Source organism: Primulina tabacum, chromosome 14 (genome assembly GCF_025594145.1).
Source record: "Primulina tabacum isolate GXHZ01 chromosome 14, ASM2559414v2, whole genome shotgun sequence".
Classification (NCBI taxonomy): Eukaryota; Viridiplantae; Streptophyta; class Magnoliopsida; order Lamiales; family Gesneriaceae; genus Primulina; species Primulina tabacum.
Window position 1 is genome coordinate 25,036,830 of NC_134563.1, and position 72,089 is coordinate 25,108,918.

General features: G+C 37.8%; 2 protein-coding genes across 2 annotated transcripts; one reads left to right on the plus strand and one right to left on the minus strand.

Annotated features, from left to right (window-relative positions):
• Positions 1-12,517: 12,517 nt before the first annotated feature.
• Positions 12,518-14,911, plus strand: LOC142525144 (low-temperature-induced 65 kDa protein-like). The gene is made up of 5 exons (XM_075629319.1): positions 12,518-12,689; positions 12,842-13,021; positions 13,137-13,469; positions 13,566-14,588; positions 14,677-14,911. The coding sequence occupies exons 1-5, from the start codon at positions 12,620-12,622 to the stop codon at positions 14,712-14,714; spliced, it is 1,644 nt and encodes a 547-aa protein (XP_075485434.1). The 5' UTR covers positions 12,518-12,619; the 3' UTR covers positions 14,715-14,911.
• A 792-nt stretch (positions 14,912-15,703) lies between these two features.
• Positions 15,704-41,812, minus strand: LOC142523872 (uncharacterized). The gene is made up of 4 exons (XM_075627604.1): positions 41,703-41,812; positions 16,823-17,274; positions 16,393-16,755; positions 15,704-16,275 (listed from the first exon to the last, which is right to left on the minus strand). Exons 1-4 carry the CDS (start codon positions 41,810-41,812, stop codon positions 15,704-15,706), a joined length of 1,497 nt encoding a protein of 498 aa, XP_075483719.1.
• Positions 41,813-72,089: the final 30,277 nt, after the last annotated feature.

The window sequence follows — 72,089 nt, forward strand, 5'->3', positions numbered from 1 at the left end:
AGGCCGAAGCTGTATTGAATTGGCCGAGACCTACGAATGTTCATGAGATCCGTAGCTTCATGGGTATAGCGGGTTATTATCGTCGCTTTATTGAAGGATTTTCGAAAATAGCTAAACCTCATACTCAACTGACACAGAAAAATCAGAGATTTATTTGGTCAGATGAGTGTGAGGCTAGTTTTCTAGAATTAAAGACGAGATTGACCACAGCACCTGTGCTTACTATTCCCTCAGGTACCGGAGGATTTGTAGTGTGTACAGATGCATCTTGTAAAGGTTTGGGCTGTGTTATGATGCAACATAGCAAGGTGGTTGCTTATGCGTCTCGTCAGTTAAAATCTCATGAAACACGTTATCTTGTTCATGATCTTGAATTGGCTGCCATTGTGATTGCACTGACGATTTGGTGCCATTACTTGTATGGAGAGAAGTTTGTTATCTATTCAGATCAGAAGAGTCTGAAATATCTCTTTTCTCAATTTGATTTGAATATTAGGCAATGCAGGTGGATGGATCTCCTGAAGGATTTTGATTGTGAGATTCAGTATCACCCTGGATCGGTGAATGTTACTGCGGATGCCTTTAGCCGTAAAGTTCATGATTCTGTTTTAGCTTCTGTCCATGTCACCAAAGTACACGAGGATATATGTACTTCTGGTTGGACTTTTCACTCGAATTGGAATTCTGTCATTGTCTCAGCATTGTAAATTGAGCCGAATTTGATATCTAAAATACGAAAGACCCAACGAAGCGATGCTCGGATCCAGAAGTCAAAAGAACTTGTATCTTCAGGACATTAGTCTGTATTTCAGATTTCTTCTGATGATTCTGATTTGAAATCTACCCTTATTCGTGAAGCATATTGTAGCAAAAACAGTATTCACCCTGGAGGTCAAAAAATGTATTTGACATTGAGACCTCAATTCTAGAAGAGACGTATGAAGAAAGATTATTCTGTCTGAGCAAGTTGTGCAGAATTGTGCATTGATATACGAGGACAATGTGTTATTTCTGAATTTGATTTTCATCCCAATGCATGACTTTGATTGTATTGTTGGCATGGATATCTTGAAAACAAATCGAACTACTGTCGATTGTTTTCATGGAGTGGTTCGATTTCGACCTATTGATGGACCCAAGTGGAATTTTTATGGCAAGGGTTCCCAAGCTAAAATTCCATTGGTATCCTCTTTGCAAATGTCTCGACTTTTGTTTAGTGGAGATGAGGGTTATATTATCTACGCTATTGATGTCTCTAAGAAGGAGCCTACTTTATCTGATATTCTTGCTGCAAAAGAGTTCCCGGATGTATTTCCTGATGTGATTCCTGATTTTCCTCCTCATCGAGAAGTTGAGTTTAGTATTGAACTTATGCCGGGGACTGCACCTATTTCTAAAGCTCCTTATCGCATGGCACCTCTGGAATTGAAAGAATTAAAAGAACAATTACAGGATTTCTCGATAAGGGATATATTCGACCGAGTGTATCACCTTGGGGAGCTTCGGTTTTATTTGTTCGAAAGAAAGATGGTACGATGCGAATGTGTATCGATTATAGGCAACTGAATCGGGCTACTGTGAAAAACAAGTATCCACTTCCTCGTATTGGTGACTTATTTGATCAGCTTCAGGGTACTTCCGTTTACTCTAAGATTGATCTTCGTTCTGGTTATCATCAACTACGAGTTCGAGATGAAGATGTGCCTAAAACTACTTTTCGTACCATGTATGACCACTATGAGTTTTTGGTTATGCCTTTCGGTCTCACGAATGCTCCTACTTTTTTTATTGATCTAATGAATCGTGTCTTTCTAGATTATCTTGACCGATTTGTTATTGTTTTTATTGATGATATTCTTGTCTATTCGAAATCGAAAAATGAGCATGCTGAACATTTGAGACTGGTACTTCAAACTCTTCGTACTAGCTATTTATATACTAAATTGTCCAAATGTGAATACTGGATGGATAAAGTGGTATTTTTAGGCCACTTAATTTCGAGACATGACATATATGTTGATCCTGCTAAGGCCGAAGCTGTATTGAATTGGCCGAGACCTACGAATGTTCATGAGATCCGTAGCTTCATGGGTTTAGCGGGTTATTATCGTCGCTTTATTGAAGGATTTTCAAAAATAGCTAAACCTCATACTCAACTGACACAGAAAAATCAGAGATTTATTTGGTCAGATGAGTGTGAGGCTAGTTTTCTAGAATTAAAGACGAGATTGACCACAACACCTGTGCTTACTATTCCCTCAGGTACCGGAGGATTTGTAGTGTGTACAGATGCATCTTGTAAAGGTTTGGGCTGTGTTATGATGCAACATAGCAAGGTGGTTGCTTATACGTCTCGTCAGTTAAAATCTCATGAAACACGTTATCTTGTTCATGATCTTGAATTGGCCGCCATTGTGATTGCACTGACGATTTGGTGCCATTACTTGTATGGAGAGAAGTTTGTTATCTATTCAGATCAGAAGAGTCTGAAATATCTCTTTTCTCAATTTGATTTGAATATTAGGCAATGCAGGTGGATGGATCTCCTGAATGATTTTGATTGTGAGATTCAGTATCACCCTGGATCGGTGAATGTTACTGCGGATGCCTTTAGCCGTAAAGTTCATGATTCTGTTTTAGCTTCTGTCCATGTCGCCAAAGTACACGAGGATATATGTACTTCTGGTTGGACTTTTCACTCGAATTGGAATTCTGTCACTGTCTCAGCATTGCAAATTGAGCCGAATTTGATATCTAAAATACGAAAGACCCAACGAAGCGATGCTCGGATCCAGAAGTCAAAAGAACTTGTATCTTCAGGACATTAGTCTGTATTTCAGATTTCTTCTGATGATTCTGATTTGAAATCTGCCCTTATTCGTGAAGCATATTGTAGCAAAAACAGTATTCACCCTGGAGGTCAAAAAATGTATTTGACATTGAGACCTCAATTCTAGAAGAGACGTATGAAGAAAGATTATTCTGTCTGAGCAAGTTGTGCAGAATTGTGTATTGATATACGAGGACAATGTGTTATTTCTGAATTTGATTTTCATCCCAATGCATGACTTTGATTGTATTGTTGGCATGGATATCTTGAAAACAAATCGAACTACTGTCGATTGTTTTCATGGAGTGGTTCGATTTCGACCTATTGATGGACCCAAGTGGAATTTTTATGGCAAGGGTTCCCAAGCTAAAATTCCATTGGTATCCTCTTTGCAAATGTCTCGACTTTTGTTTAGTGGAGATGAGGGTTATATTATCTACGCTATTGATGTCTCTAAGAAGGAGCCTACTTTATCTGATATTCTTGCTGCAAAAGAGTTCCCTGATGTATTTCCTGATGTGATTCTTGATTTTCCTCCTCATCGAGAAGTTGAGTTTAGTATTGAACTTATGCCGGGGACTGCACCTATTTCTAAAGCTCCTTATCGCATGGCACCTCTGGAATTGAAAGAATTAAAAGAACAATTACAGGATCTTCTCGATAAGGGATATATTCGACCGAGTGTATCACCTTGGGGAGCTTCGGTTTTATTTGTTCGAAAGAAAGATGGTACGATGCGAATGTGTATCGATTATAGGCAACTGAATCGGGCTACTGTGAAAAACAAGTATCCACTTCCTCGTATTGGTGACTTATTTGATCAGCTTCAGGGTACTTCCGTTTACTCTAAGATTGATCTTCGTTCTGGTTATCATCAACTACGAGTTCGAGATGAAGATGTGCCTAAAACTACTTTTCGTACCATGTATGACCACTATGAGTTTTTGGTTATGCCTTTCGGTCTCACGAATGCTCCTACTTTTTTTATTGATCTAATGAATCGTGTCTTTCTAGATTATCTTGACCGATTTGTTATTGTTTTTATTGATGATATTCTTGTCTATTCGAAATCGAAAAATGAGCATGCTGAACATTTGAGACTGGTACTTCAAACTCTTCGTACTAGCTATTTATATACTAAATTGTCCAAATGTGAATTCTGGATGGATAAAGTGGTATTTTTAGGCCACTTAATTTCGAGACATGACATATATGTTGATCCTGCTAAGGCCGAAGCTGTATTGAATTGGCCGAGACCTACGAATGTTCATGAGATCCGTAGCTTCATGGGTTTAGCGGGTTATTATCGTCGCTTTATTGAAGGATTTTCAAAAATAGCTAAACCTCATACTCAACTGACACAGAAAAATCAGAGATTTATTTGGTCAGATGAGTGTGAGGCTAGTTTTCTAGAATTAAAGACGAGATTGACCACAACACCTGTGCTTACTATTCCCTCAGGTACCGGAGGATTTGTAGTGTGTACAGATGCATCTTGTAAAGGTTTGGGCTGTGTTATGATGCAACATAGCAAGGTGGTTGCTTATGCGTCTCGTCAGTTAAAATCTCATGAAACACGTTATCTTGTTCATGATCTTGAATTGGCCGCCATTGTGATTGCACTGACGATTTGGTGCCATTACTTGTATGGAGAGAATTTTGTTATCTATTCAGATCAGAAGAGTCTGAAATATCTCTTTTCTCAATTTGATTTGAATATTAGGCAATGCAGGTGGATGGATCTCCTGAAGGATTTTGATTGTGAGATTCAGTATCACCCTGGATCGGTGAATGTTACTGCGGATGCCTTTAGCCGTAAAGTTCATGATTCTATTTTAGCTTCTGTCCATGTCGCCAAAGTACACGAGGATATATGTACTTCTGGTTGGACTTTTCACTCGAATTGGAATTCTGTCACTGTCTCAGCATTGCAAATTGAGCCGAATTTGATATCTAAAATACGAAAGACCCAACGAAGCGATGCTCGGATCCAGAAGTCAAAAGAACTTGTATCTTCAGGACATTAGTCTGTATTTCAGATTTCTTCTGATGATTCTGATTTGAAATCTGCCCTTATTCGTGAAGCATATTGTAGCAAAAACAGTATTCACCCTGGAGGTCAAAAAATGTATTTGACATTGAGACCTCAATTCTGGTAGAGACGTATGAAGAAGGACATCGCTGAATTTATTTCAAAATGCCTTGTATGCCAGCAAGTGAAAGCTGAGAGAATGAAACCTGGAGGATTACTCCATAGTCTTGAAATCCCGAAACGGAATTGGGAACATATTTCTATTGAATTTGTGACTCATTTACCTCGTTCGCCTAAGGGCTACGATTCTATTTGGGTTATTATTGGTCGGCTTTCGAAATCTGCACATTTTGTTCTGTATGAACGGACTTATCCTTATAAGAGAATGACTTGTTTATACATTGAGAATATTGTGAAACTCCACGGAGTTCCAGTCTCAAATGTATCTGATCGTGATCCCAGATTTGCTTCTAAATTCTGGGGTAGTTTTCAAGAAGCGATGGGTACGCGTTTGGCTATATGTACTGCTTATCATCCTCAAACTGATGGCCAGATCGAGCGTACAATTCAAACGTTAGAAGATATGTTACGTGCTATCGTGAGGGATTTCAGAATGGGATGGCAAAATGCCTTACCATTGGTAGAATTCTCTTATAATAATAGCTTTCAAACGAGTATTGGTATGGCACCATTTTGAAGATTTATATAGGAGACGATGTAGATCACCGTTATTCTGGGATATAATTTGTGAGAGATAGATTAGTGGACCTGAAATGATACAGGAAATGAATGAAAAGGTTCAGTTGATTCGACAGCGAATGAAAGCTGCTCAGGATCGTCAAACGAGTTATGCGAATAAACGAAGATGACCCTTAGAATTCTAGAAAGGTGATAAAGTGTTTCTGAAAATATTTTCCCTTAGAGGCACTGTTCGATTTGACATGCGAGGAAAATTATCTCCTCGATATGTTGGTACATACGAGATTCTTGATCGAGTTGGGGATCTTGCTTATCGGCCACCAGCATTATCTGCCATTCACGACGTGTTTCATATTTCTATGCTGAGGAAATATGAACCAGATCCCTCACATGTACTTCAACCTGATGAGGTTGAACTTGATCATTCACTTTCCTATGTTGAACAACATGTTCGCATTATGGATCGGAAGGAGAAATTATTGCGTAATAAATCGATTTCGCTAGTTCGATTGCAATGGACACGACGTGGTGTGGAGGAGTCAACGTGGGAATTGGAAAACAAGATGCGAGAATCATATCCGCACTTGTTTGATTCTATTCAACATGTTCCATTGTATTCAATGTATAGTGATCAATTTACTGATTTTAGTTTTGATATGTTCTATAACTGGTGACATATTATATGCTTGTCAATGTTATGTATATACAGACACTTGAGATTTCGAGGACGAAATCTTTTAAGTGGGGGATAAATGTAAGGACCGTGTATCGTATTATCGTAAATCCTGTGGTGATTATCGATAATTCATAAAATTGTCATGTGATTATGTATATGATGTATATCATGACAATGAAAGTGAGAAAATAAGTGGTGATAATGAAAGATTGTATTAGAAATTGATTTGTATTTGAAACGTGTGCTGAACCGCAACAGAAATGTGACACATGATACGGTTTTTAGCATAATTAACTAAGTATTAGTCCAAATGACATGAGACGAATTGCATTGAAAATTTAATACATAGTACTAAAACTTTCATGTTTTGAGTTTTGTCCAAATCTAATTGGAAATAAGGGCAAAATCATCCTGAAGTGTATCATGTGCGTTGTAATTTCTGCACTGACATATTTTGGGAGAATAAGCATAACTCTCGCATCCTATATCCAAATTGAGTGAGGTTGGTGGCAAATAAAGGCCAGGACATATATCTACAACTTTCATATTGACCACTCTTTCTAAATCGAAACTTAAAATAGCGTTTCGGGCCGAACAGGTCGTGATAGGGTGCAGTGACAGGCCTTCGGCCGTACCAGGCGCGCCCGGGCGCGAATTGTGGTCCACCCGGGTGAGTCTCCCTCTAATTTCACAATATTTAGGCTGATAAGAATGAGTTTTCTTCTCAATTTCTTTCATTCCTTTCCAAAGCTTCGAGATACAAAGTTTGAAATTGATTCCTACCGTACGAACTCACCTCGAAATGTTGTCCAAGCTTAAAACAAATTATATATTCGGAATCCTCGCTTCGAGAGCTTCTTTTTTAGGTAAGTTTCTTCTAGTTTCAGCACCTTTAATTATTGAAGTGTTGTAATAGCATGTATTTGAAGTCGAGATCCGTATATGCGATAGAATAACCGACAAGAAATTTGTATTCGAAGTCGGAATTGAATTATGTTATGATTTCGATTTGATATGAATTTTCAAAGTTTCAAAAGATATTTCAAACTTATATTATTGAATTTGAATGAAATTATTGATTGAAATAAATTTGTTATTGATTTAGATTGATATTTATACTGAAATATAAAGCTACATCGACTGGAACGAAGAATTGAGGTATGTTGCGATCGGGTAACATATGACAGGTATCTGTATTATATGATATATGTTTGAATGATTGGATTGAGAATACATGTCTATATGCCTTATTTGTTGAGTTTATGTGGCATACATGACATGCACGTTGAGCTATGATCCTTGGATACCCTGATATGATTGGATTTGATTCTGGGGTTTGTGAACACGATGCTATGTTTGGCATTATGTGTCCCTTAAAGTATAGTCATTAGTGGCCCCACTGATTGATTGAGATTTGATAGCGCTTTGTCGACGTTATCATACGAGTATCCCTGATTGAGGTCGGTGTGCCAGCTCGAGCATTGATTTGATAGCGATTCGATTGATTCTGATATATGCTCAGTTGATGGGCATTTGACCTGATACCTCCACAACATACATGCATTGCATATCATATATCAATGTTTAGATACTTGTGATATATATTGTGGTTGTTTCAGACTGAGCTTTGCTCAACCCAGAGAGGGCTGTTGTTGTCTTTGTATGTGGACAATGACAGGTACTCCAGGATATCAGGAGGCCGGAGAGGGTGCTTCTGGAGGGAGCCACAGTTTGAGTTGGGGTTTAGTGGTCTTTCCCAGTATATGTACATGTATCTATATACCGGGGCATGTCCCGAGGATATGAGTTTGTTTGTATGTAGTTGTTTTGGATTACGTGTGGGCTTGTTTTATATTGTGGCATGTTGAGACTAGACGATATTATATACTATTTTTCAGTATTATAATCACAGTTGACACGTTTTGGGCTCATTGTAAAGAAAATTTAAACTCGTTTTCTGCTGTAATTAATTAACCTTAATCAGATTGTATTTTAATAACGATTAGGAGTTAAGGACTCCACACCCTTGCCCTAACTTTTTCAACCCTTAAACATGCATCTCATGACCCTTAAACATGTGGAAAAATGCTCCATCTGGTAAACCTACAATGGCAGTCCCTTTGTGCATCAATAACATAAGTTTTAGATCATAAAAACACAAGTTTTGTCCACGACATGTCATAAAAACGAAAATATAAAAAGTGTGTCATATTTTTCATGTAATCTTTCATGCAATTATGTGTCAAAAAATATAATATGGTGTGAAAGATGAGTGAAGAAAGATTAAGACGTGCCTTTGCGTTTAGTACGCACGAAAAACGGCTTGGCGATGCGAGGGATGTTGGCGGAGAGATGGGGGAAGAAGCTTGCTGAATTTTTCTTTAAACCTTGCATAAAGTTCCTTCCAATTCATATGGTGTGTGTTGCAGATGAAGAAGAAGAGTCCTAGTATTATTTTAGGTAAAGGGGCATGAGTTGTGTGGGGTTTTGTGGAGGTTTTTTGGCTTTTTATTTTAATTAAACACTAGGTGCAAGTTTAGGCCCACTAACTTAGTATACTAGGTTCATTAAGCTCATTAGTAAATATTTAAAATATTTTTGTTTCGGAAAGTTTGTGAAAATATTAGCCGAGTTCTCAAAACATCCTATTTTTGTCAAAATTTGATTGTCGATTTAAAATACAGCTCAGCGTGTAAAAACACCTCAAAAGTTGTCATTTTCAAAAATACCCTATGTCATATACCATATATTAAATAATTAAAATTATTATTTAATAAAAATATTTTCCTTCATGTGGTCCCCGATCTCCGTTCCACGATCGCGTCTCGAATAACCTTTAAACACAGTTCTTATACATTCATGTAGAAAAGTACATTTTTAACATTAAACATGTCTACCATAATCAATTCATGAAATTAAAACAATTTAATTAAAATACATAAGAAATTTGATAACTTGCATGCATGTGGTTCACGTGGACCTTCAAATTTTCGGGACGTTAAAATTCAAAAATTTAAAGAACTAAATTATTTATCTACCTGCTCTCCTACCATCATGTCAAACATATCTCTCATGATACAGATCGAATGATAGGCCGTGTGTGTCCAAGAGAATCCACATCTCTAACTGCAATTTAAAAAAGTACACAATATAGTCATTAAAAGTACATAACAAAATAATATTATAAGTTAATTATTTCTAATTAATATTGTGCACCGTATGGTGGGAATGGTAGACCATGAAGCACATTTCTAGCCTGTTCTGCTGACATAGATACTTGTTGCGCTCTATCAGGGCAGAGAAGAGTAATTTAGACTATACCCTAATCTGCAATAACATACAATAGAAATTGTCACATCATAAGAAAAATTAAGTAGAATAAATATAAATACCATAAAGTGTAAAAATACCGGAGTATCTGAACAGGCCCACACAAATCGACCTTTAAACTCATTGATGTGTCACACAACCCTTTGTAAAGATATGCCAACACAGCAGAACCCCAGCTAAACGTATTCTCCATTTCTATGTTCTCAAGAAACTGCAAATACATAAGTTTCACAGCAGCACCTTCCGAGTCCGGAAACATACGACCACCAATGATCGTTAATGCCACACAACGGGAATATTGTGTCACGTCCTCTTCAGTGTTGTGATCATTAATCATATTATTTAGGCAATGGTCTCGGAAAACGGTCAGATAAAGCTGTGCACCTTTAATCTGAGAAGATATAGGCATAAAACCCAACAAAGTTGCGCAGCGCTGTTGTAACGTATGTTTGTCGTACGCGGTATCTACACCAGTGATGGACATGCTATCAATTCAACCCCCAAATAAGTGCAAAGTCCTGTAGGGTGATTGTTGCCTTGTCAACTCTAAGGTGAAATGTATGTGTCTTGCGACGCCATCTCTCAACAATGGTTGTAAGCAAGTGATTATCATAATTTTTAATATGACCACACTGAATGACACCATAGAAACCCATGCGTTCTAGACATAGATGGACACTGAGGTGAATCCCAACATTATGCAATCTCTAGAGACATTTGTCAGACCGGCATAGAAGAATAAGTGCATCCATGTTTTCAACGTTGATATTATTTGAAATGTGTCTACCCCGCAAAAACAACACATTATCCGTATTTTCAGTCATCTTTCATACAAAAAATCAAGATATAACAAATATTATATTTTTTTATCAACAAAATATATCTACATATTTTATATTAAACAAAAATTATTTTGTTTCTCGGCTGTAAATAATAAAACGTAGATGCTGATGATGAATTGGTAAATGTGATAAAAGTTATTAATTTATTTTAAAAATAATTAATAATTTATAATACGTAAATAAGCTAATTACTTTGAATGATTAAGTTGTCTTTACTAAAGAATATTATTAGTATATAATATATCTGTAGTGGGATGATATTATATGATAATGATATTAAATAATATTATTTAACGAATAATAAATAAATACTAAAAAATATTTAGTTTTTTATTATGATTATATTAAACAAATATTAATAATATTAATTGTTTCAATAATAAAATTCAGTCAATCTAAGTTATATCCAATCAGATTTTTAAAAATGTGTATTAGATAATAATATATTCAAAAATAATATAGATATTAAAATTTATCTTATTTATAAAAAATTTATATATTTTTGTTTATTCCTAATAATGATTGACAAATATAGTAAATACCATTTTTAAAAAAGATTATTATACTTTATCTAAATATTCTATTTTAAAATTAATATTGTTGCTAAATATTTCACAATACGACCTTCTATAATTAAAAATATGTTTATCTTAAATTTGTAGGATTTTTTTCAATATCCAAAAAATATATAAATTTTTTTAAACAAAAAAAAAGACTTCCTAAAAAAAATAAGAAAAATAGGATATTTTAAAAAATATAAGAATTAGTCATTTCAATAAAAATATTATAATGAAAATTTAAAAAAGTACATTTTATAATTTTGTGTAACACAACATGACAAATAATTCATTTACTAATAGTGAAGGTATGAAAATCGCGGGTGATTGAACTATACATTGATATTTGTTAATAAAAAATATTTTAATCTAAGTCAATATTATTATAGTCATTCAAACAAGAAATAACAAAATTTATCATTACATGATTTCTATCTCATATTGCAAAAAATAATAATGATCATAATTAATTATTTGTCGAATAATGTTAATATATCTTGTACAACTAACAACTCTCTAAATAAATTTTTTTTATTCTTCTCATAATAATAACAACATTAAATACAAACATAATTTAAATATTATGAACAAAAATAATAATGTTACCTTTTAAGATTCTTACGTATGAAATAAATAACAAAATCAACGAATAATATTATTCATTGACAATGTTAAACATTTTTTTAAAAAATAACATTATGAAATAAAATTATTAGTAATAATAAAAAAAATTAATACGTGTTAAATACTTTAAAAATACAATGATCATCGATAACAAATAATATTGCCAATGCAACGTAGGACTAAGAAGAATTAAAGTGAACAAAAAAGCTGCGGAAAATTCAAAATGAAGAAAGAAAACATAATTTGCGCAGCTGAATCATGGATACATATTCGGATTTCACTCGGTGCAATTTGTAAGCATGAAGAAATCCGTGATTTTTTTATTTTTATTTTTTTAAAAAAATTTGAATCCGGAATTTGAATCCGGAATCTGAATCACATATTGCATTAGTACATATTTTTTAAAATTATATTATTTTAAGGAAATTTCATATTTTTTGATAAATGATAAAAATTATGAGTAATTCAAATATTTATTGATTTAATTTAATTAACTAATAATAAAGTGGAAAAAGTATCATTCAAAATAAAATAAATAATATATATATATATATGTGTGTGTGTGTGTGTGTATATATAAACACGAACGCATATATTATTGCATAGATTAACGATGAATCGAGCATAGAAATTAGAAAGCGCTATTTATCTCAATTGTTTGCATCCAGAAATTTTCTGAAAAAAGGAAAAAAGCTTAAATATATAAAAAAATTATAAAATTCAAGGCAATATTGAATTATATTATTCATGTCGACTGTCTAAACAAATACTCTAATTTTAACTTAACCAATTCGCTGCGAGACACGCGTATGCAAGCAGAGAATTGAGGTTCTGAGATGCTACGTGTGTCGCTCTGCAATTGCCATCTCCATGCAAACCTGGCAAATTTTCAATTATTTATCTTTTTATTTAAACCAACTAATGCCATCTTCTCTCACCATCTTCTGTTCGAGAGCACGCAGTTTTTTGATAATTATCAAATATCGTACCATCGAAGTTAAAGTCAATTGTCGGGAAAGAAAAAGAAAAATGGACGCACGCCCCGCTCATCAGCACATTGAGCACGAAGATGATCCACAGGATGTGGGCCTCCACTCGGGTAAGTCTCAGCATCATAAACATGTTATTTTCAATTTAATTCTTTTGGGTGTTTTGCGCAGCTAAAATCCAATGGGTGAAGTCTTGAACATATGGGATTTGTCTAATTCCAGCATGAATCATCATTGTTTTGATATTATGTGTAATTTGTAGGGGAAAAGAAATCAGTGATGAAGAAGGTGAAGGATAAGGCCAGGAAAATCAAGGATACATTGAAGAAGCCGAGCCAAGGCCAAGGGCAAGAGCACGAGTACAGGTACGACGAGAATGTCGATGAAGAAGATGACGATGATGAAGAACTTGGGAAAGATCCTGAAGTCCATGGTGGTACCAGTACGTCGTCTTCCATCTTTCGAATGGATTTTTAGTTAACTTCTTTACAATTTTATGAGTTTAAGTATGGTTGATTGATCTTGACTATTTCTTCCTTTTTGGCTACTTGTTGTAGCGCACGATTCAACTGTGATCAGCAGCAAGAACCTGGAGAACCCAGCAGATACTCGGGAGGATCGGATTGATGCTATGGTGGAAGGTCAAGCAAAAGCTAGGCCTAATATTCCAGCTCAAACGGGATATGAACAAGAAAAGCCACCTGAGAACAAGCATTTTCCATCTCCAATGAAGCCAATTTCTATGCAGGGGGGAGAAGCAAATGCTGGAGAACCAGAAGTTAATCTCGGGCCCTCAATGGGTTTCGAGGAGGACCCACATTCACCCAAGATAGGAGCCGGAGTTCCTCCTTCGAACTACGAGTCCAAACTCTCTGATCCTACTGGAGATGGTAGAATTTACATCTAATTATCTTAAAGCAATATATATCGTGATTCGCCTTTCAGTTTCAATTTTTAATTCGACGAATTACAATCTGAAATTACAGGTGGTAAAGAAGCTGGGGTTGGCCCGCTTATTCGTAGATTCGATAATCTGGAAGTCGGCGATGAATCGGAAACAAAGCCGGCACCGGAACAGAGGCCTTTCACAGGAAGCCACAATCAGTTTTCCCCTACCCAAGATCAGTTCAATCCAGAATCCAATCCCCTTACAACGCAGGATAATACTGAATCAGGCCCGAAAAGTTTCGATTCCAACACAAAGGAAGGCATGCCACGTGACACCACAACAGGAAAAGTGTCCTCTGCGACCTCTGCGCTTACTGATAAAGCTGTATACGCTAAGAACTTGGTCGCATCGAAGCTAGGATACGGCGGAGCTCCAGACAAAGAAGGGACGAGTCCTTCCCACAAGCCTGGATCGGAATCGACACCAGGTTACACGCAGAGAATAACTGAAACTCTGAACCCTGTCTATGAGAAAGTGGCAGGCGCTGGCACCGCTGTGATGTCTAAATTCCAAGGCGGTGGAGAAGCAGTAAACCCAGGCATAGCGTCTGGCCAAGAAGGAATAAGTCCTAACAAGCCTGAATCAGAATCAACACCAGGTTACACGAAGAGAATCACCGACACACTGAACCCTGTCTATGACAAAGTGGCAGGCGCTGGGACCGCTGTGATGTCTAAATTCCAGGGCGGCGGAGGCGCAGCAGCCAAAGGGGCTGATAAAGGGGTGTCGGCGAAAGACTACTGGGCCGAGAAATTGAAGCCAGGAGATGAAGACAAGGCGCTATCCGAGGCTATTACTGATGCACTGCACAAGAAAAAGGAGGGCTATTTGCATAAAACAGGGGAAGAGAAGCCAATTGGGAAGGTGACCGAATCAGAAGAGGTCGCGACCCGTCTAGGCACAGGCGTAGAAGGTAAGCGGGAAGGCGAGGACGCTTTGGATGCGGGCCGTGAGAGCTCAGGACCTGGGGTTGTAGGAAGGGTGAAGGATGCTGTTGGATCTTGGATTGGGAAAGGCACTGGGACTCAAACTGCTCAGAACTCCATTAACGAAACTTATGGTAAGCTTCCAATCACTTGAGTGAACGTGTACTTATAGTTTTGTGATGCTAAATTTTTACTTACTGATATTTCGTGTATTGATTCTAGTGGATAAAGCGGGAGGGCAGTCGAGTTCGCAGGAGTAAGGCCGCGGGTTGAACGAGAAGCAAAATGCGAATTGAGAAGCTTTACGGTTTGCTGCTTGAGACTTTTGCTGTTGGGTCTTGTTTTGAGTTTGTTTACTTTCAATAATCGTGTTTATATAATTATTGTGTAATAATAATGTTTGTTATACATATGAATATCTTAATATCTTTTTGAATAATAGAATAGCATTACAATGCGTTGTCTTTTTTTTTTTTTAAATGTATCTTATAATAGATGTAGTCGCTAATGCGTGACGTACGTGTGTCTACAAACTTGTTGTCTACAAACCTTTTTTGAAAAACAAAATTATCTTCCAATTAATTCAATGTACTTTTGATAATAATGAGTTACAATTTTATTTCTAATCCAACTTGGTTGTAATATTATAATTTTGTAGCCATTATTCAAAATTACCTGGGCTGGCTCCTTTCCATATGATATTTAATAAAATAAATAATTAAATAAAAAATTTAGAATAAAAAAAATATGTAAACATTGATTTTATGAAAACATAGAACAAGAGTATCTAATATTTAATATCTTAAAAACATGGGAGCTAAAACACTACTGAAGTTGTGCTCTTCGATTTTTCTTAGAATAAAACTCATTAATTATTAAATGTTATCAATTTTTTCAACCAAATCTCGTTCGATGTAGATTACCATAGAATCTTCGAAAAATTCTGCTTCCATTTTGTTACGAATAGTTGTTTTAACAAATTTCATTGCTGAAAATGCTCATTCCGTTGTTGATGTAGAAACGGGGAGAGTTAAAACAAGACGAATCAACCTATAAATTAAATAAATATATCAGACTCGATAACTTAGTAAACGACGTAGATAAAAATATATAAATCACCTGTCAATCAAATCGTAGGTTCCTCACTTATTTGTCTAAAATAATATTCGACATAATTAAGAAATAGTTGATAAATTCTGAAATCTTTCTTGGCCAGCAACATCAAGTTTATAATGATCCAATTGCATTCTCAAGTGATGCAAATATTGTGAATCGAAATCAAGATAATAGAATTTCTCAGCAAGTCAATAGATATGATCAACATTAAGAAGCTTAAAATTTCTTTAGGTTCCAAAGCACAACTAAGTTTAAGAAGTTCAACTGCCTCATCCTTGAATCTATTATTAAGCTCTTCAACTTGAAAATCAATTGCAGCTGTAAATACATCAAATCGATAGTGGTGCTCAACTGTGATTGAATCATTATATTGACAAGAACGACCTGTACCAGATTTATAACGAGTTTCCATGTGAGGTATTTCAATGTCATACTTGACACAAACTTCTTTCACATGACTAAGTAGGTGATCAAATCCTTCTTCTCTCAAACTACGAAGCAAAGTTTTAGTTGTTGAAACATAATCCATTGCACTTAAAATATCTAGAGATTTCTCTTGCAATGCTCGACAAAGCAGATTTGTTATCCCCATTATCTTATGCATCAAGTGTAATATGAATATGAAATCAAAAGCCTTCATCGCAATCAATGCACCACTAGCTTCACCATGAATGGAATTAGAAGCTCCATCATTCACCATATTTTCTAACACGGTAATAACAGAGCTATACATATCAATCATGCTACAAAGTGAGTCGAAATTAGAACTTCAACGAGTCTTTCCAGGTCGTAATAAATTTCCAATTTGATTACATCCTCTACCTGTATCACGTTCACCAGTAGCTACCATATGCGCAACTTCAATTCTTTGAGCAGAATGTAACTCACCGTGTTGTTTAGGAGATGCATTGATGAGATTGCAAATGGAATTCAATTTTGAAAAGAATAACCAAATGAATACCTCTTTTTCAGCTGCTGCAGTTAATGCTAGTTGAAGCCGATGAGCAAAACAATGTACATAATATGCAAACGAGCAATCTTTCATTAAAAGAGCCTGTAATCCATTCCAAGAACCACGCATATTGCTAGCACCATTATATCTCTGTTCACGCATGTTGTGGATATGCAAGTCATAACGACCAAGTGCATCAGATATTTCTTTCTTAAGTGTTGCAGCAGTTGTATCTGTCACGTGTACAATGATAAAGAATCGCTCTCGTAAAAAGCCTTCACTATCCACAAATCGTAATACAATAGCCAATCTGCTCCTTGTTAGATGCATCTCTCGCTTCATCAACTAAAATGCAGAATTTTGCATCCCCAATTTTTTTACGAATCTTGGCTCTCATTTGGTTGGAAATGATATTTAAGACATCTTTCTGAATATCTGGTGAAGTATAATTTGCATTCTTAGGAGCTTTCTCTAAGATGATTTCCCAAATACTCTTATTCATTTTTCCTATAAAATTTATCATTTCGATAAAATTTCCACTATTAATAGAAGATGGAGATTCATCATGTCCTCTAAATGCGCATGCTTGCAAAGTGAGCCATCTAATGCTTTCAATAGTTGCTGTAAGCCATAATCTGTTCTTCTGTTTTTCTTCTGAAGATAGTGCATTTATCACTTTGTCAATATGACAAGGTATGTTCATCAAATTGTCAAGATATTCCACAGCATTGTTATGTGGTGAAGTATTGCATCTTTATATGCATAAAAAATGCGCATCTATCGCCATCATTAACTCGCTTCCAATATTTGAATCCATCAATTGTAAATGCAGGATTACGAGGATGCTTATGTTCAAACAATAAGCACAGAAAACAAAATGCAGCATCTTTCGAAGGAGAGTACTCTAACCAAGTAAATTTTTTGAACCAGTGACTTTGGAATTGTCGATTTTGATTTCCAAATTTGGTCGGTGGATACTCTTTCTTGATTGGTTGATATGGCCCCGTCTTGATATAAGCTCGTCTAATTTCATCCATTTGATTAACATGATATTTCCATATCGTAGTACGTAATGCCGGATCAGGTTCAAGAGAACTCACATCAACATCAATTCTAGGAGATTTGTTAAGGTGTTGATCACTGGGATTTGAGACATCAATATTGGATGGAGAATGGTCCTGACTTGCCGATGTATGCTCTTTTTGTTGAGAAAATGAGTCGATGGTTTTCCTTTTCTTCAGTCTTGAGTTTTTTTACTCCTTGGTGCAATTTACAGCATAAAATGTCATTTTAGTTTAACTTATTATGGCTAACTGAATCAAATCAACATTACCAACACTAAATAATTATTACTTTAATCCAATAAACCTCGAACAATTATAATTATTCCAAAACAATTCCGAAGTTAACATTTGACAATCTTAAGGCATAATATATTTAAATATAAAATTTTTACAGTCTTATAAGTTCGAAAATCCTATTTACATAATTCTGAATTTTTCAACGATTCCTACAAAATTTCATAAATTCGCATTGATATTTTCTATTGCACCTAAACATCCAAATAATAAATAATCAACATTAAAAATCGAAAATCCCCAATATAAAATTTGGAAATTCGAAATAATGCTCAAATAAATTCCAAAAATTATAAATACCATCAATCGGCTCAAATATATTACTTACAATCAACAATTTAATATATATCAATTATCGGAATTCAAAAAAAACCAAAATACCCAAATTTCAAAATACTAAAATCTGAAATTACCTTTAAAATTCGAAATCTAACTAAGAACAACAAGAACGAACTGTAGAAAGTCTAAAACTAAGATTTTCTTATGATTTTCGGTGAAAACGGCGACCGATGGGCGACGGCTGATTTCAAGACGACAAAGAAACTTCTAAATTTTGGTATTAAAAGAAAGCTTATGCAGTGGGTTTTTCGAATCTCAATCGATTTTGAAAAATGACGATCGATGATGAAGTTACGACCATTTGAAGTAATGAAAATTGTGATAGTTTGAGACAAAATAATAGAGATGACGTCAGACAAGTGAAAAAAAGAGAAAAAATAGATTGAGTTTTGAAGCTAATCAATAAAATTTTTAAAATAAAATATATTTATTTTTTTAAAAAAAATAGATGGGGCTGGAGCCCAACACAGCCCACATGTACCTCCGCCCCTGATTGTCTAATAATAATGTTTGTTTTACATATGAATATCTTAATATCTTTTTGAATAATAGAACAGCATTACAATGCGTTGTTTTCCTCTGTTTTTTTTAAAAAATGTATCTTATAATATATGTTCTCTCTAATGCGTGACGTTTGTCTACAAACTTGTTGTCTAAAACCTTTTTTGAAAAAACAAAATTATCTTCCAATTAATTCAATGTTGTACATTTAATAATAATACTGAGTTACAATTTTATTTCTAATCCAACTTGGTTGTAATAGTATAAATTTGTATGAAAAAAGGTAAAAAAACTAAAGAACAGGGAACAAGTCTCACCTCTAACCAGAATGACCGACACAATCCTAGTAGAAAAATTCTTTCAATATATTTATTTATATGAATCCTTGCATGCTTTCACAAACTATTTACTAATGTTATTTTCATCTCTAATTCAACTTGGTTGTAATAATAGCAAATACAAAAATGAAAAAACAAAGAAAAGAGAGAGAACAAAAATGAATATAGAAATATTAGTAGATGTCTTGTGGGACGGTCTCACAAATTTTTATATGTGAGACGGATCAATCCTACCGATATATTTACAATAAAAAGTAATACTCTTAGCATAAAAAATAATACTTTTTCATGGATGATTCATATAAAATATCCGTCTCACAAAATACGATCCGTGAGACCGTCTCACACAAATTTTTGTCTAGAAATAGAGTATGTTTATGTGCCCTAAATATTTGAATTTACTTCAAATTAAACCACCAACAATTAAAATAAATATTATCTCTAATTTTTATTATAATTATTTTCCTCTCAATAGTACTTTTTTGTTTTCGCGTTTTAGTATGTACATTAGTTTTAACTCAATTGTTCAATCGTTTCCAAAGATTACTTTATAATATCATATTCTTACACAAAATATCATATTTTATTACTTTAAAAATTTACAATAAAAAATTATTCCGAAATTGGAATCAAACGTACGTGTTAATTTTCCCCAAAACTCCAAAACGAAAGCCAAGTGAGTCCTACACTACTAAATCATTAATACTTTGTTTGTACTTAGTGAAGAAAACAAATAGATATGAAGTAAAATTTAACATAACATGTGTATTTCTTACGAAAGCATGTTTCCTACAACTATGAAATATCTTTATTTATCTTCTCACTACAAGTAAATAAAAATTATTGAACAACACATATCATTATTATGTATATGAATATGATCATGATCATTAATTGATCGAGAGTATTTTCGTAAAAACTAATTTATGTTACAAAGTCGGATCACTAAAATTCTCAACATTTACATATATTAGATACTCTGCACACGCGATGTGATGCGAACACGGATGGTCAAGCCCCAAGGAAAGCATGGGACCCTTTAGAGTTGCCGGAGGGACCAATCACGAGGGGACGACTAAAGAGATTCAAGGAAGCATTGCAGGTGCTTATGAGCAAGGAAGAAGGATTTACAAGCGAGATGCAAAGTGCTGGAGGGTTCGTGATGCATGGGAGTAAGTTTGGGAGCCAAAGGAACATTATTCAAGTGATAAATGAAGAGGAGCCCAGAAGCATCGGCGCCCGAGCGGCCAAATATTACCGCCCGAGCGCCACACTTACTGCCCAAGGAGCAAATTTCCAGAACGCCTCGCGCCCAAGCGGTCATATTCTACCGTCCGAGCGCGAATAGTACAGAACCCTCGGCGCTCGAGCGGTCATATTCTACCGCCCGAGCGCGAGTCAGTTGCGGGAAAATCCTAGTTTCCTAGTTTAGTGTTTTAATTTGTTTGGTAACTAGATTTTGATATCTTTTGATATGTAAACATATTTGCACGAAAATTTTACACACAATTCAGATTTTATTATTGAGTTATCAAACTTTTGAGAATTTTCTCTCAAGCTTTTCAAGGCTTTTGCTTTGTTAAAAATCAAACTTATCAAAGTTCATACTTTGTGGCGTTTGTCGATCGTTCTTACGCGGATTGTCAAAGGCACGTTCTTTGAAGGTTCGTTCTAGTTTCGATTGTTTCATCGTGATTATTTATTACTAAACCTCGTAGTTTAGGGGTGAAAATCACACCATACTTGATTCAAAGATCGGGACACAATAACGATTCCTAGTTCGCTATTAAATTGAGGGCGCGATTCAATTTTAATCGTGTTTGCTTTTTATTCGTACGTGGATTCACATCATTTGGTATCAGAGCTAAGGTTCATTGAATTCAAGTAAGTTTACTCTTCGTTCTATTATCAGATCTCAATTTTCTTTCGTTCCGCTTTCATATCTGATTTGTTCTATTATTCTTCGTCGTTCGTGAATCTGTGATACACGAAATTTTGTGCCTTATTTTTTTTCTTTGAATTTTCGGAATTCTTAGAGCAAAAAAAAATAAAAAATACTAAAAATCCGAAAATTCCCTATTATTTCTTTGTGGTATTTTGTTCTTTTTCCTTTATAGAGTCATATTCAATTGCCTCTCACAGTCAAAAAAAAAAATTAATTTTCTTCAAATTGCTTGTCTATGCAGTCCAAGTGAGTCGATCACATTTGTTCACGAGTTGAAACTTGATTGTTTGATATACTCAAATACAAAGCTTGAGCATCTAGAGAGAACTCTCGAATCTGAGTGACATTACTTGAGTGCGAGTGAATTTTCCTTGGAGTGAACGGTGAGTATTTGTTGTGAGCAAAAAAATAAGAAAGGAGAGACGAGTGAATTTTTTTTTGGAGTGACTGTGAGCATTTGGGTGAGGATCATTTTGTTTTCTACTAACGTTTTCTTGCAGGTACAAATTTGAAATTAAATGGAGAGGGAGGTAGGAGATAGTTCGAACCCGGGGTTGTCTAAGGTTCAAATGGAGGCGTTGTTTGGGCATTTTAGTCGAATGATGAGGGTTGAGTTGGAGCCATTACATGAGAGGATGAGTAGGCTTGAAGTTAGTACTAGTGGGAGAAAAGCTAAGTCTAAAGATTTGGGTAGAGGAGAAGAAGAGGAGGAGTATGATTTGGGAGGAGATGAGGAGAGCCAAAATGAAAATTGGGGTAGGAATGGAAGAGGTAGAGGATTCGGTATAGGAAAAAGAGAAGCCGTACGGGGTATATATGATGGGAATAGGGAAGATGGTAACATGGGTAGTATTAAGATGAAGATTCCATCATTCCATGGGAAATCTGACCCGGAGGCGTACTTAGAATGGGAAAAGAGGGTAGAGTTCGTATTTGAATGTCACCACTACTTCGAACAAAAGAAGGTGAGGTTGGCGGTGGTTGAATTCTTAGACTATGCTCTCATTTGGTGGGATCAACTAGTGACCACTAGAAGGAGGTATAATGAGAGACCTATTGAATCTTGGGATGAGATGAAGAGGGTAATGAGGAAGACGTTTGTGCCCAATCACTATTATAGGGAGATGTTTAAGAGGCTACAAACCTTGAGGCAAGGGTTGAAAAGTGTGGAGGACTACTATAAGGAGATGAAAGTAGTCATGATTAGGGCAAATATTGAGGAGGATAGTGAGGCAACCATGGCACGTTTTCTTTGTGGTTTGAACAGGGAGATACAAGATTAAGTGGAGCTTAGGCACTACCTGGATCTAGACGAGATGGTGCAAATGGCCGTAAAAGTGGAGCAACAACTCAAGAGGCGAGGAGTTGGCCGCACCAATCAAAGTGGGAGTTCGTCAACTTCTTGGCGACCAAATGGGGCAAAACGTGATGAAAGCAAGTTGGTGAACAAGCCCAAGGTTGAGACCAAACAAGAGGTGCCTAAACAAGGAGTGCAAGGTAAATCTGAAACTCCTCTTACTCGATCTAGAGATACTAGATGTTTTAGGTGTCAAGGGTTGGAGCATATTGCTAGTGAGTGTCCTAACAAAATGGTGATGATTTTAAATGACTATGGTGAGTATGAGTCGCATAGTGATGGTGATGATGATGATGAGATGCCTGCGTTAGAGGATCCTGATGAGGGATATGAGGCGGTTGTAGGTGAAGCACTAGTGACTAGGCGAATCATGAGTGCCCAAGTGAAGGAGGAGGAGACTAACCAGTGAGAGAACTTGTTCCATACTAGATGTTTTGTAAATCAAAAAGTTTGCAATCTAATCATAGATGAGGGAAGTTGCACCAATGTGGCTAGTAGTGAGATGGTGGAAAAATTGGGTTTACCTACATTGAAGCATCATCAACCATATAGGCTTCAATGGTTGAATGATTGTGCGGAGGTGAAGGTGAACAAACAAGTCTTAGTGTCCTTTTCTATTGGGAAGTATGTGGATGAGGTCTTGTGTGATGTGGTACCCATGCATGCATGTCATATCTTGTTGGGTAGACCTTGACAATATGATAGGCGGGTGACACATGATGGTTTCAAAAATAAGTACTCATTTGTATTGAAGAAGGAATCCATTGTATTGCTCCCTTTGTCCCCAAAGCAAGTGTTGGAGGACCAATTAAAAAAGAAAAAGAGAGATGAGGCCGGAAAAAAGAGTGAACAAAAAAGTGAGGTGGCCTTTGAAAATAAAAATGAAATGGCTGAAAAAAAGAGTGATAAAAAGAGTGAGATAGCCATGCAAAAGAAAAATGAGAGGAAAGAAATTGAGGGAAAAGAAAGTGAGAGGAAAGAGGCCAAAAAGAAATCATATATGGCCCAAAAAGGTGAGTTGAAACAATTGTTGCACACACATGATCCACTTGTGTTAATTGTTTATAATGAGATCCTCCTAAACACAAGTGATATAGCCGGGTCCCTTCCGAGCATTGTTGTTTCACTTTTGCAGGAATTTGATGATATATTTCCGGAGGAGCTACCTCAAGGACTACCACCATTGAGGGGGATTGAACACCAAATTGATTTGGTACCCGGGAGTGCATTGCCAAATCGTCCAGCTTATAGAAGCAATCCGGAGGAGACTAAGGAGCTTCAACGGCAGGTAAGTGAGTTGTTAGATAGGGGTTTTGTGCGTGAGTCCATGTCCCCTTGCGCCGTACCTGTTTTATTAGTTCCTAAGAAAGATGGATCATGACGTATGTGTGTGGATTGTAGGGCAATTAATAATATAACCATCAAGTATAGGCATCCCATACCTAGACTAGATGATATGTTAGATGAATTGCATGGTACTTGTATATTTAGCAAAATTGATTTAAAGAGTGGTTATCACCAAATTAGGATGAGGGAAGGTGATGAGTGGAAAACGGCTTTTAAAACCAAGTATGGGTTATATGAGTGGATGGTCATGCCTTTTGGCTTAACTAACGCTCCTAGCACCTATATGAGGTTAATGAACCATGTTTTGCGTGCATACATAGGAAAATTTGTTGTTGTTTACTTTGATGATATCCTAGTATATAGCAAAGACTTGGATGAGCATGTTGGTCACTTGAAACTTGTGCTAATCACACTAAGGGCTGAAAATCTATATGCTAACTTAAAGAAATGTGATTTTTGTACAAGCACTTGTGAGGACTCTAGAGATGTGGCAGCGCTACTTGAGGCCTAAGGAGTTTGTGATTCATATGGATCATGAGTCTCTAAAGCACCTTAAGGGGTAGCAAAAGCTGAACAAGCGGCATGCCAAGTGGGTGGCATTCATAGAGACATTCCCATACATAATCAAGTACAAACAAGGTAAGAAAAATGTAGTGGCCGACGCACTATCACGGAGGTACGTACTGATCTCTACCTTGGAATCTAAAATCTTGGGATTTGATCATGTGAAAGAGTTGTATGTGCTTGATGATGAATTTAAGAGTGTGTTTGAAACTTGTCTACATGGTCCACATGAGAAATTCTATTTGCATAACGGTTTCTTGTTTAGAGAAGATAGGCTGTGCATCCCTAAATCATCCATTCGTGAGTTACTTGTTAGGGAAGCACATGGGGGTGGATTAATGGGACATTTTGGTGTGGCTAAGACTTTAGGCGCATTGCATGAACATTTCTATTGGCCACATATGAAGCGTGATGTTGAACGTGTGTGTGAAAAGTGCATAACTTGTAGACAATATAAATCTAAAACACAACCAGATGGTTTGTATACGCCACTTCCCGTCCCTAGTGAACCTTGGGTTGATATTTCTATGGACTTTGTTTTGGGGTTGCCTAGGACAAAGAAGGGGAGGGATTCTATCTTTGTTGTTGTGGATAGGTTTTCTAAGATGACACATTTTGTTGCTTGTCACAAAACTGATGATGCTTCTCACATTGCAGATTTGTTCTTTAGAGAAGTCGTTAGGTTGCATGGTATGCCTAGGACTATTGTTTCTGACCGTGATGTTAAATTCTTGAGTTACTTTTGGAAAACGTTGTGGGCTAAACTTGGCACAAAATTGTTGTTTTCTACCACTTATCATCCTCAAACGGATGGACAAAATGAGGTTGTTAATAGGACCTTAGGAACACTTTTGCGTGCGATACTTAAAAAGAACTTAAAAAATTGGGAAGATTGTTTGCCATTTGTTGAGTTTGCATATAATCATTGCATGCATTCAACTACAAATCATTCGCCATTTGAGATTGTTTATGGTTTTAATCCTTTGACTCCGTTGGATTTGATGTCTTTACCTGTGAGTGAAAGGTTAAACAAGGATGGCAAAAAAAAAGCTGAATTTGTTAGGAGTTTGCATGAAAAGGTCAAGGCCAATATTGAAAAGAAGAATGAGCAATATGTCAAGCAAGCCAACAAGGGGAAGAAGAAGGTGACCTTTGAGAAGGGAGATTGGGTGTGGTTACACTTGAGAAAGAAAAGGTTCCCCGAGAAAAGACGTTGTGATGGACCATTTCAAGTCCTTGAAAGGATCAATGACAACACCTACAAACTCGATCTACCAGGTGAGTATAACGTGAGTTCTACTTTTAATGTTAGTGACTTGTCGTTGTTTGATGTAGGTGATGAACGAGATTTGAGGACAAATCTTTTTCATGAAGGGGAGGATGATGCGAACACGGATGGTCAAGCCCCAAGGAAAGCATGGGACCCTTTAGAGTTGCCTGAGGGACCAATCACGAGGGGACGACTAAAGAGATTCAAGGTAGCATTGCAGGTGCTTATGAGCAAGGAAGAAGGATTTACAAGCGAGGTGCAAAGTGCTGGAGGGTTCGTGATGCATGGGAGTAAGTTTGGGAGCCAAAGGAACATTATTCAAGTGATAAATGAAGAGGAGTCCAGAAGCATCGGCGCCCGAGCGGCCAAATATTACCTCCCGAGCGCCACACTTACTGCCCTAGGAGCAAATTTCCAGAACGCCTCGCGCCCGAGCGGTCATATTCTACCGCCCGAGCGCGAATAGTACAGAACCCTCGGCGCTCGAGCGGTCATATTCTACCGCCCGAGCGCGAGTCAGTTGCGGGAAAATCCTAGTTTCCTAGTTTAGTGTTTTAATTTGTTTGGTAACTAGATTTTGATATCTTTTGATATGTAAACATATTTGCACAAAAATTTTACAAACAATTCAGATTTTATTATTGAGTTATCAAACTTTTGAGAATTTTCTCTCAAGCTTTTTAAGGCTTTGCTTTGTTAAAAATCAAACTTATCAAAGTTCATACTTTGTGGCGTTTGTCGATCGTTCTTACGCGGATTGTCAAAGGCACGTTCTTTGAAGGTTCGTTCTAGTTTCGATTGTTTCATCGTGATTATTTATTACTAAACCCCGTAGTTTAGGGGTGAAAATCACACCATACTTGATTCAAAGATCGGGACACAATAACGATTCCTAGTTCGCTATTAAATTGAGGGCGCGATTCAATTTTAATCGTGTTTGCTTTTTATTCGTACGTGGATTCACATCACGATGTATGTGTACAAATTTTTTATAAATATTCAGAGACTAAAATGCTATTTGATTTGTTGAAATTAAAAAAAATAAAAGTGTTTGTTTGAAATAAAAAAATAAAAAACAAAAATATAATATTTATATCACATAAAGGCAAAGTTAGAAGAAAAAGTTGATGTTCATTTTTGTTTCAATTACCCAACTTATAAAAATATATATATATATATATATAAAATTAACAAGGGTCCCCAAACCTAATTTCTTCAAGGGAAAATTGATCCTAAATTCCCAAACTCAAACTCATCTTTATCCTAACTCCCTGGGCCCCAAAAACTTGCCCAAACTCCCTAAAAAGTTTAAAGTTGACAAAAATACCTTTATAATTGGTAATGATTGATTTTCCTGGGTAAAATGGTATCAGAGCCGAGGTAAAATTATTTCAAACATACAAATTTATTACTATGAAGTAATTAAATGTTTGAGGAGGAGGATTTTCTCAATTAACATGAATCCGAACCCAGGTTCGAGATTAACTATTTACAAGATTTATTCTAGAACTCTGGAAGATTTGAAACAGGAAGATCTAACCAATGTTAGATATCAAGAAGGAACTTATCAGAGTCATAAGGTAAAATTACGATTCAAAATAACAGGTTTTTTGAAATAATATATATGAAGAAGAAGAAGAAGAAGTCTTGAGTCAGGGAGAATCTGATGGAACTAAATCGGAATTTGACTGAAGACGAGGTGTTTCGACACGAAACACATGAAGATTTGTCTGGATTTTTTAACCAGACAACAATATCTCATAATATGGTCCAAAGAATTATGAGAGAAAATCCTAGTCTACAGAAATATCAAGGAGTCTCTGCAGGACAGGTAGAAAAGTTCTTAGGAAGTTTTGGCCTAAGAAACAGAAATCATCATCTAATCTATAAAGTTTCTAGAAGGAAAATGACAATCCCGATGGAACTAACAGGAAATAGAATGGAGATGCAATTAATTCCTTCTGAAGAAATTAAAGTGGAATTACAAAAAATCAAGATAGAAGTAGCAAGGACTATGTCCTGGATTTATATCGGAGCATTCCAGATTATGATAAAAGCTACTTTCAAAGAAGGAATAAATTCACCCATTGATATTGCTATATGCGATAAACGAATTGGGAACCTTCAAGATTTAGTACTGGGAACTATCTTAGGAAACCTCTGCGCAGGAAAGATTGTAGGAGTAATCTATCCGATAATCGCCTACAACCTGGCAGATCGAGATTTCAATCGAGCCCTGACTTTACATCAGAATTTTAAGGAAAAAAGACTGATTAAAGAAGGTAATAGGCCATACTCTATTACCTATCAAATTTCAAATGCCCTATCTAATACACATTATTCAGAGTTATTTATTAGAAATGAGTTCATTGAAATACCTGGGACATTCGGAAAAGTTGCTCAGGCAATTTATCCAGAAAGAGTTGAGTTTTCATTAATTCGGGAAACAGATATCCAAATACAAGACAAGCCGATTCTACAAAAGAATCAAAGTCTTAGATTTGAATCAAGAAGACTATCTTTTCAAGGTGATAGAATTATAAGTTACAGGTGGAAAAAAACACTTGTCCAAGAAACTCAATATTATTTGATATTACAAAACAAAGCAATCAATTTACTTATAATACCATATACTATTTAGAACAACCTATGATAGAAACTTACCAAAAAATGATTAAGATCGTAGAATTGTAAGTTCATATCAAAGGAATTGCAGGGAAAGAACCAGATCGATTGGTTCTTGGATTAGAGTTTCTCGAGGAACAAAAATCTTGGAAACGATTAGAGTATGGAATGAAGTTTATGGCGGACGATAAGATGTGGAAAATTCAATGACAACAAGCCCATTCTCGATATACATTCCAATTGGAATGTTGTACGAACAATATAAGACATAATATTTTGCTGCTTATATTGATTCAGGTGCTGGAATCTGCACAACAAAAAGAAGAGTTTTTCCAAATAATTTGGAAGAAGAATTACCAAAGATTTTTGGAAGAGATTTTTTCAGAAGAATCTTAATCTTATGTAAGGGGATTAAGATGACATAAATTGTGATCGGAAGTGCTGGACAAACACCTTGGTATAAGGTAAAAACACCACCGATTTATTTTCATGATACAGGAGCTGACATTTTGTTAGGAAATAATTTCCTACAAATGTTTGTCCTATACGCAAGAAAATGAGACTAGAAGATTAGTGTTCACAGCACCCTATGATCACAAAATCAAAGTCCAGCGACTAAGAGAGGTATTTTACAGAAAATTTCCAAGGTGATGAAGGAAAACTTCTGAACCCAAAAATGAAGGATTCTAGACGATTTGGAGAAACAATGCTATAAGTAAGAGCAGATAAAGAGCTCCAACTAGAATAAATAGAATGCATTAAGATAGCTCTACATAAGAATGAGGTAGAGTTTGAATCTAAGGTATCATTGGAAGATGTCAAGAAAAGGATCAAAGAAAATTACAATGAAGATCCTTTGGCATGGTAGAACAAAAATCATCTCAAAGCTTGCCTTAAAATTAAGGAAGACAAAGAGTATGAATCTGTCCGTTGCAAGCCTATCCCAATGAATATAATTGATCAAAGGGATATGAAGATTATAATCAAGGAAAATTTGGACCTTGGTTTGATCAAAGCAGGAATTTCACCATACAGCAGCCCAGGATTCCTCGTAAGAAATCATAGTGAAATAAAAAAGAATAAACCCAGATTAGTTATTAATTATCAAGAAATTAATAAGATTCTGGAGTTTGATGGGTATTTTATAACTAGCAGAGAACATCTAATAAGTTGCATACGCAATGCCAAGATATTCTCTAAATTCGATTGTAAGTCTGGGTTTTATCAGATTCGAATGCAGGAAGAAATAAAGAAGTTCACAGCTTTCTCTACTCTATAAGGACACTATATCCGGAAAGTATTACCAATGTGATTGGCTAATTCACCTCAGATATTTCAAAGGAAAATGGATAATCTATTTAAAGATTATTTCAAATTTATGTTTGTCTATATTGACGATGTGTTGATCCCATCTAAAAATATGGAAGAACATATTAAGCATCTAGATATTTTCTCAGAAGTTTGTAAAAAGGAAGGACTGTTTCTATCAGAAAAGAAATCAGTCATTGCCACAAGAAAGATTGAATTCTTCGGAATAGAAATCGATGAGTCAAGAATAATTTTGCAGGATCATAACGTAGAGAAAGTGCAAAATTTTCTAAAAGAGTTAAAAGAAAGAAAAAACTTCAAAGTTTTCTAGGGTTGTTAATTTTGCTGGGATGTTTATAAAAAACCTATCAAAATACAAGAAAGTGTTCAGTCCATTACTGAAAAAAGATGCAAAATTTATATGGACGAAAGAACACACACAGGGACTTAGTCAACTAAAGGAGATTTGTAAAAATCTTCCTAAAATGGCTATTCCTCATGATGAAGATGATCTGGTATTATATACAGATGCCAGCGATCACTGGTGGGCTGCAGTTTTAACCAAGCTCACACCAGAATGAGTACAGCCATGCAGATGGACTTTTCTCGGATGCAGAAGCCATAAGATGACATATCAACGAAAAAGAATTTTTTGCAGTAAAAAGGGCTTTTGAAAAATGACCACTATTTTTACTTGCAAAGAAATTCACTTTGAAAGTTGATAATACACATGTAAAAGCTTTCTTAAGGAATAGAATAGAATCTAAACCTGAGAAAGCAAGATTATTATGATGGCAAGCATTATGTCAAAATTATAATTTTGATATTGTGATAATTAAATCTCATGAAAATATTCTTGCAGATTTTTTAACGAGAGATGCACAGCAGTGATATCGATGCCATCATAAAAATGCAGAGGCTTTTGAGGGAACACCTTGAAATGCTTCAAAACGAGTTCAACAAGCTAGTCTTAAACGCAGAAGTTGCGGGAATACTACAACAAGCTGATAAGAGAATTGTCTCTGATCGAATCACATGATATTTATAGGCTTATACTAAGTTATGGTCTGTAATGTAAAGGCCTATCCTCCAAGGCATTGAGAAACCACTGGTTTCCTAAATGGAGAGTTTTCGAGTAAAAAACTCTATATCTGGAGCAGGAGATTCAAATACCCCAAGCACAAATGTTAAGTCAGGATCATCTCTAGATGAGTCAGCTGAAACAAAAATTGAGACTCCATATCCTCCTCAAGTCAACCCTTCACCTCGGGGATTGAAAAGAGAAAGATCAACCTTAGACCTAATACTGACAAGGGTAAATCTAAGGTTGATACTAATGAAGCTACTATTTCTCCATTACAGATGTACCAACAAAATTGGGAGAAATTGAAAACCAGAGTAGGCATTAACCCAGCTACTATGAGGGTTGATGTTGCAGGAAAATATCCTAGGTTATGGATGAAACCAAATTCATACCAAAAAGAGGTCAAATCTTGGTATGAATTCGGGGCTCTTGCCTCAGTTTATACCACATCACCAAGATTCCCAGAAATCTCATGTCTACCAAAATGGATCCAGGAAGTTGTTCATAAAACCTGGACAAATAATGATTATTTGTCCAGAGGAGATATTCTGGAGCTATACTTTTTCAGTACAGCACCAGAACCAGCAGGACAAGGCTCTCACGAAGCCTTTAATTTTATCAAGTTACGGAGACCAGATAAAAATGTTCAGAAATTTATCAAGGATCATCCGTCAGAAGAAACAACGCTTGTTGCTTCAATTTTGGAAGACGATATTTCTACCAGAAGAGCATGTAGTTTATGGGTCTGTCTAACTGAGATGGACAAAGTCAAGTTTCCATTTAAATTTTATCATAATTCGGTGATCGGACCATTCCTGTTAAATACTATGACAAGAAAACCAAAAGTTATGCAGAAGATCTATTCGAGAAGAAAAGAAATCTTTTGTGGAATAGCAAGCTGCGGGGAGTAAAGAAACTCGTTGGAAATTTTGCAATATGGCTCATGTGGGAAGATGGTCAGAACAGATCTGCACGAAGTGCCCGAATCAAAAAGAGGCAGAATTTGGCAAGGGCTTCAGACCTCGGTCAGACAGAAAGTATCTTGCAGAAACAAGCCCAAGTGGTGAAGGACCACAATTACGTTTTCCTCGGGTACATCAAAAGTTTAAGAACTCTCGACAAAAATAAGTGGACATGTGAACCTAATCACTTTTCCTTAGGGATAACAAAAGCAAATGATTCACCGACAAGAGATAGTGGGCAAGTTACTCACCCACTAAATAAACAATGAAAATTGGACTCAATTACAATTATAAATAGAGTAAATGAGAACCAGTAAAAATACACAAGAACAAAGTCGAAACCTGAAGAAAAATGTATTATACATATTTAAAGGTTTCTAAAAGACGCATCAAAAGAATAAGAAAGCAACTGCTAAATACTAAAGATCTCTACAAACTGTTAAAAGAAGAAGGGAATGAGATCTCAGCTGATATAATACAAACACATATCTACTGGTTATGAAAGGAGATAAAGTCAGAAGAACGAGCTGTTTCTAGATTAATAATCTAGGAAGAAGACAATTTGAGTGGAGGGACCAATCAACCACTCAACCAGATAGGGCCAACCACAGCTGGAAGGCATCATATTATAGCAAGAGTATGAAGTCCGAGATAAAGTTCCGCCAGGGACTTCTATAAATAATCATGCAGAAGGAAGATGAAGGCATCACTCAACCCCTTCGTTTTTCTTCAAAACAAATTGTAATATTTTCCCTTTCAAGTTTATGTTTGCTGTGAGTTCAGCCACTATAAGTAGCTAAACAAGTTTCTTCTCCTCTACAGGAGGTTACTATGTAATAAAATTTTGAATGTTTGAATAAAAGAACCAAGGTTTTTGTCCCTTTGATGTATTAGTTTCAAATTTAACTACTTTACTATACATCCTGAGGTAGGAAACGAAACAGTGTTGTGTTAAGTGCTGTTGAAGGAATCTGCGTCAGGAACCATCTGTTGCGACTGCGTGGTTAGGTTGTGAGGAGCAGTATGTAAAACCCGGTGAATATAACCCGACAGCATTTAGGTCAAAGAGGTAAATAGTTTAATTTATTATACGTAAGCATGATGGGCCGTTTAAAAAAAGCGATCATTTGAGAATGGTATATAGGCTGGAAACCTTGCGTAGCTGCATGTCTTGAGGCTATATGCCTTCAAGAACATGCTCGATATGTATAACAATGCCACGTACCAAAATCAAAGGAAATTAAGGATGTTTTTAAAATTTTAGAAAATTGGGGAGTTAAAACAAATAAATAGAGGGGTGAGGAGTAAAGAGAAAATTGAGAATGTAGATAGGGAGTAGGTACAAATTTGCCCTTTCTTTAACCTATATTTTGACTATGTTGAGGCAGACATATAAACTAGTTCCACTTCCACTATAATCTAACAAATTCCAGATATTAATCAAATTCTAACAAATACTAATGTGGGCAACTTATTTAAAAATACCCAACTCTTCTTTCAACTTTCTTTTTACTACCCCTCCCCTCAAAACTTAGTTTTAACTACCCCAATTTTTAAAAATACAAATAATACCCTTTTCCTCTAATTATGGTATGTGGCATTGTTATATCTATCAAGCCTGTTCTTAAATGCATATAGCCCCAAGACATACAACTACGCAAGGTTTCCAGCCTATATACCATAATCAAATGATAGATTTTTTATTATATAAAAGGCCCATCATGCTTCCGTATAATAAATTGAACATTTTACCTTTTTGACCAGAGTGTCGCCGGGTTATATCCACTGAGTTTTACAGACTGCTCCTCGCAGTCCAACCACACAATCGCAACCAGTGGTTTCTGACGCAGATTCCTTCAGCAACACTTCTCACAACCCTGTTTCGTTTCCAACCTCAGGGTGTAGAGTAAAAAAGTTCAATCTGAAAATAATACTCGAGAGGGGAAAAGCCTTGGTTCTTTTATTCAAACATTCACAATATTATTACATAGTAACCTCCTCTAGAGGAGGAGAAACTTGTTTATAGTAGCTGAACTTACCGCACACATAAATTTGAAAGAAAATATTAAAAATATTTTGATGAAAAACGAAGAGGTTGAGTGATGCCTTCATCTTCTTTCTGCCTGATTATTTATAGAAGTCCCCGGCGAATTTTTTTTTCGGACTTCAAACTCTTGCTATAATATGATGCCTTCCAGCTGTGGTTGGCACCATCTGGTTGAGTGGTTGAATGATCCCTCCACTCAAATTGTCTTTTTCCTAGATTATTAATCTAGAAACAACTCGTTTTTCTGACTTTAACTCCTGGCATAACCAGTATATATGTGTTTGTATTGTATCAGCTGAGATCTCGTTCCCTTCTTCTTTTAACAGTTTGTAGAGATCTTTAGTATTTACCAGCTGCTTTCTTATTCTCTTGATCCGTCCTTTAGAAACCTTTAAATATGTATAATAAATTTTTCTTCTAGTTTCAACTTTGTTCTTGTGTATTTTTACTGGTTCTCATTTACTCTATTTATAGTTGTAATTGGGTCCAATTTTTCTTGTTCATTTAATGGGTGAGTCACATGCCCACTATCTTTTGTCGGGGAATATTTTGTTTTTGTTATGCCCAAGGAAAAGTGATTAGGTTCACATGTCCACTTATTTTTGTCGAGGAATCTTAAACATTTGATGTCCCTGAGGAAAACGTGATTGTGGTCCTTCACCACTTGGTCCTGTTTCTGCAAGATGCTTCTTGTCTGACCGAGGTCTGAAGCCCTTACCAAATTCTAGCTCTTTCTGATTAGGGCATTCTGGGCAGATATTCTCCGACCATCTTCCCACATGAGCCATATTACAGAATTTCCGACGAGTTTCTTTACTCCCCGGAAGCTTGCTATTCCATAGAAGATTTCTTTTCTTTTCGAATAAATCTTCTGCAAAACTTGTTGTTTTTCCTGTCATGGTATTTAAAAAGAATGATCCATTTGAAGAATTACGATAAAAATTAAATGGAAACTTGACTCTGTCCATCTCAGTGAGACAGACCCATAGACCCAATGCCCTTCTGGTGGAAATGTCATCTTCAGTTATTGAAGCAACAATGGGTGTTTCTTCTGACGGAGGATCTGTAACGTACCGTATTTTGAACTACTTGAAATTTGCGAAAAAATAAAAATTTTCTTAAATATAAAATAAACTTTCAAATTGTGATCATAGATAAATTGTCCAACCAAAATTATTTGCAATGAGATAGATCCCATATAAAGTTTTCTAAAGAAAAATACTTGTTTAAACATTATAAACCAAAACGTAAAATCAGAGTAGTTGAAGCATCGCATAAAAACTTAAAAACACGGGCGGTCCTCGGGTTTAGCCTCCCACTCAGTCCAAGCCAGCTCGCTGGTCCTCACCTCTCGTCTCTTCAAACTCATCCTCACCTGCATCGATCAAGTCTAGTGAGTCTAAAGACTCAGCATGTATAAACTGGAAGTAACAAGTAATACGTAATAAAATCACATTCAACTTTAAAATAGAACGTACATACTTGAACTTGAACGTGCATATAAAAGCTTGAACATACATACATATCATAGACGTGCCATAAGCGTAAAACTTTTATTAAACATGCTTGCATCGTACATACTTGAACATACATGAACTTCATTATTTTGCGTAGAGGCATGTTTCAAAGCAAGTGACCCATACATAAATACGTCTGATCAGACTAAACCACAGTATTGGACTGACAGGGAAGATCCACTGCCACATACATGAGATCATCGTTCATGCTTTAACGGGTGGATTGTCCCTGATCATACTTTACCGCTTTCCAATCCTGACCTAAACCTGTTCATGCTTTAACGGGGTGGATTGGTCCCTGGTCATGCTTTACCGCTTTCCAATCCTATACATAATTTGGTCACAAGACATTTAGCATACCTCAAAAACTTGAAATATTTTCTTTTGCACGTCGAACATACTTACTTGGCGTTGAAGGATTCATTGGATCTCGCTTGGGTCCACTGCTGCACATATTATCATGAGTTCAAAAACTTATCTTGCATAACTTAGACGTAGGTACTCGGGCTCGCCACCGAAGTAAATAAATAGCTTATGACATTCTAAATCACTCGGGACTTGACTTCCTTAAATCATCGTACTAAACCATGACATAGAACCTCAAAAAATCATATATTTTATATTCATACCCACAAAAAAAATCCTGTACTTTATATTCATATTTAAAAAAATAAAAATAAATTTTTTTAAAGGGGGGGTACACGGACCCCTTCACCCCTGAAGGGGTCCGGGTAGGCACTCGAATTTTGTACTTTTGAAGGAAAAAGGACACGAATTCCGTGTCGGGGTCCGGGTAGACTCTGGACATGGAAATTCACGAAAATTCGCTATCTTATTCATTCACTCTTTCAATCCTAGCCTAAGGACCATGAACAACACCTCGAGACTCATCCTAGGATGCTATTACATTGATTCAAACCTGTACAAACATCTCAAACGTCCCCAAGCATCGACAAGCAACTTCAATACAACAATAACCCGTAATTCGACATCGTTTCGCTTCCTACGATTTCTATTACATCCCCAGCCAATCCCGATCCAAACGAACCACCAAATAACACCTAAATACATCCCATAACATATCTAAATGTAGTAGCACAAGCTCGGCGATGCCCAACAAAGCCTGCAACAAATAACTTCAAGAACATGTCAAGAACACATTTTCATAAAAGTCGCAGTTTAAGCAGTCCCACAAAAACAATCATAACTCACTCATTGCTTATCCAAATATTTCAAATTTACTGTTAAATCGAAGGTATCAATAAGTTTTACGTTTCATATGTTGAAAGTGTTTCCAGAAACTCGACCGAAAAATTGCAGTAATTCAAATGACAACAAATTACGAGTTTTAGATATAAAAACGTTTCAAAAATCGATCCAACAATTTTCTGCTCAAACTTTGCACATCACACATGGATTTTTACGCATAATAAAAAACACAACGCATAATATGACGAGATCAACGCTGGAAAAATAGAATATACATGCCTTTAAATCTTTAACGTTATCGGAACGACGACACCGAAGCGGGAAGGAAGCGAGGGTTGATCCGGGACGATTGTGTAACGATTTTCTTGCAACGAAAGTGACGAAAACTTGCTGGAAATCATGGGGAATAGGGGCGGCTGCTCTTCCTTCTAAGAACCCTAGGTTTTGTTCTAAAAATAAAAATCTGAATTGGGGAATAAATTGTGTGTGTGTGCGCGTGAGTGAGTGTGTGTAAAAGTGTGTGTGTGTGCGTGAGTTTGATAGTAATTAGGGGAAAAGTTTTGCTTAATTAATAATTATTAGCTAATTAAAAATACTTACCCTCCCCTAATTATGATAAAATCTTTAAATTTAAAATAACTTGCACAAGTGTCATAACTTTAAAAGTTTTAAAATTCTAAAATCACTTAAATAAATAATTTAGGCTTTTAAAATACTAAACCTTATAAATCACTTAAAATGCTCCCAATCTAAACTTAAAAATAATTTACCACATTTTAAAATTACCAAAATCGTCACCGGTCTCTTCTCCTCGATCCCGCATCGAATAATCGCCTGAAACATGAAACTCGAGAAAACTTTTAACGTGCATCACACAAACACAATAATTTGAAATAATGCAGTTTCATAAGTTATGCATCTCTAAAAAAATCACTTTCAACTTAAATAAATGATTTAAAAATTTAATAAATGCATGGGTTATACGTATACTGAATTCGGGCTCTACAGTTCCTCCCCCGAACAGTTCTGGGTAGCGGTTCCTCATATCTGTCTTGGTCTCCCAAGTGGCTTACTCCATGGATTGATTCAGCCACCGGACTTTGACCAACTTGGTCACCTTGTTCCGAAGTCTTCGCTCCTGTCTGTCTAGGATTTAGACATGTCTTTCCTCATACGACAGATCCGGAGCAAGCTGCAACGGTTCATAGCTCAAAAAATGCGAAGGGTTCGCTAGATACTTCCTCAGCATCGAGACGTGGAACACATTGTGTACACCGGCCAGATTTTGCGGTAGGGCTACACGATAAGCTAGTGTCCCAACTCTGTCAAGAATCTCGAAAGGCCCAATAAATCTCGGGCTGAGCTTGCCTCTCTTCCCAAATCTCATAACACCCTTCATGGGTGCTATCTTTACAAAAACGTTATCACCTACGGAAAACTCTAGATCCCTTCTCCTCTTGTCAGCATAACTCTTTTGACGACTCTGGGCGGTCTTCATCCTGTCTCGGATCTTGACCACCACGTTTGAAGTCTGCTGAACAATCTCTGGACCAAGTTCTGATCTCTCACCGACTTCATCCCAATGAATCGGCGACCTACACTTCCTCCCATACAATGCCTCGTAAGGAGCCATACCTATAGACGATTAGAAACTGTTGTTGTATGTAAACTCAACTAGAGGTAGTTTCGATTCCAAAGTCCCATGGAAATCGATCATACAGGCTCGCAATAAATCCTCCAAAACCTGAATCACTTGCTCAAACTGGCCATCTTTCTATGGGTGAAAAGCTGTACTGAAAAGCAACTTCGTCCCCATGGCTGCATGTAAGCTCTTTCAAAACGACGATGTAAACCTCGGGTCCCTGTCAGACACAATAGAAACTGGGATCCCGTGTAATCGAACTATCTCCCTAATATAGAGCTCCGTATACTACGTCATGGAGAAAGTCGTCTTCACTTGCAAGAAGTGCGCTGACTTAATGAGTCAATACACTATAACCCAAATGGCATTAGATCCCCTGACTGACCTCGACAATCCAACAACGAAGTCCATGGTGATATTCTCCCATTTCCACTAGGGATAGGGAGTGGCTTAAGCATCCTTGCTGGCCTCTGATGCTCTGCCTTCACCTGCTGACAAATGAGACATTCAGACACAAATCGACGGATATTTCGCTTCATACCTGGCCACCAATACAGAATCTGCAAATCTTTGTACATCTTGGTACCTCCTGGATGGATAGAATACGGAGATTCATGTGCCTCTGTCAGAATATCCTCTCTGATCGAATCAACACTAGGCACCCACATTCTTCCTCTGTACCTTGCAATACCATCGGACACTGTTAGAGTACACTGCCCTTGGCTTCATCCTTCAGTCGCCATTTCTGTAACTACTCATTTGAAGACTGACCTACACGGATACGGTCTAGCAAAGTATACTGGACTGTCAGATTAGACAGCTTAGGAGATCTTCCATTAGGATAAACCTCTAACCCTAATCTCTGAATTTTTGACAGAAGAGATCTCTGCACTGACAACTGTGCTACGAATTTCCTGCTCAAGGCATCTGCCACAACATTAGCTTTCCCCGGATGGTAGCTAATCTCGCAATCATAGTCTTTCACTAATTCTAACCACCGTCTTTGTCTCATATTCAATTCTTTCAGCGTGAAGAAATACTCGAGACTCTTGTGATCGGTAAATATCTGGCATTTCTCGCCGTACAATTAGTGTCTCCTAATCTTCAACACAAAAACAACCGCGACTAATTCCATATCATGGGTCGGGTAGTTCTTCTCATGCACCGTCAACTGCCAGGAAGCATAATCTATAACCCGACCATGCTGCATCAACACTGCGCCTAACCCGAGCTTAGAAGCAATGGTGTATCACACAAAATTGCCTTGCCCCAATGGCATGGCTAACACTGGTGCTGAAATAAGAGCTTGCTTCAAATTATCAAAGCTCTTCTGACATTCATCACTCCACACGAACTTGGCATTCTTCTTGTTCAATGAAGTGAGTGGCACTGCTATCGAAGAAAATCCCCGAATAAACTTCCTGTAGTAGCCTATAAGCCTAGGAAACTGCGAATCTCTGACGCATTCTTCGGTTCAACCCAACCCTTAACTGCTGCTACCTTAGCCGGATCCACCTCAATACCACTACTAGTACATGACCCAGCTACCTTCTCCAACCAAAACTCACACTTACTAAATTTTGCAAACAACTTGTGTCTCTGCAAAAACTGCAACACTGTACTCAAATGCTGAACATGCTCCTCATGGCTCTTCGAGTAAATGAGAATGTCTTCAATGAAGACTATGACGAACTGGTCTAGGTAGGGCTGAAATACTCAATTCATGAGGTCCATGAAAATTGCCGGAGCATTCGTCAGTCCAAACGGCATTACTAAGAACTCGTATTGCTCATATCTAGTCCTGAAGGTTGTCTTATGAACATCGGCATCCTTTACCTTTAGCTGATGATACCCCGACCAAAGATCTATCTAAGAGAACACTGTGGCTCCGTGCAACTAATCGAACAAGTCCTCGATCCTTGGAAGTGGGTATTTATTCTTGATCGTTACCATGTTAAGTTCTCAGTAATCGATACATAGCCTCATGCTCCCGTCTTTCTTCTTCACAAAGAGCACTGATGTGCCCCATGGTGAGAAACTAGGGCGGATAATTCTTTGTCTAGAAGCTCATGAATCTGCTGTTTAAGTTCTAACATCTCAGCTGGAGCTAACCGGTACGGTGCCTTAGAGATTGGCATGGTGCCTGGCACAAGGTCAACAGCGAACTCCACCTCTCTCTCTGGTGGGAGGCCTGTGACGTCATCTGGAAAGACGTCAGGAAAATATCTGACTACTGGTACATCAGATATCGACGGAGTGGGTATGTTAGGTTCAGAAACAATGCTGGCCAAGAAAGCCTGACAACACTTGTGCATAAGTTTCCGCGCCTGCATGCAAGAGATCATGCGAGGGAAACTCCTCCATCTCGCTGGCTCAAAGAGAAACTTCTCCATGCCCAAAGGTCTTACCAACACTGACCTTTTCTGGAAATCGATAAGAACTATGTTCTTCGTCAGCCAGTCCATTCCCAAAATGATATCAAATCCTGGCATTGGCAGCAAAATCAAATCGGCATACACCAGGTGGCCTTGCAGTTCTAGAGCGATGTCTCTGACCACACTAGTAACTGATAATTCTTCCCCTGATGGGACTGTCACTGAATAGCTCACGTCGAGTCCAATAGACTTGACCTCTAGATGATTGGCGAATGTCTCTGAGATAAAAGAATGGGTGGCCCCTGAATCTATCAAGGCCTTCGTGGTGACTTTCTTTATGAAAATATTTCCTGAGAGGCGTTGGTATAACACCAAAACTTATTTCTCAAAAATTCTAATCTTAACCTCAAGCATAGTAGAAATTTATATCTCAAGTCACCAAAATATTAACTAGCACACTAAAAATCCCAACATCAAATTTAAAACATGCATGGAAAAATAATACGGTGCTTAACTAAATGAGTTTATCGGTCAATAATGTCGTGTCTGGGTTCGCCTCATGAGCATGCATGGCGAATACCCTTTCCTGGGTCGGATGCTTCCATTGTGGGCACTCCTTTAACATGTGATCGCTGGCTCCGCACTTAAAGCACTTGCCCGATCCATATAAACATTGTCCCGGATGCTGGCGGTGGCACTTCAGGCACACCAGGTGCTCACCCGGACTCTGGGGCGCCTTCTACTCAGGAACAGGACCCTTTCCCTTTAGTGGTCCCTGAAATAACTTCTTCACTGGCTGCTCCTGGAACGGCCTCTTGAACTGTGGTCACTGCTGCTGCTGCTGCTGCTAATGCGCCTGATAGGGCCTCTTGCCTTGCTTATCGACCTCAATGTCCCTCTAGTCCTGCTCTACCGCCAAAGCTCTCGATACTGCAATGACATAAGTTTTCGGACCAGCAACCCTCACATCACGGCGCAAGATCGGCCGCAAACCGTCCATAAAATGCTTCACCTTCCCCTGGGCATCATTAGCTATCAGGGCACAAAGTGACACCCCCTTTCAAACTTCCTGACAAACTCTGCAACACTGCTGTCTCCCTGTCGTAACGTCATGAATTCCCTGGTCAGTCTGGACCGTACTTCCTCAGTGAAGTACTTGTAGTAAAATACCTCTTCAAACCCATTCCACGTCAGTGTTTGCAAGTTTACTGACACCGATGCACTATCCCACCACAGTCTGTCGTCCCCTGCCAGAAGGAATGTGGCACACCTGACTCTATCTACATCAGCAGCTCCATAAAAGCGAAAATCACCTCGATGTACTTAATCCATCCTTCAGCTATCATCAGGTCAGTAGTCCCCGAGAACTCCTAAGGATTCATCCTCCTAAACCTTTCGTACACAGCCTCTGGCCTGGGCTTCGCCCCCAGGTCCACTACTGCCTGGTTCCCCGCAAACTGTGCGAAGAACTGAGACATACCCGCAAGCATCTGTGCTTGCATATCTGGCGGTGGAGGAGGAGGAGCGTCTCTCCCCTCCTCTCGAGCCTCTCTGTTCTCATCCCTTGCTTCCCGGTTAATCATGCGTCTAGGAGGAATACTGTTCCAAAATTCGCCCAACACGTAAACCCAACATGCATTAACATAATACTAATATCAATATCTTAAGATGCACGTAAATCGAACTTAAAACATGCACATGCTGAAATCATTACATGATGCTTACAACATAAAAGAATTTTAAAACTTTAAAACTTACAGACTCGAGGTGTGACTTCGTGAGCTTCTCGCAACCGGCAGTAGGCATAACCCTTTACAAGAACACCGCTCTGATAACAACTGTAACCTACCGTATTTTGAACTACTTGAAATTTATGGAAAAATAAATATTTTCTTAAATATAAAATAAACTTTCAAATTGTGATCATAGATAAACTGTCCAACCAAAAGTATTTGCAATGAGATAGATCTCAAATAAAGTTTGCTAAAGAAAAATACTTGTTTAAACATTATAAACCAAAACGTAAAATCAGAGTAGTTGAAGCATCGCATAAAAACTTAAAAACATGGGCGGTCCTCGGGTTTAGCCTCCCGCTCAGTCCAAGCCAGCTCACTGGTCCTCACCTCTCGTCTGTTCAAACTCATCCTCACCTGCATCGATCAAGTCTATTGAGTCTAAAAACTTAGCATGTATAAACAGGAAGTAACAAGTTATACGTAATAAAATCACATGCAACTTTAAAATAGAACTGTAGTGCCCAAATTCAGTACACGTATAACTCATGCAATTATTTAATTATTAAAGCATTTGTTTAATTTTTAAAACGAGTCTTAGTAGTGCATGATTTATTTAAATGCATTATTTTAAATTAATTATGTTTATGTGATGCACGTTAAAATGTATTTCGAGTTTCATGTTTCAGGCGATTATTCGAGGCGAGATTGAGGAAAAGAGACCGGTGACGATTGGTGGCAATTTTAAATGCGATATTTTTATTTTAAAGCTAAGGATGAGGCATTTTAAATAATTTATTGAGTTTTAGCATTTTCTAAGCCTAAATTGTTTATGAAGTGATTTTGAAGCTTCAAAATTTTAAAATCTTAGTGGTTGTGTGTTTTATTTAATTGGGTGATTTTGTAAATGAGGGGATTATCTTTTAATTAGCATTTTTAATTGTTAATTTAGCATATTATATTCCCCTAATTTACTAAACTCATGCACACACACATTATTACACACACCACTCACGTAAGTCACACACACATATTTCATTTGCACACACACATTCTTCCATCTCATTTTCTTGAGAAAGAAACCTAGGGTTCTAAGATACACAGCAGCCGCCCCCTCCCTCTCAATATTCTCCAGAAAATTTAGTGACTTTATTGCAAGAAATTAGTGTCACGTTCGTCCCGGAACAATCCTCGCACTCGTTCCGCGTCGGAGTCGTCGTTTCGGTAACGTTAAACATCAAAAGGCACGTATAATCTCTCTTTTCTGCGTCGATCATGTCATAGTATGTGTTGCGTTGTTTTTATGCGTAAAATCCATGTATGATGTGTAGTAGTTTGAGCAGGAAATTTATCAATGCGTATTGAAATAGTTTTTAGATCTAAAATCCCGTTTTTCACTGTATTTTGAGTTACTGCGATTTTTCAGTCGAGAATCTGAGATAGCTTTCAACACAAAAAATGTAGAACTTTTCGATACCTTCGATTTGATATAAGATTCGAAATTTTTAAATATAAATTGAGTGAGTTATGGCGTTTTTCGTGGGATTGCTCAAACTGCGTTTTCAGAAAATTATGATATTGATGCGTTCTTGAAGTTTATTTGTTGCAGGCTTCGTTGGGGATCGACGGGCGATCGTTGTTGCATCTAGGTATGATTATTATGATGTTGAGTTGGTATTTTGTATGTCGTTTAGTGTCGATAGGTACTCGAGCACCTTAGTAGTCGTAGGAATCGAGTTGGTGTCAATTACCACGTTTTTTTGAATTGTATGTGCCATAGGGTGAACATCGTTGCTTTGGATGTTGTACGAAATTTGTTTGATGTTATAGCATGCTAGGATGGGTCTCGGGGTGTCGATTCATAGTCCGGGCAATCGAGTCTAGAAAGTTAAGAAAAACATGTACAAAAATTTTCGTAAGTTCGCGTTCACAGTAGGTACACGGACCCTGACACGGGGTCCATGCCTTTGTTTCTTTCACGGTGTCATCCTTGCGAGCCTACACGGACCCCTAGATGGATCCTAGCACGGGGTCCGTGTCCTCACTTCTTCCCCAGTTTCACTTTTGCTCACCTACACGGACCCCCACCCGGACCTCAGCACGGGGTCAGTGCCTTCCCTTTTCTTCACGAGTCATTCCACCGCACCCACACGGACCCGGAGCCGGACCTGGGCACGGGGTCCGTGTACTTGATTTTTGGGGAATATTATGGTATGCTTTGAGGTTTGATGTCTTGGTTTAGTGCAATGTTTAACAATGTCGAGTCACGGGAATTTTAGAACGTCCTAAGGAAATGTATGAACTCGTGGGTAAGCTTGACTGTTACGTTTAAGTTACACCCGTTAAGCTTATTAATTCACGTTAGTATGTTGCAGCAACGACCGCGATCGAAGTCCAACGGATCCCTCAACGCCAAGTAAGTATGAATGACGTGAAAGAAAATATTTTAAGTTTTTGAGGTATGCTAAATGTCTTGTGACCAAATTATGAATGTGTTTGGAAGTCGGTGAACGTGGCCGAGGACCTCTCCACCCCGTTAAATTATGAACGAGTTAGATCGAGGTTGGAAAGCGTTAAATTATCAACGGGGACCAACCAGCCCGTTAAATTATGAACGGGGATCTCATGTATGTGGCAGTGGATACGCCCCTGTCAGCCCAGTACTGTGGTTTGTTTGATCAGGCGTTTATTATGCATGGATCACTTGCTTTGAAACATGCCTCTACGCAAAATGAAGTCATGTATGTTTAAGTATGATCAAGTATGCAAGCATGTTTGTGAAAGTTTTCAAGTTATGGCACGTCTATGTATGTATGCAAGTTCAAGCTCATTTCAAATCCAAGCTTCAAGTATGTATATTCTATTTTAAAGTTTCATGCGATTTTATTATGTATTACTTGCTATTCTCAGTTTGTACGTGTTGAGTCTTTAGACTCACTAGACTTGATCGATGCAGGTGAGGATGTCTATGAAGAGACAGGAGGTGGGGACCAAGGAGCAGGCTTGGACTGAGCGGGAGGCTAGACCCGAGGACCGCCCATGTTATTTTAATATTTTTATGCAAGTTTAAAATACTCTGATTTTATGCTGTGATGAGAGAGGTTTGAGCAAGTATTTTGTTAGCAAATTTATTTGGTGATGGATGATTTCAAAGATATTTTTAATGATTGATGAGATGACGACCGTATGAATGTTTATATTTAAGAAAATTTTTAATTTTTCAACAAATTTTAAGTTGTAAAAAGTATGGTACGTCACAGTTGGTATCAGAGCGGTGTTCTTTGTAAAGGGTTATGCCTACTGCCAGTCGTAAGAAGCTCACGAAGTCACACATCAAGTCTGTAAGTTTTAAAGTTTCAAATTTATGTTATGTAGTAAGCATTAAGTTCTGATTTCAGCATGTGCATATTTTAAAGTTGTAGTACGTGCATCTTATGTCATTGATATCATGTTCATGCATCTTGGGTTTACGTGTTGGGTAATTGTTGGAACAGAATGCCTCCTAGACGTGTGGTTGACCGAGAAGCAAGGGAAGAGGACAGAGAGGCCCGTAATGAGGAGAGGGCCAATCCTCCACCCCCACCTCCGGATATGCAGGCTCAGATGCTCGCTGGTATGATGCAGTTCTTCGCACAGTTTGCGGGGAACCCGGCTGCAGCGAATGCAGGGGCAAGGCCTAGACCAGAAACGGTGTATGAGAGGTTCCAGAGGATGAATCCTAAGGAGTTTTCGGGATCTACTGACCCGATGATGGCAGAGGGATGGAATAAGTCCATCGAAGTGATTTTTGACTACATGGAGATGCTGGATGTAGACCGAGTCCTTTGTGCCATATTCCTTTTAGCAGGCGATGCAAGACGTTGGTGGGACAGTGCGTCGGTGGCAATTAATTTGCCGACTTTGTCTTGGACTGGATTCAAGGAAGTGTTCTTCGCCAAGTACTTCACTGAAGAAGTACGATCCCGTCTTATCAGAGAGTTCATGTCGCTACGACATGGAGACAGCAGCGTAGCAGACTTCGTCAGGAAGTTCGAGAGGGGTTGTTACTTTGTGCCCCTCATAGCTAATGATGCCTAGATTAAGCTGAGGCACTTCATGGATGGGTTGCGGCCGATCTTGCGCCGTGACGTTCGAGTTGCTGGTCCTACTACTTACGCAGTTGCCGTGTCAAGAGCATTGGCAGCAGAGTAAGATCTGAGGGATATAGAGGCTGACAGGCAGGGAAAGAGGCCCTATCAGGCACCACCACAACACCCGCAGCAGCAGCATCAGAGGCCCCAATTTAAGAGGCCGTTTCAAGGGCCGCCAGGGAAGAAACCATATCAGGGACCGCCAAAGGGCAAGGGTCCAATTCAGCAGCAAAAGGCGCCTCAGAAGCCCAGTAACTTCCCAGTGTGTCAGAAGAGCAATCGCCAGCATCCCGGACAGTGCCTATGGGGATCCGGGAAATGTTTTAAATGTGGAGCTACTGACCACATGCTGAAAGAGTGCCCACAGTGGAAGCAGCCAACTCAGGGCAGGGTGTTCGCTATGCATGCACAGGAGGCGAACCCAGACACTACACTACTGACCAGTAACCTTTTCTACCTAAGCTCAGTATTATTTTGCCTTGCATGTGGAATTTTATTTAGAGTTATTAGTGTGCTAGTAATACTTTTGGGTCACTTGGAGTATTGATTCCTTCTATGCTTGAGGTTTATGGTAGAATTTTTGGGATATAAGTTAGTTTGTTGTGCTAACGCATCTCAGGGAATATTTTCATAAAGAAATTAACCACGACGGCACTGATAGATTCAGGAGCCACTCACTCCTTTATCTCGGAGACTTTTGCTAATCATCTGGACATCAAGTCCATTGGCCTAGACATAAATTTTTCGGTGACAGTCCCATCCAGGGAAGAACTATTAGCGACTAGCGTGATCAGAGACAGTGATCTAGAATTGCAGGGCCATCTAGTATATGCGGATTTGATTCTACTGCCGATGCCAGAGTTTGACATTATTTTGGGAATGGACTGGCTGACAAAGAACAGGGTCCTGATTGACTTCCAGAAAAGATCAGTACTGGTTAGACTGTTGGGCATGGAACAGTTTCTATTTGAGCCAGACAGATGGAGAAGCTTCCCTCGCATGATTTCGTGCATGCAGGCGAGGAGGCTGATTTCCAAGAGGTGTCAGGCCTTCTTGGCCAGTATTATTTCAGCGCCCGATGTGCCCACTCCATCTTTATCAGACGTGCCAGTAGTCAGTGAATTCCCAGACGTCTTCCCAGACGATGTTTCAGGTCTTCCACCAGAGAGAGAGGTGGAGTTTGCTATTGACCTCATGCCAGGCACAGTGCCAATCTCTAAGGCACCGTACCGATTAGCTCCAGCTAAGATGTTAGAGCTCAAACAGCAGATTCAGGAGCTTCTCGACAAGGAATTTATCCGCCCTAGTTGCTCGCCTTGGGGCGCACCAGTGCTTTTTGTGAAGAAGAAGAATGGGAGCATGAGACTTTGTATCGATTACCGTGAGTTGAACAAGGTAACGATAAAGAATAAGTACCCACTGCCTAGGATCAAAGACTTGTTTGATCAGTTGCAGGGAGCCACGGTGTTCTCTAAGATAGATCTTCGATCAGGGTACCACCAGCTGAAAGTGAAGGATGCAAATGTGCACAAGACGGCCTTCAGGACCAGGTATGGGCATTACGAGTTCTTAGTGATGCCATTTGGATTGACGAATGCTCCAGTTATTTTCATGGACCTCATGAACCAAGTATTGCAGCCGTTCTTTGACTAGTTCGTCATAGTAATCATTGACGATATTCTCATATACTCGAAGAGCCATGAGGAGTACAGCCAACATTTGAGGACAGTTTTACAGGTTTTGCAGAGTCGCAAGTTATTTGCGAAGTTCAGTAAGTGCGAGTTTTGGTTGCAGAAAGTAGCGTTTTTGGGTCATATAGTGTCTAGCAGTGGTATTGAAGTGGATCCAGCAAAGGTAGCAGCCGTTAAGGAATGGGTTGAGCCAAAGAATGCATCGGAGATCCGCAGTTTTCTGGGTCTAGCCGGTTACTACCGTAAGTTCATTCAGGGATTTTCATCCATAGCGGTGCCACTCACTTCACTAACCAAGAAAAATGCTAAGTTTGTGTGGAGTGAAGAATGTCAGAAGAGCTTTGATACTTTGAAGCAAACTCTTATTTCGGCGCCACTGCTAGCCATGCCGACAGGGCAGGGTGAATTTGTGCTTTATACCGATGCATCTAAGCTCGGATTAGGCGCAGTGTTGATGCAGCAAGGTCGGGTTATAGCTTATGCTTCCAGGCAGTTGAAGGTGCATGAGAAGAACTACCCGACGCATGATCTCGAATTAGCCGCAGTCGTCTTTGCGTTGAAGATTTGGAGACACTACTTGTATGGCGAGAAGTGTCAGATTTTCACTGATCACAAAAGTCTAAAATATTTCTTCGCGCAGAAGGAGCTGAACATGAGGCAGAGACGGTGGTTGGAATTGGTGAAAGACTATGATTGCGAGATTAGCTACCATCCGGGAAAAGCCAATGTTGTGGCAGATGCCTTGAGCAGGAAAGTTGCAGTCATAGCTCAGTTATCAGTGCAGAGATCTCTTCAGTCTGAGATTCGGAGGTTTGGTTTGGAAGTTTACCATAAGGGCAGAGCACCAATGCTGTCTAATCTGACAGTCCAGTCTTCTCTGCTAGACCGTATCCGGACATGCCAGTCTTCAGATGAGCAGTTGCAGAAATGGAGACTGAAGGATGAAGCCAACGGCAGTCTACTGTACACAGTGTCAGATGGTATTGTGAGATACAGAGGTAGAATGTGGGTGCCTAGTGTTGATTCGATCAGACAGGATATTCTGACGGAGGCACATGCATCTCCGTATTCTATTCACCCAGGAGGTACCAAAATGTACAAAGACTTGCAGATTCTGTATTGGTGGCCGGGGATGAAGAGAGACATCCGCAGATTCATATCAGAATATCTTACTTGTCAGCAAGTGAAAGCTGAACATCAGAGGCCAGCAGGGATGCTTAAGCCACTCCCAATCCCAGAGTGGAAATGGGAGAACATCACGATGGACTTCGTCGTTGGATTGCCTAGATCAGTCAGAGGCTTTAATGCCATTTGGGTTATTGTGGATCGACTCACAAAGTCAGCGCACTTTTTGCCAGTGAAGACGACTTTCTCCATGACGCAGTATGCAGAGCTTTATATCAGGGAGATAGTCCGTTTACATGGGTTCCCGGTTTCGATTGTGTCCGACAGGGACCCGAGGTTTATGTCGTCCTTCTGGAAGAGCTTACATGCAGCCATGGGGACAAAGTTGCTGTTCAGTACAGCTTTTCACCCGCAGACAGATGGCCAGTCTGAGCGAGTGATTCAGATCTTAGAAGACTTGTTGCGAGCCTGTATGATCGATTTCCAGGGGACTTGGGAATCGAAGCTACCTCTAGTGGAGTTCACATACAATAACAATTTCCAAGCATCAATTGGTATGGCTTCCTATGAGGCATTGTATGGGAGGAAGTGCAGATCACCGATTCATTGGGACGAAGTCGGTAAGAGAGCAGAACTTGGTCCAGAGATTGTTCAGCAGACCGCAGATGTGGTGTTCAAGATTCGAGACAGGATGAAGACCGCCCAGAGCCGTCAGAAGAGCTATGCTGATAAGAGGAGAAGAGACCTCGAATTTGCCGTGGGCGACCACGTTTTTGTCAAGATAGCACCTATGAAAGGTGTTATGAGATTTGGGAAAAGAGGCAAGCTAAGTCTGAGGTTTATTGGGCCGTTTGAGATTCTTGACAGAGTTGGGACACTAGCTTGTCGTGCTGCCCTTCCGCCGAATCTGGCCGGGGTACACAATGTGTTCCATGTCTCAATGCTGAGGAAATATCTAGCTAATCCTTCGCATGTTCTGAGCTACGAGCCGTTGCAGTTGGCTCCAGACCTGTCTTATGAGGAAAGACCCGTCCAAATCCTGGACAGACAGGAGCGCAGACTTCGGAACAAGGTGACTAAGCTAGTCAAAGTCCGGTGGCTAAACCAATAAGTGGAAGAGGCCACTTGGGAGTCAGAGGCAGATATGAGGGTTCGCTACCCAGAGTTGTTCGGTAAGACTTAATTTCGAGGACGAAATTTTTATAAGTGGGGGAGGAATGTGTGCCCAAATTCAGTACACGTATAACCTATGCAATTATTTAATTATTAAAGCATTTATTTAATTTTTAAAACGAGTCTTAGTAGTGAATGATTTATTAAATGCATTATTTTAAATTAATTATGTTTGTGTGATGCACGTTAAAATGTTTTTCGAGTTTCATGTTTCAGGCGATTATTCGAGGCGAAATTGAGGAAAAGAGACCGGTGATAAGGATGGGGCATTTTAAATAATTTATTGAGTTTTAGCATTTTCTAAGCCTAAATTGTTTATTAAGTGATTTTGAAGCTTCAAAATTTTAAAAGTTTAGTGGTTGTGTGTTTTATTTAATTGGGAGATTTTGTAAATGAGGGGATTATATTTTAATTAGCATTTTTAATTGTTAATTTTGGATATTATATTCCCCTAATTTACCAAACTCACGCACACACACATTATTACACACACCACTCATGTAAGTCACACACACATATTTCATTTGCACACACAGATTCTTCCATCTCATTTTCTTGAGAAAGAAACCTAGGGTTCTAAAATACACAGAAGCCGCCCCCACCCTCTCCATATTCTCCAGCAAATTTCAGTGATTTTATTGCAACAAATTAGTGTCACGTTCATCCCGGATCAATCCTCGCACTCGTTCCGCGTCAGAGTCGTCGTTTCGGTAACGTTAAACATCAAAAGGAACATATAATCTCTCTTTTCTGCGTCGATCATGTCATAGTATGTGTTGCGTTGTTTTTATGCGTAAAATCCATGTATGATGTGTAGTAGTTTGAGCAGGAAATTTATCAATGCGTATTGAAATAGTTTTTAGATCTAAAATCCCGTTTTTCACTGTATTTTGAGTTACTGCGATTTTTCAGTCGAGAATCTGAGATAGCTTTCAACACAAAAAATGTAGAACTTTTCGATACCTTCGATTTGATATAAGATACGAAATTTTTGGATAAAAATTGAGTGAGTTATGGCGTTTTTCGTGGGACTGCTCAAACCGCGTTTTCAGAAAATTATTATATTGATGCGTTCTTGAAGTTTATTTGTTGCAGGCTTCGTTGGGGATCGACGGGCGATCGTTGTTGCATCTAGGTATGATTATTATGATGTTGGGTTGGTATTTTGTATGTCGTTTAGTGTCGATAGGTACTCGAGCACCTTAGTAGTCGTAGGAATCGAGTTGGTGTCAATTGCCACGTTTTTTTGAATTGTATGTGCCATATGGTGAACATCGTTGCTTTGGATTTTTACGAAATTGGTTTGATGTTATAGCATGCTAGGATGGGTCTCGGGGTGTCGATTCATAGTCCGTGCAATCGAGTCTAGAAAGTTAAGAAAAACATGTACAAAAATTTTCATAAGTTTGCGTTCACAGTAGGTACACGGACCCATACACGGACCTTGACACGGGGTCCGTGCCTTTGTTTCTTTCACAGTGTCATCCTTGCGAGCCTACACGGACCCCTAGACGGACCCTAGCACGGGGTCCGTGTCCTCACTTCTTCCCGAGTTTCACTTTTGCGCACCAACACGGACCCACACCCGGACCTCAGCACGGGGTCCGTGCCTTCCCCTTTCTTCACGAGTCATTCCACCGCACCCACACGGACCCGGAGCCGGACCTGGGCATGGGGTCCATGTACTTGAGTTTTGGGGAATATTATGGTATGCTTTGAGGTTTGATGTCTTGGTTTAGTGCAATGTTTAACAATGTCGAGTCACGGGAATTTTAGAACGTCCTAAGGAAATGTATGAACTCGTGGGTAAGCTTGACTGTTACGTTTAAGTTACACCCATTAAGCTTATGAATTCACGTTAGTATGTTGCAGCAACGACCCCGATCGAAGTCCAACAGATCCCTCAACGCCAAGTAAGTATGAATGACGTGCAAGAAAATATTTTAAGTTTTTGAGGTATGCTAAATGTCTTGTGACCAAATTATGAATGAGTTTGGAAGTCGGTGAACGTGGCCGAGGACCTCTCCGCCCCGTTAAATTATGAACGGGTTAGATCGAGGTTGGAAAACGTTAAATTATCAACGGGGACCAACCAGCCCGTTAAATTATGAACCGGGATCTCATGTATGTGGCAGTGGATACGCCCCTGTCAGCCCAGTACTGTGGTTTGTCTGATCAGGCGTTTATTATGCATGGGTCACTTGCTTTGAAACATGCCTCTACGCAAAATGAAGTCATGTATGTTTAAGTATGATCAAGTATGCAAGCATGTTTATGAAAGCTTTCAAGTTATGGCACGTCTATGTATGTATGCAAGTTCAAGCTCATTTCAAATCCAAGCTTCAAGTATGTATATTCTATTTTAAAGTTGCATGCGATTTTATTATGTATTACTTGCCATTCTCAGTTTGTACGTGTTGAGTCTTTAGACTCACTAGACTTGATCGATGCAGGTGAGGATGTCTATGAAGAGACAGGAGGTGGAGACCAAGGAGCAGGCTTGGACTGAGCGGGAGGCTAGACCCGAGGACCGCCCACGTTATTTTAATATTTTTATGCAAATTTTAAAATACTCTGATTTTATGTTGTGATGAGAGATGTTTGAGCAAGTATTTTGTTAGCAAATTTATTTGGTAATGGATGATTTCAAAGATATTTTTATGATTGATGAGATGACGACCGTATGGATGTTTATATTTAAGAAAATTTTTAATTTTTCCGCAAATTTTAAGTAGTAAAAAGTACGGTACGTTACAAGAACGTACATACTTGAACGTGCATATAAAAGCTTGAACATACATACATATCATAGACGTGCCATAAATGTAAGACTTTTCTTAAACATGCTTGCATCGTTCATACTTGTTCATACATGAACTTCATCATTTTGCGTAGAGGCATGTTTCAAAGCAAGTGACCCATACATAAATACGCCTGATCAGACTAAACCACAGTACTGGGCTGACAGGGAAGATCCACTGCCACATACATGAGATCCCCGTTCATGCTTTAAAGGGTGGATTGTCCCTGGTCATGCTTTACCGCTTTCCAATCCTGATCTAAACACGTTCATGCTTTAACGGGGTGGAATAGTCCCTAGTCATGCTTTACCGCTTTCCAATCCCATACATAATTTGGTAACAAGACATTTATCATACCTCAAACACTTGAAATATTTTCTTTTGTCGAACATACTTACTTGGCGTTGAAGGATTTGTTGGATCTCGCTTGGCGCCACTGCTGCACATACTATCATGAGTTGAAACACTTATATTTCATAACTTAGACGTGGGTACTCGTGCTCGCCACCGAAGTAAATAAATAGCTTATGACATTCTAATTCACTCGGGACTTGACCTCGTTTAATCATCGTACTAAACCATGACATAGAACCCCAAAACAAATCATATATTTTATATTCATACCCACAAAACAAATCCTTTACTTTATATTCATATTTAAAAAAAATAAAAATAATTTTTTTTTAAAGGGGGGGGGGGGGGGTACACGGACCCCGTGTAGGGGTCCAGGTAGGCACAGGAATTCCGTACTTTTGAAGGAAAAAGGACACCGACTCCGTGTCGGGGTCCGGGGATCCTCTGGACGTGGAAATTCACAAAAATTCGCTATATTATTCATTCACTCTTTCAATCCAAGCCTAAGGACCATGAACCAACACCTCGAGACTCATTCTAGGATGCTATTACATTGATTCAAACCTGTACAAACATCTCAAACGTCCCCAAGCATCGACAAGCAACTTCAATACAACAATAACCCGTAATTCGACATCGTTTCGCTTCCTACGACTTCTATTACATCCCAAGCCAATCCCGACCCAAACGAACCACCAAATAACACCTAAATACATCCCATAATATATCTAAATGCAGTAGCACAAGCCTGACGATTCCACACGAAGCCTGCAACAAATAACTTCAAGAACATGTCAAGAACACATTTTCATAAAAGTCGCAGTTTGAGCAGTCCCACAAAAACGATCATAACTCACTCATTTCTTATCCAAATATTTTGAATTTACTGTCAAACCGAAGGTATCAAAAAGTTATACGTTTCATATGTCGAAAGTTTTCGAAACTTGACCGAAAAATCACAGTAATTCAAATGACAGCAAATTACGAGTTTTAGATCTAAAAACGTTTCAAAAATCGATCCAACAATTTTCTGCTCAAACTTTGCACATCACACATGGATTTTTACGCATAATAAACAACACAACGCATAATATGACGAGATCGATGCAGGAAAAATAGAATATACATGCCTTAAATCTTTAACGTTACCGAAACGACGACACCGAAGTGGGAAGGAAGCGATGGTTGATCCGGGACGATCGTGTAATGATTTTCTTGCAACGAAAGTGAAGAAAACTTGCTAGAAATCGTGGGGAATAGGGGCGGCTGCTCTTCCTTCTAAGAACCCTAGGTTTTGTTCTAAAAATAAAAATCTGAATTGTGGAATAAAATTTGTGTGTGTGATATCGTGAGTGAGTGTGTGTAAAAGTGTGTGTGTGCGCGTGAGTTTGATAGTAATTAGGGTAAAAGTTTTGCTTAATTAATAATTATTAGCTAATTAAAAATACTTACCCTCCCCTAATTATGATAAAATCTTTAAATTTAAAATAACTTGCACAAGTGTCATAACTTTCTCTGCGTTATGATCCTACAAAATTATTCCTGACTCATCGATTTCTATTCCGAGGAATTCAATCTTTCTTGTGGCATTGACTGCTTTAATTTTTGATAGAATCAGTCCTTCGTTTTTACAAATATCAGATAAAATCCCTAGATTCTTAATATGTTCTTCCATATTTTTAGATGCGATCAACACATCGTCAATATAGACAAACATAAATTTGAAATAATCTTTAAATAGATTATCCATTTTCCTTTGAAATATCTGATGTGAATTGGCAAATCCATTGGTAATACTTCCTAGATATAGTGTCTTTGTGGAGTAGAGAAAGCTGTGAACTTTTTGCTTTCTTCCTGCATTCGAATCTGATAAAACCCAGACTTACAATCGAATATAGAGAATATCTTTGCATTGCGTATGCAACTGATTATATCTTCTCTGATAGGTATAAAGTACCCATCAAACTCCAAAATATTATTAATTTCTTGATAATTAATAACTACTCTGGGTTTTTTTCTTTTTATTTCACCATGATTTCTTACCAGGAATCCTGGACTGCTGTATGGTGAAATTACTGCTTTGATCAAACCAAGGTCCAAATGCCCCTTGATTATAATCTGCATATCCATTTGATCAATTATATTCATTGGGATAGGTTTGCAACAGACAAATTCATATTCTTTGCCTTCCTTAATTTTAAGGCGATCTGTGAGTTGATTTTTGTCCCACCATGCCAAGGGATTTTCATTGTAATTTTCTTTGATACTTTTCTTGATATCTTCCAATGATACCTTAGATTCAAACTCTACCCCATTCTTATGTAGAGCTATATTAAGGCATTCTATTTCTTCAGATTGGAGCTCTTTATCTGCACTTAGTTGGAGCATTGTTTCTCCAAACCGTCTATAATCCTTCATTTTTGGGTTCAGAAGTTTTCCTTCATCACAACGCTTGATATGAAACTGGATCGGCAATTTTCTGTAAAATGCCTCTCTTAGTCTCTGGACTATGATTTTTTAATCACAGGGTGTTGTGAACACTAATCTTCTAGTATCATTTTTTTGCGTATAGGACTTAAACATTTGTAAGAAATTATTTCCTAACAAAATGTCAGCTCCTGTATCATGAAAATAAATCGGTGGTGTTTTTACCTTATACCAAGGTGTTTGTCCAGCACCTGCGATCACAATTTCTGCCATCTTAATCCCCTTACATAAGATTAAAATTCTTCTCGAAAAATCTCTTCCAAAAATCTTTGGTAATTCTTCTTCCAAATTATTTAGAAAATCTCCTATTTTTGTTGTACAGATTCTAGCACCTGAATCAATATAAGCAGCAAAATATTCTGCCTTATATTGTTCGTATAACATTCCAATTGAAATGTATATCGAGAATGGGCTTGTGGTCATTGGATTTTCTACATCCTATCGTCCGCCATAAACTCCATTCCATACTCTAGTCGTTTCCAAGGTTTGTGTTCCTCAAGAAACTCTAGTCCAAGAACCAATCTATCTGGTTCTTTCCCTGGAATTCCTTTGATATGAACTTCCAATTCTCCGATCTTAATCATTCCTTGGTAAGTTCCTATCATATGTTGTTCTATATAGTATATGGTATTACAAGGAAATTGATTCTTTTGTTTTGTAATATCAAATACTATTTCTACTTCCTTCCACCCTTCTGGGCAGCTAAGTTTTCCTATTGTAGAAAAGATTTTTGGATCCTGTTGAGTTTCATGGACATGTGCTTTTCCCCACCTGTAACTTGTAATTCTATATCCTTGAAAAGATAGTCTTCTTGATTCCAATCTAAGACTTTGATTCCTTTGTAGAATCGGCTTGTCTTGTATTTGGATATCTGTTTCCTGAATTAATGAAAACTCAACTCTTTCTGGATAAATTGCCTGAGCAACTTTTCCGAATATCTCAGGTATTTCAATTAACTCATTTCTAATAACAAATTCTAAATGATGGGTATTAGATAGAGCATATGAAATTTGATAAGTAATAGAGTATGGCCTATTACGTTCTTTCATCGGTCTTTTTTCCTTGAAATTCTGATTTAAAGTCAAGGCTCAACTGAAATCTCGATCTGCCAGGTTGTAGGTAATTCTCTGATAGATTACTCCTACAATCTTTCCTGCGTAGAGGTTTCCTGAGATAGTTCCCTGTACTGCTCCGACATGAATCCAGGACATGGTCCATGCTACTTCTATCTTGAGTTTTTGTAATTCCTCCTTAATTTCTTCAGAAGGAATTAGTTGCATCTCCATCATATTTCCTGTAAGTTCCTTTGGAATTGTCATTTCTCTTCTGGAAACTTTATAGATTAGATGATACTTTTTGTTTCTTAGGCCAAGACTTCCTAAGAACTTTTCTACCTGTCCTGCAGAGAATCCTTGGTATCTCTGTAGACTAGGATTTTCTCTCATGATTCTTTGAACCATGTTATGAGATAATGTTGTCTGGCTAAAGAAATCAGACAAATCTTCATGTGTTTCATGTCGAAACACCTCGTCTTCAGTCAGATTGCGATTCAATTCCATCAGATTCTTCCTGACTCAAGACTTCTTCTTCATATATATTTTTGTCTGAGGCAATATCCTCAACTCGGTATACCTGAATAAAATCTTGGTAAAAAATTGCTTCTTCAATATTCGGGTTGGATCGAAGCATTTAATACCTCTTTTTTCATTTTCTGGACAGTTGGTTGAGATATGACCTCTTGCTCCACATGTCAAGCAATTACAATCCTTAAAACTTTCATTAGCTCGAGTGTGAGCTCTTCTGAAAGTTTTCTTCGTAGGTTTTTTTCCTGTACTTCGAGATGTACTCTAGGCTTGGGATGATATCCTACTTCTTGATGGTCCACTTCTTTGTCCAGATTTATAAGATCTGTCCTTTTGTCTAGACCAAACTGTTCTTGGTTTCCAAGAACTTCTTCCACCTCGAGCATAAGGATGAGTCCTAAAACCTTTCCTCTTATGCTTCTGTGTTTTACTTCCAATGATTGTTGGAAGATCATTTTCCTTACAACACAAAGGAGTACGTTTGTTAATAACCCTTAATCGTTTGTAATTCTTTTGTAATGTTGTCATACGACACCATTCTGCAAATTTTCATTTGAGAAAAGAGGCACTTCGTGCCAACGTATCTGGATTGCAAGGGACATATTTCCTTATAAGCATTTCTCTCCAGGGACTCGGAATTTTGGCGAAGAAAAGCTGCATAGCTATAATTTCTTCAACCCCTGAATTTCATCTATATTTAGTGAACAACATAATATATTCATCCACTAAACATATGTCATGTAATTCAAGGCTATACAGAGCTTTAGTATATTTCTTCCTCTTTTATGTATCTTGACTGTTAAAATATTCTACCCCTATAAACTGTGCTTTAAATAGGGTAGCCATTTTTCCAGCTATCTCACTAAGAGATTCTCTAGCTATGACTGACTCTTTAGTTTCTAATGAAGTCATGTCCCAAGCAATTTTAACTGATCCCATAAGACTCATTTCTAGGATTTTAATGAATTCTTCTCTGTTGAGATCAAGTGTTCCTGCAGTGATTCTCATAGCAGATGTCCAGTCATCTATGAGATCTTTTCCGTTTTTGAAATCTAGTACATCAAGGTTAAGAATAACCCCATAATGATTTATAGGTTCTAAAACAGTTTTCCCATAGGGTGTTTGGTGCAAGGGAATTTGATTTCTCATTGTCCTTGTTCCCGCTGGGTTTGATTCTCCACCAGTATGGAAATCGCGTTGAGATTCTCTCATATTTATATTTTGAGATCCCACACTTTCCCTTGGTGGTTCCTGAGACGATGACCCGGTTATAAAAGGTGGTTCTCCTCCCATTGTGTTCATTTTCAGATCTACGACTTTGAGATTTGCGAAAGATTCCGCAAGCTCTTGTAGATCCTCTAGACCAATCCTTTCTAAAGTTGTCATCAGATTAATTTCATTTTTGAGACATATTTAAGTTAGATTGATCATTTTTTCTTCTTCAGTCAAAGGTTTTAACACTACTTTGGCGTTCCCTTGTTGATGTAACAGGGGTTCAGTACCAAATGATGGTGGTAACCTTCTTTCTGAAGTTCTCTTATTAGAACTTGGTTGTTGTTCTAGGATTTGAATTATTGTTCAAATATCCTTTAATATTCCAAGAATTTCTTCTTGGTTTTCAAGGATTTTCTCCACATTTTGTGGTACATAATACAACATATTACCATAATTTTGTACCGTCTTTTGAATTTGTCTAAGATCTCCCGAGAGTTTAGAGGAATCCGGTACTATTTCTAAGAACATGTTATTTTGAATAATAAGTTTACCTTATGACTTTGATAAGTTCCTTCTTGATATCTAACATTGGTTAGATCTTCATGTTTCAAATATTCCAGAGTTCTGGAATAAATCCTATAAATAGTTAATCTCAAACCTGGGTTCGGATTCATGTTAATTAAGAAAATTCACCTCCTCAAACATTTAATTACTTCATAATAATAAATTTGTATGTTTGAAATAATTTTACCTCGGCTCTGATACCATTTTCGGCCCAGAAAATCAACCATTTGAAATTATCACATGTGAGGACACATAAGGGTATTTTTGTCTTTTTGAATGATTTTTAGGTAGTGGAAACAAAGTTTTTTAGTGTAGGTAGTAGATTTAAATTTTTTTTGGGTTTGAGTATTTTTCACAATTTACCGTACTAATGTCATCAAATTAATTTGTGCATATATTTTTATAAAATTAATTCTTATCAGATATCGAACTATCACATCCGCATTCTTTCTAAATCAGCCCCTGATTACATTGCAAATTTGTTCACAAATGCGACCTTAAGTCTATATAATTTTATTCATTATATAGGTACAAATTACTTCCCAAAACGCGTCAAAACCCTGTAGAACACTTCCTTGAACTGCTCCCAAGTGAGGGTAGCTAAATTCAGCCCGTGCGCTGCTCCCTCCAACCAAAGGGATTCATCATCTCTCAACATATACGTGGCACACCTGACCCGGTCTCCATCCCTCATATCCAAGTACTGAAAGTGGAGCTCCAATGAGCGGATCCATCTCTCTTCTAAAAATGGATCAGTGGTACTCCCGAACTCCTTCGGGTTGAGCCATCTGAACTACTCATATATTAGTCTGCGGTCGGGGAGCCTGCTCCAAAAGTCTAGCCATACCCTCCAGTACGCAGGTAGCTGCATCCAATGACGGTGGTGGTGGTGATCCTCTTCCACCTCCAGGAATATCGTCCTCACTATCTGCACTGCGGTCGCGTCTAGGAGGCAAGATATCTGAACATGGTCCAATTCTAAACGTAACCCATCATGTAATTTAATATAGTTTTTAAAACATTTAATCCTTAAATCATAAAAGCAGCTAAACATGTACTGAAAATCATAAATCATGTAATCATGCAGGTGATTGCAGTAAAAACATTTAATACATTTAAAACATAAAAGCTTACAGACTTGAGGCTCGAACACTGAGCAGCAGCAGCTGGCGGTGGCAAAACCCTATACAGAACCATTGCTCTGATACCAACTGAAACGTCTACCAATTTAAATGCTACTAATTTTTTTCTTTTTTAAAGGTGATACACGAAAATCCCATTTAAATGCATGCATGCAGTATATCTGAAAAATACAACCTATTAAAAATAATCGCAATTCAATGATAAATAAGATACTACGGTTCAAAAACGTTGTCAAATCGGCCATCAATAATGTGCGTAGAATAACTAAGTAAAAATCCTGGAAAAACACCAACATATCGTAACAAACGTATAAACTGATCATGTCTACTCAAAACCCATAAAAACGTGATGTGCGGAAGAAATAAGGTCCTCGGGTTAGCGTGCGCACATCCAGCACTGCCTACTCAGTCTTCGGCACCTCCTATCTCCTAATCAACATACTCACCTGCATCATTAACACCTAGCGAGTCTAAAGACTCAACACACCTGTAACGTAATAGCAAGTACATATACATAACATGCAACAGTGAAAAGAACTCTATTTAAAATGCATTTCATGAACTTACAATCAACATATACGTGTTCGTTTTCTTCATTTGATTCCGTTAATCAGTTGTGACTTTCGTATCATCATATTAGGCGATGGATCCATCTACTTATAAGCGCGGTACCCGACGGTGGGGACATGTCATCATATTAGCATGTCATCGTATTAGTCACAACCAACTCCCTTATTTCAAAAACATGTCATCATATTCATCACTTAAAAAAACATGCATTTACATAAACTTTTCTTCAAAACACACATGCAACATATTTTTCGTATTTACATAAAAATTTGTATCCATAATATCATAGACGTTTAAAACATTCACACTCGTGTTTAAGGCGCCGCATAATCTCTAACTCTACCCGAAAAAAACCGCACTTAAATCATAATTCAAAGGTAACTTGTAATGCCCGAGATTTTATTACTGTAATCTGAAATGATTAATTCATAATTGATGTGATTATAGATGGAAAGGATCAGACCGGGGAAGATAAGAGAAGACATGAGTTATGTGCGAGGACAGAACCCCTCGCGCATATGCGAGACCAAGAGGCGCGCATATGCGCGAACATGGCAGAGAACCTCACGCATATGCGCGAGATGAGGACGCGCATATGCGCGAGCATGTGAAAGATACAAGTGCCGAGATAGTAGGTCTCGCGCATATGCGCGAGAAGTTGCAATGAAAAATGCCGAGGCAGAGAGTCTTGCACATATGCGCCGAGGAAGGTCGCGCATATGCGCGAGACGTGCAGCACAAAGGATGAGCCACTAGGTCTTGCCATGCATATATATATATATATATAAATCCTTTCATTTCCCTTGAGATTGCAAGGAAGACACCGAGAAAGCCATAAGGGATTTTCAAGTCTCTCGAAGACTAGAATTCTGATTTTACAAGATCCGACCGTCTGATTTTTGATCCGAGCTCAGTACTGTGTTTCTATCGAAAAGGGCTTCAAGAGGACGTAAGTTTTATTATGTTCTTGTATGATTTGAAAATATGATATTGAAGGAATCATGATATGACTGATATTATCTGTTCCTGAGATTGTGGGAATTGTATAATCGAAATCAGATTGAAGAACGGATACCATATGAAATTGTTATCATTTTCAGATTGAATTTGATTGAGATTATACAGATTTGGTATCAGATTGTGTTTGTAAATTGATTAAGAGTTATGATTTGTATCGGCTGATATTGTATTGCTGGGTATATCGAGATTGTGCTTTTATGCCGTCGAAACAGAATTAGATTTCCAGTATTGATTGAGTTGTATATTGATATTGTGCTACTCGATACAGTTATTCCAGAGTTGGTATTGAAGACTTCGAAGAATGATCAGAGCCAGACTGGTATTGATTTTATTGATCAGATTGATCTACGAAAATAAAGGTATAAATCAATGTCCAACCGGGAAGATACGACTCGAGTTAGATTCGACTTGAGTTTCCCAAAACCACATACTTTATTTAATTGAATTGATATTTGCAATTCATGAGATATATATGCTTAGTCTATTGAGTTATAGCAAAGCATGAGATTAAGTCTTGGGCAGATGTGCCTAGTCTTTGGCAGAATCGCCAAGTCACTGGACTTTTGGTGTATCGATGGGCTTAGGAGTAGACCGACTCTTAATGCAGAAATTCGGTACAGAATGCCAAAGTCTAGGAATAAGAACGTACGACCATCTAGCTGGGAGAGTAGGTGGGAGATTGTTGCGTTCTTATTCGACTGGGATCCCTAGATTAGAGAAGAGTTGAGTCAGAGATTATGAGTCAAGAGTTTGATTTACAGTTTTATATCGATTCATGTCTTTCAGATTATGATACATGTTATTGATAACCGTTCCATGCTTTTATATCTGTTTATAAGATTGCATGTATACATTGTTTATACTGGGAATATATTTCTCACCGGAGTTATCCGGCTGTTGTTGTGTTTGTATGTGTGCATGACAACAGGTGGGACATGATCAGGGTCAAGAAGAGGATGAGAGATTGAGATTAGCGTGGAGATTCGGAACCAGAATTAGATTTGTTTCATCACTTGATATGTAGTTGATGAACCCTAGTTTGTTATGATTTGTATTTGTACAAGACTTGTACTTTAGATCTGGATGTTGATCATGTAAATGAAATAAGATTTATTTCATATATTGCGCACTCATGTATTTTTTTTAAAAAAAATTTATGACCCAGTTACTTAATTGTTACATTTGATCCTAATAATGATTAAGAAGATGAATTAGCGTCCGGGTCCCCACATCAGGTGGTATTAGAGCAGTAGGTCCCTTAGACTGACTTAAAAGCTAGTGAGCGGGGTAGTTGAGTTTTCTTTCCTGCTTGTATATGCTAGCATGTGTTACTGCTTTAATACATGTTTACCTGAATATCTGATTTGATTGAGAACATGTATGACTTGAAAATGAATCAGAACCGATTCGTGATCAGCAGTAAGATGATCAGAGGAGGACTGAAACCGAATTGTTGTATTTGGTTACTAATCCTTTTGATAATCAGATATGCCTCCTCAAAGATTCCCAGAACAGGGTAGTACCTTGAATAATCCGATGGATGTCACAGCAACTCCTATGGAAACATTACTGAAGAGATTTCAATCGTTTAAACCGCCGACTTTGAAGGGCACAGAGAATTCTGTTGACTGTGAGAGTTGGTTAGATGACATTGAGATGCTGTTTGACTCCCTTGATTATACAGATGAGCGCAGAGTTAGACTGATTGGGCACCATTTGCATTATGTTGCAAAGAATTGGTGGATTACGACGAAGAGGGCTTTGGAGCATCGAGGTACAGTTATTACTTGGAAAATCTTTAAGACTGAATTTTATCAAAGATTTTTTCCAGAATCGTACAGGAAAGACAAGGTTGCAGAGTTTGCCAATCTGAGACAGGGTTAGTTGAATATTGAAGAATATGTTGCCAAGTTATCTACCTTGCTGTGATTTGCTTCACATGTGGCTGAGAATGACGAAGCAGTTACTGATCAGTTAATTAATGGGCTGAACCCCGAGATCTTTACATTGGTAAATGCTGGGAGACCGAATAACTTTGCTGATGCCTTGAACAGAGCAAAAGGAGCAGAAGCCGGCCTGATTAGACAGAAAAGAGCTTCGTATGTTGCCCGGCACCAAAACCGCAACAACCTTCAGTCCCATTCCACCAACCCCCTCCCAGATTTGAGAGTGGTAGTAGCAGCATTGGAAAAAAAGATCATTTGAAAGCCCGAGGAAGACAGTTTAAGAGGCCTGGTAGTAGTTCATCTAGCTCCAGTGGTTCACGACAGAGCCAGAGTGTTGCAGGGATCTATTGTAGAACTTGTGGAGGAAGAAATCCTACCGAGCAATGTCAAGGAGTATTTGGTAGTTGCCACATCTGCAGACAGCGGGGACATTTTGCCAGAGTTTGTCCACAGCGAAGCTCTCAGAGATCCTAGGGAGCAGAATCATCTGGATCAGTGGCTCAGACTGATAGACGATCATCAGCTGTTCATTCTTTCCATCCAGCACCTGCCCAGTAACAGCCAAGGCCAGGAGGAAGCCAGACTGTTAGCCAGCCTCCGAGACAACAGGCCAGAGTATTTGCTTTGACTGAAGAACAGGCACAGGAAGCAACAGATGATATTGTTGCAGTTAACTGTACTCTTTGTGGTTACTCTGCTTATGTATTGATTGATACGGGTGCATCCCATACATTTATTTCTGAGCGATTTGCATTGATACATGATTTGTGTTGGAAACTAAATTCCGACGTTTGACAAATATAATTCAACTGAAAATACGAACTAACTGATCTAGTAAACTGAACTCAGCAACTGGACTTAATAACTGAAATCAACTGACTGATCAGTTGGAAACCGATCAGTTGATATATTCACCCATATGCTAAGCACCCTTCAACTGAACATGTCTTGGGAAAGAACAATCAACCGTCAAGAGACATAGAAGATTGCAACGCCGCACTTCAATCAATACAGCTTAGAAAAACGCATTTCGGCGAAAAGCAATTAAGACGCCGCATCACAATAAATTAAGCAAACAATGTCCAAGGAATAATCAAGTAGAAATCAACGGATACAAAGATTCAAATTCATCTCAAGTTACCGTTGGAGAAAAGAAGCTTATAAATATGACAGAAGAACAGCTGAAAGAAAAGGGGGAGGTGAAAACTATTCAAAAGCTTTCTGTCACTCTGTCAAAATCTCAGCTCACTCTTACTTGATATATTCGTAGCAGTTAAGGCTAAAATTTGAGCTCACTAGCAAGTTTTAATAATCGTTGAAATTCGATAGTGTTAAGATCAGTTACGCACTGAGAACATTTTGTTAAACTAAGAGTTTCAGTTTTTGACAGTGTTAAGTCTAAACTGAAGTGGGTCAGTACAATTCTTGTATTTGATCAAAGTCTTTTAGTGGATATCTTATCCTTGAGATAGAAGGGGTGACGTAGGAGTAATTAAATTCTCCGAACATCCAGAAACAACCCTTGCCTACTTTATTTCAGTTTCGTATTCTATCTTTCAGTCAGTTATTTTCCGCAACTACTTTAGTTTAACTGATTGTCATTGACCAACAAGATTTCGAGAATCAGTTTGTCACCAAACTGAACTCAAAATTAGAAAAGACCAGTTTTAACTGTGAGTGTTTATTCAACCCCCCTCCCTTCTAAACACTCTTGATACGTTAATCGATCCTATCAAGTGGTATCAGAGCGGTTGAATCTTGTTCTTGAATACTTTTGATCTATAAACTTGCCAGCATGACTTCATTCAACAAAATTCCTATGTTCTCCAGAGAAGAATTTGATGATTGGAAAATCTGAATGCAGGCTCATTTAGCTGCACAAGATGATTACATGTGGTATGTCATAACTGATGGACCCATGAAGATTCTAAAAACAAATACAACAGTTGCCATTACAGAAGGAGCATCGCAAAGAATAGAAAAGCCCAGAGATGAATGGACAACTGAAGATAAAAGAAAAGAGAATCTTGATAATGTGGCTAAAGACATTCTATACAAAACGCTGGACAAAGTAACCTTCAGCAAAATAAAGATGTGTAAAACAACCAAAGAAATTTGGGAGAAGTTGATCCAGCTGTATGAAGGAAATGATCAAACCAAAGAAAATAAACTTTCTGTTGCAGTGCAAAAGTTTGATAACATCAAAATGAAAGCAGGAGAATCGATGCACGAGTATGATGAAAGAGTAAGCAGTGTCATCAATGAGTTAAATGCACTTGGAAAAGTGTATATCAACAAAGAGATTGCACTAAAGATAATGAGAGGTCTTCCCAAGGAATGGGATGTCAAAACCATGGCAATGATGGAGTCCAAAGATCTAAACCAGATTGAAATTCATGATTTATTTGCTGATTTAAAGGCTTATGAGTTCGAGCTGCAGACCAGAGAAGCAGAACCATCTACCTCTGCAGCCACAACTGCTCTAGCTGCTGTCAGAACTGAACCAATCAGTTCAGTCGAAAAATCTGCTGATCAGTTGAGTAATGATGTTATGTCATTGTTCATCAAAAAATTTGGAAGGTTCATGAGAAAGAACCAAGGGAACTTCCAGAAGCCATACCAAAGGAAAAATTCCAAAGATGAACCAAATGCCTGCTATAACTGTGGCAAATCAGGTCACTTTATTGCTGATTGTCCTAAACCCAAGAAGGACAGTCAAGGCTCAACTGATAGAAGAAAGAAATCATATGAACACAAAAGAAGACCCAAGGAAGATAAGAAGGTCTTCAGAAAGAAACATGAGGTACTCTTAGCTGAAGAAAACAAATCTAAATGGGCAGAAACTGAGAGTGATGAGTCAGAACCAGAAAGCTCATGCAGTTCTAGTGATGATGAGGAAGTAAAGTGCTTGATGGCTAATGATGCAGCAGAAGAATCATCTAGCCAACAGATATTTGATTTCAGCTCAACTGATTTCACACGAGAAGAACTCATTCTAACACTACATGACATGGTAAATGAGTATCAAAAGCTTGCATCATCATTTGAAAAAATCAAAGCAAAGCAAACTGATCCCACAGACAATAAAACCAAAACTGATGAATTAGTTGATGGGTTGAGTATAAAAAGGGAGATTGCTGAGTTAAAAGCAGAGAGAAATAAAAATCAGTCATTAATCCAGAAGTTGATGCTTGAAAACTCAAAACAGACTGAGATCATTCAGTCTTGGAACAAGTCATCAACTGCACTAAGTGAGATGCAGAATTCACAAAAATCAGTTTCTGATAAAACTGGTTTAGGGTTCAACACTCAAGGAGAAACGTATCCAAATGATACTCAACCAAAGCTAACAATAGACAAAGGGAAATACATTCACTTTGTCAAATCAGCAGTGATACAAGAACAAATTGAACCCAGTAAACTGATTGAGCAACCTACTGAGAATATGAACAAGGCTAGAAGATATGGGATTGGTTATAGTCAAAAATTCTCAACTGATTCACAAAGTCAGTCATCAAAGAGATTTTACAAAAACTATTCGAATGGCTATTCCAATTACTATAACTGCAAGCCAGTTCAAAAGAGATATAGACTGAACAATCAGTTGAATAAAGCTAAAACACATATTGTATCATCCGTACACTACACAAGCACACAAAAGCCGAGAAAAACCATTTGGAATACAGCTACTGGAAAGTCTGTTAGACTAATCCAAGTATGGGTTCCTAAAGGACTAATCAGTTCAGGACCCAAATAGATATGGGTATCAAATTATATTGTGTGTGTGACTGCAGGTAACAGGTACAAACAAGAAATCAATATGGTATTTGGACAGTGGATGTTCGCGACATATGACAGGAGATGCAAGTGTGCTATCTCAACTGATCAAATACAGTGGTCCAAATAACAGTTTTGGGGACAATTCCAAAGGTAGAACTGTGGGTAAGGGTAAGCTTATCCATGGTAACTTTACTTTTAAAGATGTTCTATTAGTAGAAAACCTGAAGTATAACTTGATTAGCATCAGTCAGTTATGCGACAGTGGATTCTCAGTACATTTTGACAAAAACTCATGTTCAGTCAAAACTTCAACTGATGAAATCATACTAAATGGGAAACGTTGTGGAAACACATTTAAAGTCAGTTGAAATGATTAAACTTATACACCAGTTTGTTTTATTGCTTCCAAATCATCTAAAAACTGGTTGTGGCATAAGAGACTAAACCATTTAAACTTTAAAACCATTGCCTATCTGAGTAAACATGAACTTGTAACTAGTTTGCCCAAAATAGACTTTTCAAAAGAAAAAGTTTGCTCAGCATGTCAGTATGGTAAACAAGTACGATCTTCTTTTAAAACAAGGGTTGTAAATCTTCATCCCGATGCTTTGAACTGTTGCACATGGATCTCTTTGGTCCTATACCAGTCATGAGCTTAGGGGGAATGAAATACACCTTGGTAGTCGTAGATGATTTTTCAAGATTTACTTTGGTTATTTTTCTCAAATCTAAAGACCATACTGCTTCACAACTGATAAAGCTCTTCAAAAGACTTTCAAATGAAAAATCAGTTGGAATTGATCGAATCAAATCAGATCGAGGAACTGAATTCATCAATAAAACTCTTTCAAATTTTCTAGAGAATGCTGGAATTAAGCATGAGCTCTCAGCAGCCAGAACTCCTCAGCAAAATGGTGTAGCTGAGAGAAGAAATCGGACCATTAAAGAAGCTGCTAGAACAATGCTTGCTGATTCTGGTATTTCTCAAAGGTTTTGGGCAGAGGCAGTAAACACTGCGTGTTATACTCAGAACAGATTAATGATTAATAAGAATCATATGAAAACACCATATGAGATCTGGCATGGAAGAAAAAGTATAATTACTTATTTCAAAATATTCGGCTGCAGATGTTTTATCCTTGATAATGGTAAAAATTATTTAAAAGCGTTTGATGCTAAATTTGCAGAGGGAATATTTCTTGGATACTCATCAGTTAGTATAGCTTATAGAGTCTTCAACAAGAAAACCCTAAATGTTGAAGAATCTGCTCATGTTGATTTCGATGAAACTGAACTAACTAATAAGCCAACTGATCAAGTTGAGCTAGTTGATCGATTTACAGATATCACTTTGGAGGATGATAATGAAGAAGACAATCATATTAATCAAAACAATCTCCAAACACCCGAACCAGAAGTGTCAGATCAATCAGCTGAACCAGAAGCCATTCCTAATGATCAGTTGATAGAGCATAATGATAACATTCAAATACCAGTTGACGAAGCACCAACTGAGACTGAAAACTGTGTTCAGTTACCAATTGAAGAAATTGCTGATACAACAAATACTGAGTACAGATGGAGAAAATCACATCCACCTGAGCTGGTAATAGGAAATCCATCTGATCCAGTAAGAACTCGCAATCAAATGCTAAATTTATTTATCTATTCAGCTTTTGTCTCATAACTAGAACCAAAGAAAACTAATGAAGCTCTTGCTGATCCTAACTGAGTAAATGCAATGCAAGAAGAGCTAAATCAGTTCACTCATAACAATGTCTGGAACTTAGTTCCAAGAACAGTTTCAAAAACTGTTATAGGTACAAAATGGGTGTACAGGAATAAACTGAACGAGGATGGTTCAGTTGTGCGCAATAAAGCGAGACTAGTAGCACAAGGATATAGGCAAGAGGAAGGAATTGACTATGATGAGACAAATGCTCCAGTTGCAAGACTGGAACCAATCATAATGTTTCTTGCTTATGCATCATACAAGAACTTCAAAGTCTATCAAATGGATGTCAAAAGTACATTCCTAAATGGTCAACTACAAGAGGAAGTATATGTTGAACAACCCCCAGGTTTTGTAAATCACAACTTTCCTGATCATGTATATCATTTGAACAAAGCCTTATATGGTCTTAAACAAGCTCCCAGAGCTTGGTACGAAACTCTTTCAAAATTTCTAACTGATCATGATTTTTCTATTGGATCAGTTGATAAAACCTTGTTCAAATTTACTAAGAATGATCACATTTTATTAGTTCAAATTTATGTTGATGATATCATATTTGAGTCAACTAACCCCAAATTATGCGAGAAATTTGCTAAGCTAATGCAGGATAAGTTTGAAATGAGCATGATGGGTGAACTGACATTATTTCTTGGACTACAAGTGAAGCAACTGGAGACTGGTACATTCATCAGTCAAACTAAATATACAAAGGAGCTGCTGAAGAAATTTGGCATGGAATCATGTTCAGCTGCGAATACTCCCATGAGCTCATCAGTAAAATTGGACACTGATCAAGGGGGAATATCAGTTGAGGCGACATTATATCGAGGTTTAATAGGGTCATTGTTATACCTAACTGCCAGTCGCCCTGATATTGTATTTGCTGTGTGTTTGTGTGCTAGATTTCAAGCAAATCCTAAGCAATCACATTTCTCAGCTGCAAAAAGAATTTTGAAATATCTTAAGGGTACACAAAATGTTGGGTTATGGTATTCTAAAGACTCTACTTTCAATTTAGTTGGATATTCGAATGCAGATTATGCAGGATGTAAGCTTGATCGTAAAAGTACAAATGGATCTTGTCAGTTTCTAGGAGACAGGCTGATCTCTTTGTTCAGCAAGAAGCAGACATCTATAGCTACCTCAACAACTGAAGCAGAATACCTTGCTGCTGGTAGTTGCTGTGCACAACTGATCTGGATCCAGCAACAACTGAGAGATTATGGAGTAATTACAAATAATTCGCCCATATTTTGTGACAATACGAGTACAATTGCCATCACCTATAATCCAGTTCTTCACTCAAGGACAAAGCATATAGATGTCAGGCATCACTTCATTAGAGATCGTGCTTTGAAGAAGGACATTAGACTGGAGTATATTTCAACTGAGCAACAAGCAGCTGACATCTTCACCAAACCATTACCCGAGACTAAGTTTTCTTACTTTCGCAATATTCTTGGTTTAATTGATCTGTCTTAAAATTATTACTAATGTTTCTTTACTAATAGAATTATCTGCAGAAAATAAGAACACAACAAATTGAAAATAATACTTTATTAAGAATACCATCGATCCCAGTTTACAGAAGATATCATAGAACCAACTGAATCCTGCCATTCTCTAATCCAATTATTCAACTCATAAATTTGGATTCTACAAAATGACCTAGTTGTAGAAATCTTCTCAACCACATGCCATTCCTTCCATAGCATTTCTTCTAATAGACATTTGTCATCAATCAGATCTGTAACATGCCTAACTTCAAAACGATCAATGTATTTTCTTGTTGTTGCTGCTTGAGCACGAGTAGGAACAGCACCACTACTACTTACCCTCTGCAAATCATGAATCTTGAACCATGTTGACATCACTTTCATCAAGACATATTCTTCCATTGCCTTCTTCAATTCTTCTAAATAAGGACTTAATTTCTCATTAACCTGAATATGCGAACTACTGCATGCATCAGAGTTACTTGAATCCGACATATTGAACTGTTATTGTCTCACATTCTATCATCTCATCTTATTTATAGACAGATGAAATTTAAATGTTGAAGAAACTGAAGAGACTCAAATCAACCGAAGCGTCTTTCTCATTTACCGAGGCTTCTTAACTATCAGTTGTTCATTATCAACTGATATCAATTTGACATTTATTACTTAACGCTTAACCAGTCATCAGTTCATCTATTTATGATCGTAATTCATATATAATAACAAATGAAACTTATTATTTGCAGGAAAAAGAAAAACAAAGTTAAGCCAAAATAAATGTTTCATTCAACCATAAATATTTTCTTGGATTACATCATTATATTTCTCTTCTACAACAATTATCCACATCTTCAACCAAGCAGATAAAGGTCCAGTAGATGTCTTGGAAAAGCTGTGAGAACCAGCTATGCGCCTAAGGATCTTCAGCTCCTTTCGAAGCATCAGCTGATAGATATGACCATTTGTGAAGATATCCACCCACACAGCTATGTGCAAATGCTCTCGCACTTCTCTCAACTCTGCCATCAATTCTGGAGTGGTAGCCTCTCCAGAATTATACAGGAACGCAAGGTCCTGTAACTTTTCCCAGTAGGGAAGACTCTTGTAGAAGACTTCGTCTTCTATAACAGCCTTCCTAGCTTCCAGAGAAAATGGCGAAGCACTCGAGCTACTCGCATCTGCCATTCTTTCGTCTTGAATATTTTCACCAATATGACTGAAACTAACCGTG

Excerpts from the sequence above, each read along its gene's own strand:
- LOC142525144 (XM_075629319.1), top strand. The coding sequence starts at position 12,620 with ATGGACGCACGCCCCGCTCATCAGCACATTGAGCACGAAGATGATCCA. Across the intron at positions 12,690-12,841 it reads GGATGTGGGCCTCCACTCGG|GGGAAAAGAAATCAGTGATG; the intron begins GTAAGTCTCAGC and ends TGTAATTTGTAG. Across the intron at positions 13,470-13,565 it reads CTCTGATCCTACTGGAGATG|GTGGTAAAGAAGCTGGGGTT; the intron begins GTAGAATTTACA and ends CTGAAATTACAG.
- LOC142523872 (XM_075627604.1), bottom strand. The coding sequence starts at position 41,812 with ATGCAAGCACAGATGCTTGCGGGTATGTCTCAGTTCTTCGCACAGTTT. Across the intron at positions 17,275-41,702 it reads CCAGAGGCTGTGTACGAAAG|ATGCAATACTTCACCACATA; the intron begins GTTTAGGAGGAT and ends ATGCATATAAAG. Across the intron at positions 16,756-16,822 it reads CAAGGAGCAGATTGGCTATT|ATACAACTGCTGCAACACTT; the intron begins GTATTACGATTT and ends TACACGTGACAG.